Source organism: Balaenoptera acutorostrata, chromosome 9 (genome assembly GCF_949987535.1).
Source record: "Balaenoptera acutorostrata chromosome 9, mBalAcu1.1, whole genome shotgun sequence".
NCBI classification, from domain to species: domain Eukaryota; kingdom Metazoa; phylum Chordata; class Mammalia; order Artiodactyla; family Balaenopteridae; genus Balaenoptera; species Balaenoptera acutorostrata.
In genome coordinates this window covers 73,788,783-73,860,871 of record NC_080072.1, presented here as the reverse complement: position 1 = coordinate 73,860,871, position 72,089 = coordinate 73,788,783, and the positions used below count along the sequence as shown (strand labels likewise).

The 72,089-nt window shown below is 44.9% G+C and overlaps 2 protein-coding genes across 2 annotated transcripts; both read right to left on the bottom strand.

Moving 5' to 3' along the window:
• Positions 1-27,861: 27,861 nt before the first annotated feature.
• ENDOD1 (endonuclease domain containing 1) lies at positions 27,862-57,534 on the bottom strand. The gene is made up of 2 exons (XM_007191182.2): positions 56,696-57,534; positions 27,862-32,230 (listed from the first exon to the last, which is right to left on the bottom strand). The coding sequence occupies exons 1-2, from the start codon at positions 56,996-56,998 to the stop codon at positions 31,028-31,030; spliced, it is 1,506 nt and encodes a 501-aa protein (XP_007191244.1). The 5' UTR covers positions 56,999-57,534; the 3' UTR covers positions 27,862-31,027.
• Positions 57,535-60,480: 2,946 nt separating this feature from the next.
• LOC130708898 (lysine-specific demethylase 4D-like) lies at positions 60,481-62,245 on the bottom strand. Its single transcript, XM_057553299.1, has one exon. The coding sequence runs from the start codon at positions 62,044-62,046 to the stop codon at positions 60,481-60,483; it is 1,566 nt and encodes a 521-aa protein (XP_057409282.1). The 5' UTR covers positions 62,047-62,245.
• Positions 62,246-72,089: the final 9,844 nt, after the last annotated feature.

The window sequence follows — 72,089 nt, the reverse complement described above, 5'->3', positions numbered from 1 at the left end:
TAAACAGCTCTCAGGAGGGGGAATAAAAGGACAGTCACCCGGACAGAGCTCACACTGGCTGTGCTAGAGAGGAGATGCGCGGGGACCCTCTCCCCTAAGCCTTACTGCAAGTGAGGGGGAGGCCAGCACTGCTGTATCTTCTGGAGGACCCCGATGAGGAAAGGGAACATCACGGGAAGGAATGGCTGTAAACACGGAAGACCTTAAGTCCCACCTCAGCGGCTGGGCGGAGAGAGGAGACGTGCCTAGGAGCCCTCGAGAACTTGGAATAAGGTTGCCCTCTGCTGGTGAACCTGTGAAATCGGCCCACAGAGGAAGAGTGCAGAGATAAATGTGCAAAAAACAGCCCGACTAAACTGTAACCTGAGTGCGTGTATTAACACACCTCAGATGGGGCGCATCACAAAAGAGAGGAGGAAGGGGACACGGATCTAGGCAAGGGCGAGCCTTACGGGGCTCACGGAAGTATCTGGTCACGTTGAGATGGGTTAACAGACCGTCCGAGCCTAATGTCCCCGTACCTTTGATTCATCTAACTCTCCAGCTCTGAGTTCACCGTTTTCCAGCAACTTCGCCGGCTCCGGCCTCCCACTGGGCTTGCCAGCAGCGAGGAGACGCACCCGCAGGCGAACTCACAGGTGTGGACCCCAGCCTCCCTTTCTTGTTGTACGTGAATAAATGACGCTCCGCATGGTCAGCACCGCCCAGCCCTTCCCGGGCGGGTCACCAGGGATGTGCGGGCGCCGCGCACAGGTAGGACCCAGAGAGGGCGAGCGGGGCTCGGATCCCGGAGCCGAGGGCTGGCCAGCCGCCTTCCCGAGCTGGGATCGGGCCCCACCCGGGTCTTCAGCGGGTCCAAGGGAGGCCCAGAGGGTAACGCAGAATTGGGTAGATGAGAGCGCAACTTTCTGGGAAGAGTCTAAGGCTTCCTTCCCTCTGACGCTCAAAGGCTACCAGCCCTGGGAAGGGGAGGAAGGACACGATCCGGCCAGCGGGAAGGAGCCTGGCTCTCCCATCTGGACTCGGCCTACTTCTTTGGGCTCATCCTCTCCGCAGTGCCGAGTGTCACCAGAGATGCAGAGAGCGGGTGGGTGTCGGGAGCGGCGGGGGCAGGACCCCAGACCTGCAGGCGGGCACGGCCGACAACGATCACAGCGAAGAAAGATTCTCTCAAATCCCCGTGCCCTCCTCTTTCGAGCCTGAGCCTCGGGAGGGGAGCTCCGGAGGCAGCGGACAACCCCCCAGAGAACCGGGTGGCGACCCAGTCGCCCTCCTCCAAGCGGAGACGCCCCCTCCCCACCATCGCCGTCGTGGGACTGGGGGGTTGTCAAAGGAGGCGCCGGGTTTCCTTGTAGAAGGGAACGATGTGTGTGTGTGTGTGTGTGTGTGTGTGTGTGTGTGTGTGTGTGTGTGTGTGTGTGTGTGTGTGTGTGTGTGTGTGTGTATTCCATCTCCCGGTACTACAGTGGGGTGAGGGTGGGTTAAGTTTATCCCGCTTTCGGGCCTGTGACCGTAGCATCTTTTTTAGGCGCCGAAGAAAACAGGCTGAGTGGGGCTGGGAAAGGCGCGCACTTGCCGAGAGCAAGGGGCCTGGAGGTCACCTGGCCGCCTCCCCAGGGACCTCGGAGCTTGGTGCGGCCACACTGCCGGCGGGACAAGACTCGATCCCGCCCAGGAAACGGAGCGGCTTTCTCTCCGGCCCACCCCAAGGGAAAATAAAAGGTCTCTGGCACTTTCCTGCATTCCTGATTTTTAACAAAACTATTGTTGGAGGTTGGCCCCTGTGCTGGCTCCTCGGCGGGAGCAAACCTGCCCACTCCCGGGCCCGCGGCGGAGCCAGCGCCGCCCAGCCGGCAGGCCGGGAACAATGCCTCTTTGTAGCGGGCCCTCGAGGCAGCTGCGGCCCGCCACGCCCAGGGCCCTCCCCTTAGAGAATTCCGAAAACAGTCCCAAGCCCTGCTCCTCCTCGAGGTCTCGACCTGGGAAGAAAGCAAAGCATCCTTCCTAATCCTTCCGAGGGGGTGAGAGAGAAGGGAACTAGCTTTTCCTGCGCTCCGTGTGTGCCAGCCCTTGAATCCTCCCTGGCAGCCTTGTCCAGAGGAATTACTATCCGCCTTTAGTTTATGTGCCTTGTGCCAGGTCCCACAATGGTAAATGGCAGAGGGGACCTCAAACTCAGCGCTGTTTAAGAGAAATTATATATACATATTTTTTTTCTTTTCACCACCCAGGGTTGAGGATGAAAGCCATTTTGACATTGTCCCTGGCATTTGCTTGACTCCAGTTCTTCCATACGCCCCAGGAAATAACATCTTCCCACCCCCTCTTTCACCCACCTCCTTGGTTGCCTGATAGCAGTGGTCACAGTGTGACTGTTTGGGGGGGTTTCCTGCCTCCTCGTTCGGTTCTGAGAGAACAGTGCCTTCTGCTGGGTGGGCTTCCAGAATGGTCCTCTTCTCTCCAGCTCTGGCTTGTCAGCCCTCACTCAACGCTCGCACCCATCTCTCAGTGCCCTGCCAGGACCTGGGAGCACCGAGTCCCTCCCATCCACCTTGCAGAAGGGCAGAGCCTCACGGCTCCCATCCTTTGAGGGACTATTGGAGCATCCACAGGCATCCACACAGGATAGAGCCAGTCCCAGGCCAAGGGTGATTGCCAAAGGCACGGGGCAGTGGGTGCTGGCTGTGGGGTCGCTAAGGGACTACAGACCCAAAGTAGAGACTGAATGGCTTCTTGAGTGAATACGGACATGGGGGTGCTGGTTATTTGCGGGGAGGCAAAGATGCGGTGCTTGCACTCACAGCTCCATACATTACAAATGTCTTCCCCGACCCCACCCCACCCCTTTTCCTGCATTCTTCCTCTATTTGCACTGGCTGTGAACCACTTCTTGCCAAATGACTCAGTACAGATGGGAAGTTTAATTAATTTGAGGGAGGCCTGTATGCTATCTGGATGCCAACAGTCACCAAAAAAAAAAAAAGAAAAGAAAAATTTTGAACTACCTAAATAAAGATAAAATGCCCAGTACTGGTAACTGATCCATGCAAAATTTGCAGCCCGTGATGGACCCTGAATGCTTGGATCAATCAAAAGCAAGACCGGGGCAATATATGTGGGGTTCATGGACCTCAGTAATTTTGAGGCATGACGGTCAAGTGAAAAGTGTGTAGGCTCCGACCTGGTTTAGAATACCAGTTCTGACACAAGCTGTGTGATCTTGGACCAGTTACTCAAGCTCTCAGAGCTTCAGATTCATCTTCTACAAAAATAGAAATAATAATTCTTTATTTTGGCGTGGTTATTGTGAAGAGTAAAGGAAATAACATATTTGAAAGTTCCTGTAGTACAGAGAGTGTTCATTTTATTGTTGAAAATTCTATTAGTAAGGGCCTCCCTGGTGGCGCAGTGGTTAAGAATCTGCATGCCAATGCAGGGGACACGGGTTCGAGCCCTGTTTCAGAAAGATCCCACATGCTGTGGAGCAACTAAGCCTGTGCGCCACCACTAATGATCCTGTGCTCTAGAGCCTGCGAGCCACAACTACTGAGCCCATGTGTCATAACTACCGAAGCCCACGCGCCTAGAGCCTGTGCTCCGCAACAAGAGAAGCCACCACAATGAGAAGCCCGCGCACCGCAACGAAGAGTAGCCCCTGCTCGCCGCAACTAGAGAAAGCCCGCGCGTAGCAACAAAGGCCCAACGCAGTCAAAAATAAATAAATAAAAATAAAATTTTAAAAATAAATTTAAAAAGAAAGTTCTATTAGAATTGAAGCCAAAAATGATCTCTGTGATCACATGTTTAAAACCTCTGGAAAGACAAGCCATCAGAGGTCTTTGGGTGCCTCAAGCAGGATCTGCAGGTATGAGAAGGGAGAAAGAGAAGGTAGAATGAGGTCTGGGGGTTCAGGGACTTATTTCCCTCTTGGTTTCCCAGTTTGGGTACAGAGGGAGGAAGCATGGTGTTGTGGCAGCATGAGTATGTTTTGGCAACATTTCAAAAATTGTCCCCCTTTTCTGATCAACCTGCCCAACTCCAGTGTCTTCCCTTCTCTCCTCCCTTCACTCCTTTCTCCTTCTCCCCCTGTTTCTTCCCACACCCATGAGATCACAATTAGTCCTTTTGAATCTCAATTTCCTCCTCTGAAAAGCTTGTAATAAGAGTAGTTCAAAGACCTAAATGTAAGGCCAGACACTATAAAACTCTTAGAAGAAAACATAGGTAGAACACTCTGACGTAAATCGCAACAATATCTTTTTTGATCCACCGCCTAGAGTAATGAAAATAAAAACAAAAATAAAGAAATGGGACCTAATTAAATTTAAAAGCTTCTGCACAGCAAAAGAAACCATAAATAAAATGAAAAGGCAAACCAGAGAATGGGAGAAAATATTTGCAAACAAAGCAACCGACAAGGGATTAATCTCCAAAATATAATAAGTTCATGCAGCTCTATGTCAAAAAAAAAAAAAAAAAAAAAAATGGGGCTTCCCTGGTGGCGCAGTGGTTGAGAATCTGCCTGCTGGTGCAGGGGACACGGGTTCGAGCCCTGGTCTGGGAAGATCCCACATGCCGCGGGGCGGCTGGGCCCGTGAGCCACAACTACTGAGCCTGCGCGTCTGGAGCCTGTGCCCCGCAACGGGAGGGGCCACGATAGTGAAAGGCCCGCGCACCGCGATGAAGAGCGGTCCCCGCACCGCGATGAAGAGTGGCCCCCACTTGCCGTAACCAGAGAAAGCCCTCGCACGAACCGAAGACCCAACACAGCCAAAAATAAATAAATAAATAAATAAAGTAGCTATAAAAAAAAAAAAAATGAACAACCCAATCAAAAAATGGGCAGAAGATCTAAGTAGACATTTCTCCAAAGAAGACATACAGGGAATTCCCTGGTGGTCCAGTGGTTAGGACTCGGAGCTTTCACTGCCAAGTCCTGGGTTCGATCCCTGGTTGGGGAACTAAGATCCCACAAGCCAAACAGCATGGCCAAAATAAAAAGAAAGAAAGAAGAAGAAGACATACAGATGGCCAAAAAGTACATGAAAAGATGCTAAACATCACTAATTATCAGAGAAATGCAAATCAAAACTACAATGAGGTATCACCTCACACCAGTCAGAATGGCCATCATCACAAAATCTACAAACAATAATTTCTGGAGAGTGTGTGGAGAAAAGGGAACCCTCCTACACTGTTGGTGGGAATGTAAGTTGGTACAACCACTATGGAGAACAGTATGGAGGTTCCTTAAAACACTAAAAATAGAACTACCATATGATCCAACAATCCCACTCCTAGGCTTATATCCAGAGAAAACCATGATCCGAAAGAATACATGCACCCCCAATGTTCATTGCAGCACTGTTTACAATAGACAAGACATGGAAGCAACCTAAATATCCATCAACAGAGGAATGGATAAAGAAGATGTGGAACATATACACAATGGAATATTACTCAGCCATAAAAAAAAGAATGAAATAATGCCATTTGCAGCAACATGGATGGACCTAGAGATTATCATACTAAGTCAGACAAGAGAAAGACAAGTATCTTATGATATCACTTATATGTGGAATCTAAAAAAAATGGTACAAATGAACTTATTTACAAAACAGAAATAGAGTCACAGATATAGAAAACAAACTTATGGTTACCAGGGGGGAAATGGGGAGAGGGATGAATTGGGAGATTGGGATTGACATATACACACTACTATACATAAAATAGATAACTAGGGACTTACCTGGTGGTCCAGTGGTTGGGACTTCACCTTCCAATGCAGGGGGTGCAGGTTCGATCCCTGGTCGGGGAGCTAAGATCCCACATGCCTCGCGGCCAAAAAACCAAAACATAAAACAGAAGCAATATTGTACAAATTCAGTAAAGACTTAAAAAAAAATTAGATAACTAATAAAGATCTACTGTACAGCACAGGGAACTCTGCTCAGTACTCTGTAATGACCTATCTGGGAAAATAATATTAAAAAGAGTGGTTATATGTATATGTATAACTGATTCACTTTGCTGTACAGCAGAAACTAACACAACATTGTAAATCAACTATACTCCAATAAAAATTTTTTTAAAAAAAGAGTAGTTCATAGGGTTGTAATAAGGATTATGTGAGATAACATATATTCGATAAATCAGTCCTATTTCCCTTAAGTTGTCTCATCTTTTCCTCTTCCCTCTTGACTTCTAATTCTCCCTGCTCTCCTTCTTCCCGTTTCCCACAGAGACTGAACGTTGAGGATTGGGAAACATGCGGTTCCTTTATTCCATCCCACCCTCTTGGGCAGCTGTCCTTTGAAGATGACTGTCTATGATTAGCAATCTCCCACCACTGGCCTCTATGAGCGAACAGCTCCTGAATTATTTACTTTTAGGAACTCTTCATTGGGTGTGTGTCACAACTTGGAATCCTAGAGTAAATAAATTCAATACTGTAAGTTGATTCAATGTGGGGTCATGCCTAAACTCAACAACATTAAAAATGTACCAGGTTGCCCTGAGGGCTCCTAGGACAGGTTACATACAGGAAATTGGAGTGTTCATCTTAGCACTTTGTTTGGGCTTAGAGATCTGGCTTCTCCTTTTGAGGAGGGCCCGGAATATTCTAGAGCCCTGCAGGAAAGACTCTCCTGGCCCAGAGCTAGGGCTGGCTGCCCTTACCCATCACGGTCCCTCCCCTCTGTGATGCTGCCTCCCTTTTACAGTTCCATCTGGATTGACCACTAATGCATTTGTTTATTCTGCAACCATCTACTGTGATGCCTGCTATGGTGGATAGGTGGTAGTAAAGGTCCAGACCCCTTGCCCCTAATCGGGACAACTCTGAAGGGCTATCCCAGCTTCAGAGGGCTTCATGGGCCTGCTGAGTTCTTTGTTCTGACTGCATCACAGCCCACCTTCTCTTTTACCTTGTCCTGTGTCTTTGCCTTCCCTCACAGGTGTGGTCCCTGAGCACTCCTCAGTTAACTTCCTTCACGCTAATCTCATCTCAGAGTCTGATCCCTGGGAGCCCAACCTGCACCATGGAGCTGCATGGAAAGCACACAGAAAGTGGGCTGGGACACACCTGTGTTTAAATCCTGCCTCTGTCACTTAGTGACTGTGTGACTTTAGACAAGTTATTTAACCTCTCAAAATTTCATTTTTCATCTGAAGGAAAAAGATTCTTGTGAGGATTAAATGAGTTTATATATAGTGTGTAAGAACGTGGACCACTGCAGTAACTCAACGAATGTTAGTCCTTCCTTTTTATTTATTTATTTATTTATTTATTTATTTATTTATGGCTGTGTTGGGTCTTCGTTTCTGTGCGAGGGCTTTCTCTAGTTGCGGCAAGCGGGGGCCACTCTTCATCGCGGTGCGCGGGGCTCTCATTATTGCGGCCTTTCTTGTTGCGGAGCACAGGCTCCAGACGCGCAGGCTCAGTAGTTGTGGCTCACGGGCCCAGTTGCTCCGCGGCATGTGGGATCTTCCCAGACCAAGGCTCGAACCCGTGTCCCCTGCATTAGCAGGCAGATTCTCAACCACTGCGCCACCAGGGAAGCCCCTCCTTCCTTAAATAGTATTTCTCAAACATGACATCCCAGATCCCACTAGAACTATATTTCTAGTTTATAAATTATTATTATATTTCTAGTTTATAAATTTTAGTAGAATTTCTGTTTTTATATTCTTGAAATTAATCCTGTATCTTTGAAAGGGGTGATTCTTTCATTATTAAAGTTCTAGAACACTGTCTTAGGTCAAGCATAATGGTGAAGAAATCAGAAGGACTGTGGATTTGGTGGTCCTAAATAAGCAAGCTAACCATATCACCTAGCTAATCGTTGCAAAAGTTCTTCACCTGTAGAACGGGATATTAATAGTACATACTTAGGGCAGATGGTATCTTTCTTAAATGCCTACAACAGTGTTTCCCATCCCCACTGCTCTTCTGAAATGATCTTGCCATCAAAAGATGGAGTCTAGCTCTCATCCTCTTGCATCTGGGCTGGCCTCAGTGACTTGCTTGAACATTAGAATGTAACAGAAGCAATTTCTGGGATTTCCAAGGCTAGATCATATGAGGCTAAGTCACTTTGTCTGGGTCTCTTATAATGTGCCCTGTTGGAACCCAGCCACCATACTGTGAGAAGCCCAAGCCCTGGGAGAGGTCGTGGTGCAGGCGTCTGCCGACAGCCAGCATCACTGCCAGCCAAGTGAAGGAGCCACCTTTGATGTCCAGCACCACTGGGCCTTCAAATGCATGTGGTCGGGCTTCCCTGGTGGCGCAGTGGTTAAGAATCTGCCTGCCAATGTAGGGGACACAGGTTCAGGCCCTGGCCCGGGAAGATCCCACATGCCACAGACCAACTGAGCCCGTGCGCCACAACTGCTGAGCCTGGGCTCTAGAGCCCGCGAGCCACAACTGCTGAGCCCGCGTTCCACAACTGCTGAGGCCTGCGTGCCTAGAGCCCGTGTTCCGCAACAAGAGAGGCCACGACAATGAGAAGCCCACACACCACAGTGAAGAGTAGCCCCCGCTCGCCGCAGCTAGAGAAAGCCCACCCACGCACAGCAACAAAGACCCAACACAGCCATAAATTAATTAATTAATTAATTAATTAATTTTTAAAAAAATGCATGTGGTCCCAGTCAACATCTGACTGCAGCCCCATGAGACCCCAAAAAGTATGGCCCCACTTAGCCCAGCCAACCGACAAACCATGACGGATAATAATAAATTGTTGTTTTAAGCCATTAAATTATGGGGCGGTTTGTCATGCAGCAACAGGAACCAAAATAGTACCTCCTAGGTTTGTTGTAAGAAGTAAATGAGGTAATGCGTGCAAATTGATTAGCAAAGTGCTTGGTGAAGGATTACTACACTTATAGAAAAAGGCAAGCTGATTTATATGGGAGCTAAAACATGGGTACAAATAAACTCAATCCTAAGCAGGCATCATCTGATTCAATATTTAGTGAGCACCTGTCACATGCCGGGCTCTCTCTATAATCAGAGAACCTCAGAGTAGAAAGGAATCTTCTAGTTCAACCTCCCACCGAGTGAGGACATTCCTTCTTGAATGTTTGCTTAACCCAACAATTATTTATTAACCCCTGCTCTGTGCCGGGAAGGGTGGTAGATGGTAATGCCAGGAAATCAGACACAAAGATGCCTAAGACTCAGTCCAGGGCCAGAGGCTAACACGTGGACAGTTTCTGCACAGCGTACCATCTGCGGAGAAGAGGGACACGTTCTCCCGCATTGAACGGGTGAATCATTTCATTGTCGGCCGGCTCTGGTGATTTCACCTCCCTGTGCACTGGCTCCTGCTGCTGTGTTTTCTGTGTATCAGCCTGTAGTTTGAATGGCAGTTCTCAGGCTTTTTGCCTTCTTGCTCCATATCCTGAAATTGACTATTTACACATCCACTTACCCACCTCTGCTCATGCTGACTCTCATCAAGGGCACTTGAACACCAGCACGGGCTCTCTGAGGGCAGTACCTGGGTCTTGTTCATTGTTGGGGCCCCAGCTCCTAGAGCAACCAGGAAGAAAGGAGGCAGAGAAAGGGCAGGAGGGGGAGGAGGAGGACGAGGGGGAGGAGAAGGGGGAAGAGAAGGAGGGGAGGAGGAGGGGAGAAAACAAAAGACAACAAAAACAAACAAAATTGCATCCTGTTATGTGTGGGTTCAGAAAAATGCCAAAAATTCCTTTAATTCAAGTTGATTTCAAACAAGGACAGCAGGGAAAATTACCAGCATAAGCTGCATTCTCAAGCTTCGAGTGAGTCTAAGTTTTTACTGGGCTGGGGTTTTAATAGGCAGGTGAAACCAGTTTCTGAAAACCCTGAAGAAGTTCACTTTGAGTTCATTCCAGCCAGGTAGTTAATAGCTGCTACAGTTTATGAGCTGTCACTGTTTCCCACACAGAGCCCTGCTTTATGGCTTCTTAAAATTACCTTTAGGGCTTCCCTGGTGGCGCAGTGGTTGGGAGTCTGCCTGCCAATGCAGGGGACACGGGTTCGAGCCCTGGTCTGGGAAGATCCCACATGCCGCGGAGCGACTGGGCCCGTGAGCCACGGCTACTGAGCCTGCGCGTCTGGAGCCTGTGCTCCGCAACAAGAGAGGCCGCGATAGTGAGAGGCCCGCGCACCGCGATGAAGAGTGGCCCCCGCTCGCCACAACTGGAGAAAGCCCTCGCACAGAAACGAAGACCCAACACAGCCAAAAATAAATATAAATAAATAAATAAATTTTTTTAAAAAATTACCTTTAAAAATTGTTTCACAAACCATGAGCTTTACACAAACATACGGGTTAGAATTTTTTTTTTTTTTTTAATTTTATTTGTTTATTTATTTATGGCTGTGTTGGGTCTTCGTTTCTGTGCGAGGGCTTTCTCTAGTTGCGGCAAGCGGGGGCCACTCTTCATCGCGGTGCGCGGGCCTCTCACTATCACGGCCTCTCTTGTTGCGGAGCACAGGCTCCAGACGCGCAGGCTCAGCAGGTGTGGTGCACGGGCCCAGTTGCTCCACGGCATGTGGGATCCTCCCAGACCAGGGCTCGAACCCGTGTCCCCTGCATTGTCAGGCGGATTCTCAACCACTGCGCCACCAGGGAAGCCCAGAATTTTTATTTTAAACGATAAATATAAGTTCTGTGGCCCATCTGAGAACGCTATGGTTTTCTCTTGAGAAACAGGAAGAGAACACTGTATAACCCACCAGGGCAGAGCACACAGCCACCTGATCTGGGTCTTTTCTTCCCAGCCTAACTCACCTGCTGAGAGCCCCGCCCACACCTCACAGGTATGGGGCGCAGGAGCCCTGGGCATGAACAGACCAACATTTGCTTCATTTCTTTATAGTTTCCCTTTCATATAAGTCAGACCCCTTCTCCTGCTCATTCTCTTCCTCCTTATTTGAAAATGTTATCACTTGTTTGTATTAGTGTTTCTCTGCATGGCTGCAATTATAGTTTACATGAAACATAGCACAGGGCTCTTTTATTTAGCAATTTGTTTATTTTTTGTTGTTGCTACAGTGTATTCATATCATGGGGGGGAGGGGTAGAATCTGTATCATCAGCTCTGGAGATAATGCACTCTCCTCCACAAAATGACCAAAACTTTCCTATGGAGGAAAATACAGGAAATCAGAACAGAATGAAAACTTGGTGGGGAAAGGGCAGAGCTCTTCATTAGGAAGCGGGGGAGGAACCTTTCTTTCTTCAGAGATGAGTGGGGACCTCCTCGTTGGAGAGTTGGGAATCACTGTGTAGTCTGGGGTCAGTGGGATGCACTTGAAGATGCTGGGGTGACCCCCAGAAGCAGCGGAATAAACCCCAGAAGCTGGTGGACCTCTGGGGCCTGGGAGTGAACTGCAGTGTTTGGCGGATGGATTTCTGGGCCTAGGTGTGGACCCCAGCAGGTGAAGGACGCACCCAGGAGCTGGGAATAGACCTAGAAGTTGGTGGTGGATTCCTGGTGCCAGGATTAGATCCAGGGAGCTGCAGAGGTAACAGAGTAACCAGGGGGTACAAGGTTGGGGGCAAAAATTCAGAGCAGTGATGGCCAAGGGGAAAAACTATCTATCAGTAGAAGCAGGGCCCCTTCATACCAGGAGGGCCAGTGGTGGCTTCTCCCTCTTAAAGTGGAAGTGAAGGGAAAATAGTTCCAGTGTGTCCAAAACTTGCCTGGACAACCTCTCTGCTCAACACCTTGAAGGTGATTGTCTTGTGAGACCTTATCAGTGGGTACTTTCAGTACCCATCTGGGGGTTCAATCCTCTGTTCCTTAGCAAAATGAAGCAACGGCAGGGCATGGTGCCCTTGGCAAGCTCTAGATAGTCAATCTGGAAGAGAAGGAGGCTCTGCAATCCACCGTTAAACTTCTCTGCGTGGTTATTTTATAGCCCAAAGAGCTGATTTTCATTAACTTCTTCATCACCTTGACCTTGTCCAGCACTGGCTGAGCTGCAGACCCCTTGACTGATCTCTGTACCAATTTGGTTTGCTTTTTCCCTTATGTATTAGGTAACTCACCTCCTTGTTATAAAGGGTCAGGTAGACTTGCATTCGTATGAGCCCAAGTTATTGTTCCTAAAATGTGGAATCTTGTTTGATGTTACTGATCTTTACAGCCAACTTCCAGACATGATCTCTGTGCTGTTGCTTGTTCTCAGAGCAGGAGGACACTCCCAAACTCTGGTCTTGACTCTACCCCTCATTGATGCCAGAAGTTCAAGCTGAGGGCCTTTGTGATTTTTTTTTCTCTAATAAATGTGCATTTGTTTAATTAAGAAAGGTAAAAGAGAGAAAAACCCTAGCCATAAAAAAACTCTCAATGTCCTAAGAGTATTGAAAAATCAGTGTTTCCTCTATATTGAAATATCTGAGAAGCTGAGGGTGCCCCTAGTCAGAACTCCAGTCCCAAGTTCTTCTAGGATCACAGTTGGTGCCCAATTAATTGCTGCTGGTCTGGGGGAGCCCCGATTGTTAGCTGAGGCAGATGCAGCAGCTCGGTCTCTACACCCCTGTGACCATACCCTCAGTCACAAGAGTTACATATCCTCAGCACTCCTCTTACCGGCAAGTTCTTCCACTACCTTCTTGCTTACAAACCTGCAAAATGCTTTAGTTCAAAAATACTGGATCTGTCTACTCCATCCTGTGATATCCAGGCCAGATTTCAAATCTGTTGGGAGGAGGTGCCAGGCTACTGCCACAAAGCTTCCCTTTCTTTTTCATGTTCTCCTTGGGCTTATTATTCTCAATGAATTTGGCCATAGATCCGCCTGTTTTTCCCTGAGCATCCAATCCAATTAACATTCCAGTGGCATCTACATCTGCATCATTGTTTCCTCTACATTCTGTTGTTCTGGCTCCTTACCCCACTTGGCAGACTCCCGATCTTCTCTGCTTTTCTCCTTTGCTCCAAACAATCCAGTTTCAAGTTCCTCATCTGATTGGGTTTATCTTAAAATATGGCTTTGGCATTTTAGAATTCATCTTCAAACTCCATGATTCCTTCATCTCACTTCCTAAGGTTCTATGATTCTCACTGTGTGTCAGTTAATACCAAGTCTGTCTGAGCCCCAGAAAGCCTGCACTCAGCCTTATTTCCAGGAGGTTGACCCATCCAGAATGAGTGAGGTCAGATTTGAATCAGAAAAGCTGGTCTCCTGTTTCCTTTGGAGTCAGAATCAAAGCTCCATGGTCAAGGTCTATCCTACAACGAAGATAGGTCTGGGTCAGAGGCCACCCTGCTTTCATTCCAGTGGGAAGTAGATCCCAAGCCATAACTTCCAGATAAAGTTTATCTGAAATTCCCTATGGCTGGGAAAAGAACCTTTGAAGTCATGAAGCTTCTTACTTCCAGAATAGGATTTTGCTTGCTTTTATTTTTTCATGGAGAAGAGAGTCTAAATTATATTTATATTTACTGTCCTTTGAAAATGACTGATGAGAGAGTCCTCAGCTCGTCCAAAGTGGAAAAGACTTGCTGGAGGCTCTTTCTAGTATCTCACTACTTCTTTTGGTTTGGGGCAGGAAGTAATGGACATGAAAAGCCAAAACTGGGGAATCATGACAGGTCCTCCTGGGTTGCAAAGAAGTGTCTGAGGAGTCAAAAGCCCTCCTGGATTGAGATGTGTCTGGTCAGTATGATAGGTCTTCCTGGAGAGAGATCGATCTGGGAAGTCATGATTAGCTCTCCTAGGAAGAGCTGCATCTGGGGAATGTTGGTATGTTCTCCTAGTTTGCATTGTTCCTGAGGAGTCAAGAGCCCTCTTAGACTGCGATGTGTCTGGAGGGTCATGATGGACCCCCCTTGAGTGAGATGGGTCTGAGATATTTTGCTGAGCTCTCCTAGAATGAGAAGGATCTGGGAAATCATTGCATCCCTGCTAGAGAGAGATGGATCCACGGAGTCCGGACAAGAAAGCCTATGAAAAGTCAGACCTTCATTCTTGCTTCCATTTGGCATTGGTCCAAAAGGCCTCCATCTGTTTTCCCATCTGTCTCATACCCCTCAAGCGAGTCTCCATCATCTTCCTCCTTCTCCTTTCCCAGTTTAGTGGTAAAGATAGCTCACATCATGATCAACTCACATCATGGTGCACAACCTTCATCTTCCTCCCACTGGCCCTGCCAGGCTTCAGCTGCTTTTTGCAACACTTGCAACTGAAAGATTGCAAAGATCTCTTAGGTAAAAGTGACACTTCAAATGCATGACTGCTGAGAGTGGTAGAGCCCTGCCCAGGGTGGTAGCATGTCGGGCTCCTGAGCTTTAACGGGCAAGGAGGAGAAACCACACCGGAGGGTGTTAAGTCCCAGAGCAAGATGATCTTCTAGAGAGCCCTGAGGGAAATGCAGCAGGGTGGAACTCCACTCGGAGCCTCAGGGCTTCAGGAAACACTTCTTAGTCCCTAAGAGGATCACCTCTATTTTGTTAAGCAATGCATATAATGGGGTCAAGTTTAGCCGTGATCCAAACAACCTATCTACGAAACAGAAACAGACTCAGGGATATAGAGAGGAGACTTGTGGTTGCCAAGGGGGAGGGTATTGGGGGAGGGATGGAGTGGCAGTTTAGGATTAGCAGATGTAAGCTATTATATATAGAATGGATAAACAACAAGGTCCGACTGTATAGCACAGGGAACTTTATTCAATATCCTACGATAAACCAGAATAGAAAAGAATATTTCTAAAAAGAATGCATATATATGTATAACTGAATCACTTTGCTGTACAGCAGAAATTAACACAACGTTGTACATCAACTCTACTCCAATTAAAATAAAAAAATGTTTAGTCATGATCACAGTGTTTACCTACATCCAGCTAAGCCTGACTAGATATTAGGTCATTGTCCAATTGATTGACTGGGATACTCATTCAAGAGAAAGAATATTTGTGTGATGAGGGTTAGGAATAAAATCATTTTCAGGGATAAGATCTGTTTACATTTTTCAGTAATTAAATCTAAAGAGGTCCTAGAGTTTCTTCACCGTTCAGTGTGTTTTCATTAAAACACTACCTCCCTCAGTAGGAGTGGATGGGGTGGACATAGTTGCTCATTATTGAAAGTTGATTTCTTCTTTACTCTTCTCACTGACTCAGTCTAAGCCAGCCCCTTAAAGTTGTTTTTACTTTGCCTTGCAAAGAAAGCAATAGTGTGCCCTTACATAATGTTAGCGTTTGGAGAAGTGCCTACAGAATATCTAGTTTCTCTAAGTGAGTGATTCTGTGGTTCAGTCTTAATGTAAGTGTCCTGGTGAGAGAGATGTGTTGATGGTCAGATCGCCTTCCTTATCTTCTTTGTTCACCCCAACAGCTTGGAAGTTGGAGCCCTGCACGGAGCAGCATAAAACACCTCTCCCAAGAAGAACATGGCTCTGGGGCTTTGGCATGCGAGCACTTGCAACAGTATCAGAAATCCGAAGCTGGACTTCACTTCTGGCCTCCACGGCCTGCCGTGGAGTTAGGAAGGAAGACACGATTGCTCACAACACTGCTGGTGTAACAGAGGCTGTTTTGGAAGCACCTTCTATGGGCCCATCAGTGGGCCAAACGCTTTTCATCTATTTTCTCACTCACAACACAATACTAGCTGGTAATAAATGAATAATTCTCCAGGGTCACATTGTTCTGGGAACACGTAAGTAAACAAGCTGGGAGGCAAGGGCACTTGATGAACTGACGGATCAGAGGGTCAACCTGACTGTTTTTTAAGGATGGATTCCTCATGTGACTCAATTTTATTCCTGCAGACCAAGGCACTGGAAGACTCAGAGGACAGTTTCTGGGCAGGTTAAACAGGCTGAAGGGAGCAAGAGGGGCTTAGGAGGCAGCATGGGCTAGCAGTTGAGCCAAAATCCTTCGTCCTTCTCAAAGGAAGATTGGATTTTCTCTGAGATTTCTCTGGATTTTCCGTCTGGACCATTTTGCTGCAAACTGGCAAGGCTATGAGATTCCCCAAGACTACCTGGGCACATCCTCTCTTTGATGGAACACAGCCCTAATATTTTCAGGGTCCCCACAATTCTTATGATCAGCATCACTCAATCTTGGTTTGCCTGCAGATGACTCTTCACAGTCTTTTGAAATCAAAGAACTCAAATGTAGGGGCTGGAATTGCTCAGGGAAGGCCAGAGTTAAGCACCTGTTCAAATGGGGGATGAAATGGGCAGGCCCCCTGTTCTACAACCTCACCTCTAGTCAGAGTGGCTGAAGGCATTTGTAAATCTGCGTCCCCTCTTAAAGATAAGTTCTTTGGTAATAATTTTGCATTACAAAATCATTTCCCTTCTCAAAATGGGAACTTATGTTATTTTGAAATCCTTTACCCATTTAAGAAAATGTTGACAGTAAAAATACATATCAGTAAAAGATGTCATTTGGGAAAGATTGCATTCCTAATTTGCCTTTCTGTAAACTCATTCCTTACAAAAAGATAAACTGTGACTTTATTTTTTTTAATTTATTTTATTTATTTATTTTTGGTTGCGTTGGGTCTTCGTTGCTGCACACGGGCTTTCTCTAGTTGCTGCGAGCGGGGGCTCCTCTTCATTGCAGTGCACGGGCTTCTCGTTGCGGTGGCTTCTCTTGTTCAGGAGCACGGGCTCTAGGTGCGCGGGCTTCAGTACTTGTGGCACGCAGGCTTAGTAGTTGTGGCTCGCGGGCTCTAGAGCGCAGGCTCAGTACTTGTGGTGTACGGGCTTAGTTGCTTCGCAACATGTAGGGTCTTCCCACACCAGGGCTCGAACCTGTGTCCCCTGAGTTGACAGGCAGATTCTTAACCACTGCACCACAGGGGAAGCCCAAACTGTGACTTTATATAACAACGAGACTTTGGCAACAATGTTCTTCTTAGGCATTTTTGTAATATGTACATGTTAAGGATGTTTGCTGTTTGCCATGTTACATTTATCAGTCTTCTCCCCCTCTCCCCGACCAACATGTACTGTAAGGCGTACAAATACACAACTGTATTTTTGGTCTACCCTCCATGCCAAACAAACATCCTAGAGGACGTGAAGTGTTCAACAGATGAATATTAACCAGAAACTCTAAAGGCAGATCACCCTACATTTTGCAACCTATCTGAAAACCCTAATCTTATTTCATTAGGCTTATTTTCAGATGCTGAGGGAAAATATCTGTTTTGAAAACCCTATCACAAACATCCAGTCTCATCTCCAGATAGCACAGAAAATTCTAGAACAAAGACCCATTGTCTCCTGATTCCTGGCACAGCCCTGCCTGATTTGGGATTGAGAGAGAATGTCTGCAGAGGGCACCTGAGACATTTACTAAAATATTGAGCAGAGAGACATCCCCTTGGGGGAGAAAGCTTAGCTGGTTCTAACTATGGGCTCTGAAGCTGGACTGTGGCATGTCAAGACCCAAGTTCACTCCTGGCTGTGTGACCTTGGACAAGGTGTTAACCTCCCTAATCCTCAGTGCCTTCCTTTGTAAAATTCCCTTGTAAAAAATAGATGTGCACGTCAGCAGAATGTCTAGAGTGTAAGTGTTCAATGAATTTTAGCTATTATTGTTATGTTATGATTTCAGTACCGGCATGTCATGTACACAGCAAATCTAGTTTCTGGAAACTGTGCAGTGATGTCATTCCTCAGGTTTATCCAGTTTCCTACCAATTGAGTCTATGCCTTTGCTTCTCCGTTCTATAAAACAATGAGATAAGCATGTAAATAATCATCCCTTTGTGCTTATAAGGCATGATCACATCCGTGTTCTTATTTGGTCCCCACAATATCTCTGTGGAAGTAAATGAGAAAGACCTTGTTATCTCCATTTTACAGGTGAGGCAAAAAGAGGTTAAACGACTTTCCCAAACTAATACTAAATATAGAATAGAATGGGACTTAAAGCAGTATCTTTCTCACTGTGTCTCTGGGCTGAGTAGAAAGAGCCTTGGCAAAACATCACCTCCTTAGTTTGAGTTCCTGACTGCCATGTTCACTGGTCTATGCCACTGGCCAAGTTTCGCTGCCATCACTGGGAGCATCGGGCTGGGAGGGGGGTGGGATTTCTCCTCCGCTTCCTGGGATTCTGGATCCACACTTTGCTGCCTTAGCTTTGAAGCCTAAGCATCTGGTATCAGCCTCTCATCCTGCCCAAGGTTGTACCGACAAGTGTTACTAGAAGGCAGCTTGCTGGGGCAAATCACACCGTTCCTACACATACAAGCCCTCCCAACTGACATCTTTATCTACGTTAAATACCATCAACATTCTCACCCAAGGCAGCTTTGAAAGGAAAGGAAGTCACAAGAAGGCATCAGGCTGCCTGGAGGAGATGGATAAACATTGGGGGTGAAGGGATGTTTCTATTCTGTGAAAGTCCAAGGTAGCTCCAGCTTCCAAGCAGCCAGACCTGACCCCTGGGCACTGAGGCAATGGATTTGAGCACTTTGCATCCTTTTGGATGAGAATCAGCTCTGGTGGGACCCTTCCTTTGTGTCTAGTCCACAAAGTAGGGAAGGACTCTCTCAAAGTACCTGGCACAGGACAACTGTAATGACCTAAAATCATAAAACCAACCCTGGCTGTACAACAGAATTGTATATGAAGTTTTTAATAAATACCTATGCCTAGACCAATTCAATCAGAATCTTGCACTTGAGATCCAGGTATCAGTATTTTTGTAGTTGTATTGATACACATTGTATTGTATACGTTATCTTATTGGTATATAATAAACAATTTGTCAGCATAAGTATACATCACCACAATCAAGATAATGAATACAGACATCACCACCACCTAAAGTTTCCTCATGCCCTGTGTAATCCTCCCCCATCCCACCACCAGGCAGACATTGATCTGCTGCTTTCTGTTGCTATAGATTAGTTTCCATTTTCAAGAATTTTATGCAAATGTAATCATACGGTATTTTCTTTTTCTTCGGTCTGGCTTCATTAACTCAGAATTATTTTGAGATCTACCCGTGTGGTTGTGTGTCAATCCTCTTTCACTGCTGAGTAGTATTCCATTCCTTTGTGTGGATATACCTCAATTTCTTTATCTATTCACCTGTCACTGAACATTTGAGTTATTTCCAGTTTGGGACTATTATAAACAAAGCTGCTCTGAACACCCATGTACAAGTCTTCGTATGGATGTATGTTTTCTTTTCTCTTGGGTAAATATTTAGGAGTGGAGTGACTGAATCATACAGTAGGTATATGTTTAACATTTTAAGATGTTGCCAAACAGTTTTGCAAGTGCTTGTACCAGTTTACATTTCCATCAACAGTTAATGAGAGTTCCAGTTGCCCTACATCCTCACCATTCTTGTGGGTGTGGGTGTATAATATATTTCATTGTGATTTTAATTTGAATTTCTATAATGACTAATGATGTTGAGAGCATATTTCATGTGCTTTTTTCCTTTTTTGACATACAGAGATTTTTTTTTAATAAATTTATTTATTTATTTATTTTTGGCTGCGTTGGGTCTTTGTTGCTGCATGCGGGCTTTCTCTAGTTGCAGCAAGCGGGGGCTACTCTTTGTTGCGGTGCACGGGTTTCTCATTGTGGTGGCTTCTCTTGTTGCAGAGCACGGGCTCTAGGATTGCGGGCTCAGTAGTTGTGGTTCACAGGCTTAGCTGCTCCGCGGCATGTGGGATCTTCCTGGACCAGGGCTCGAACCCGTGTCCCCTGCGTTGGCAGGTGGATTCTTAACCACTGCACCACCAGGGAAATCCCAACATATGTATATCTTTTTTGGTCAAGTTTCTGTTCAAATCTTTGGGGATGGGACCTAAGCATCTATTAAAAGTAAATAAAAGATCCCTGGTGATTCTAATGTTCAGTCGGGATTAAGCACTACTGTCTTTCTGAAAAATTGAGTACAAATCTCTCATTTTAATTATGTGGAAACTGAAAGCTGGGGAGAGATTGGATTACTTGTAAAGTAAGGGAAATTGCAAGACAGAGAAATCACCCTTAACACAATTATGGCCATTAGGGAGCAAGCTCTTCATTGAAGACTTAACTGCATCATTTCCATAAGTCGGATGAAGTATCTATCCATGTCAAGACTTGCTGGTCTTTGTTCCAAGCTGATCATTCATCATTTCTCTTAGTCATCTGAGTATTTGTTCTATAATAAACATTTGAAGGAATTGACAATTGACTTCTTTTAACCAAATGTTTGACAGTACTATAACTGTGGTGAAATGAAAGGGAAAATAGTCTTAGGGCTTCCGCATATAGTGTTAACTACACAACTCTAGAGGACTCCATTCACATAGACACAATGTGCAGTGCACAACCTGTACAACCTTATATGGTAATCCTGAACAACCTTAAATCTAAGATCTAGGTTCTGAATCTCACCTTCTAACTGTGTTATCCTAGGAAAGTCAGTTGAATCTCTGACTCTTGGTTTAAAATCTATACAATTTGGATAATTAGCGCTCACAGGATAAATATAAATGAAATGAGATGACGTTAGGGATTAGCAAACCCAGGTGGCTATAGGAGCTAAAGCAAGTAACTTAAATGAGCAAAGTGGTTCAGAGAGGTGATCAAGAAAAAATGGGGTTCATGACAAACTGTCTAATCAGCTCTAGATGATTACGGCCTTAGAAAAATGCTGGCCCAGAGTTACCAGAGCTTCTATTTTTTAAGAGAAGTCAGAAATCAAAATAGGTGTGGTTCAGATGTCCACTGATAAATGTGAAAGGACCTTATAAATCACAGTGCACCTTATATATTGAAAGGGCATCACTCTGTCTTAAATCAAGCTGTGAGTCAGTCCATGTGGGTCTATTGTAGGTGTCTGTCCTACACCCCTCCTTCATCTTTCTTATGACAAGTACCACCAACATCACACGGTTCATGACCCAGACTGGGTCAATCATCTTATCATGTCTTCCTGGCCACAGTGATTGGCCCAAGAAAGAATGTACCCAACTGGGCAAAAAAAATAAAAAGAAAAAAATAACTCCCTGGGGATTTTCCTAGCCAGAGCTAACAGAGAAGCTTCCTTCCCTCTCTAGATATGTGGCCATAAGGATAAATATCCAGAGCTGCCTGTGACCGTGCTCCATGCTGTACGAAGAAAGACCATCTACTCTAGGGGAGAATAAGGACAACATAGTGTGATAGAATTCTGTCATCATGTGAGTCCCTGATATCAAAAGACCCTCTCCAAGCTTCTGTTACATGATCCAGTAAATCTGGGACTGGGCTAGCTTCAAAGAGATTTCTGTTGCATGCAACAAAAGGATCCTGAAAAATGCATTTTGCCATCTTGAAGTACAATGGCAGCAAGTGAGTTTTCACTGATTTTCAATACATCCTCAGGATATCTGACTCATGGAGAGAGGATACAGTGCTAAGAAGTGAGTCTTGAGGAAGGAGATGGAAAGGTGGCCATGGCGTTTCAGGGGAAGCTAACCAGGGCTGTGTAGAATTCTCTGTGTTGGTTTGGACACCGCACCCTGAGGTATTTTCTCATATTTGAAAGCTCAGATGTGGGCTCTAATGAGCTTCCAGAAGTGATGGGCTTTTAGAAAGGGATTTGCACTAGGACACATGAGAGATTGAGTGGGACACCACTATGATATTTTATTAATTTACACTGAAAAATAGAACTGATTTGTAGACTGGAACACTTCCATCAGCATCTTAATACATTATGTTCTTAAGCTACACAGGAAATCGAAACATAATTCAAAGCCACTTTGTAAAAACTTTGCTGAAATAAAGCATTGTCGAGGGGGTTGAAGTCAATGTGTTCGGTGTACACTCGCCTTGGAGGCAAAGCATCATCCGAAGCCAGGTCACAATCAAAAGTTTCTTTGGTGGGAATGGGATAGAAAAAGAGGTGTTAGGTAGGTCGAAGTTTAATGGCGTTGAGCCAAAAATAATGATGCATTCATTTTGCAGGGCAGGTTATGTAGTCTTTGGATTTGGAAATATCCAAAGCTCAAATTGCCAAGCCTTGTTCTCTCCTGGAGAGTACTCATCTGGGCAGAGTCAGTGTCTGTCTCGGCAAATTTTCTTTCCCTGCCATACGATGACTGAGCACCTCCTTTTGTGCTGGAAACACTTTTTCTATACATGTCGTAATGCCCTCAGTTGGATTCTGGAGTTGTGGTGTGTGTGGCCAGCTCCAGAGAGCAGACTGTGTTCTTCCCCACTCTGCTTTCAGTGATGTTACATTGGCAGCTGGAAATCAGGCATGGTGAGGGTGTTTATACCAGAGAAATTGGCAAACATTACAAATCAGGGTCTTTTTCCCCCTCAGCAAGCTGGTTGCTCACCATTAACTAGCACACTACAGGTGATGAGCCTTCTTTCAGGTGTATATTTCTACTTTGATCTATTATGGGCTGATCTTCTATTTGACAAGTAGAGAGCAATTTGTTGGCATTATTTCTAAGATCTTAGAGGACACCTCACTTTGTCCCTAGCCCTCACAATACAGGGCTCACCTAGGCCAGGCTCCAGCCCCGTGGGAAGCTGGTCTAAGGCACTTCCTGACCCTCTCAGCACAGTGCTTCCCACCACGCCTCTCACCTGGCAAAACAATTACTGCCTGTGGGAGTTGATCCAGCTAGTGGGAAGGATTTCATAGGATCATTTATTCCAAGTTGCTAGTATTAACACAATGGGCTGCTCTTTGTATTTTCATAGGAAAGAGACAGCCTAAGGGAAGGGAGACAAGGGGTGAGATTTCTGGCAATACTGCAGGCTGCTGGGGGTGGGAGCAGGGTGGTTATTTGAGAGCATGAATGTTATGACATTTCTTAAATGCTCTCAGGTTGGCTGCCGCCTAAGTGTAACCCCGCTCATCAATTTTGCAAGTCGGGGAAGATCTGATGACAATCATAATAATGATGACGGTGATAATGATGACGATGTTGATGATATTCTGCTGTCATCCCAATAATGTCCCAGGAGATTTCTCCGACTTTTGGGGAACCCTCAAATAGGAGAGAGAAATTGATAAAACTTAATCTCTGTGACTCATTGACGTGAAAGTACTTGTTGAAAAGCAAAGATTTATTACTTGCAATTTGGCAAAAGCCTAAAGACGGTCCTGTGATGGCATCCAGAAAAGGCGCCATGACTCACAGGAAGTAAACTCAGATCTCCTGGGTCCCCTCCCCTTTGACCAGCCTACTGGTTCCTCACTCCTGGAACTTTCACTTCCCTGGAAGTTTCTTTCTAAATGCCATGAACAGGATACACCTGGATATGCCTCATTAACAAATAGCTTGGGGAGTCAGAGACTTGAGACAACCTTCAGAATCATAATCCCAGGAGCTGCTGTCTGGTGTCTTGGGGACAGTGACAGTGGCAGGCTTGGGCTGGCCTCCCGTTGGCAGGCTGCCAGGGGAGGTCTGGGTGTTTCCGCCGGTTCTCAGAGACTCGCTTGGCACCCATTTCTTGTTCAGCACTTATTATTTATTACTTATTATTTATTATTTATTACTCATATGGTGTCTTCTTTTTAATGCCTAATATGTGAGGGACTCGGCTGATTCATACGGAAGGAAAGCAAACAGGCATGAGGTGAGTGCAGAGCAGTCTACTGAAGACGGATTTCACTGACTTTAAGAACATGGGACTTGGGCTTCCCTGGTGGTGCAGTGGTTAAGAATCCGCCTGCCAGTGCAGGGGACACGGGTTCAAGCCCTGGTCCAGGAAGATCCCACATGCCGCGGAGCAACTAAGCCCCTGTGCCACAACTACTTAGCCTGTGCTCTAGAGCCTGAGAGCCACAACTACTGAGCCACGTGCCACAACTACTGAAGCTTGCGCATGCTCTGCCACAAGAGAAGCCACCGCACTGAGAAGTCCGCGCACCGCAATGAAGAGTAGCCCCCGCTCACGGCAACTAGAGAAAGCCCGTGCGCAGCAATGAAGACCCAATGCAGCCAAAAATAAATAAATAACATAAGTAAATTTTAAAAAAAGAAGAAGAACATAGGACTTAAGGATAGACAAGAGGCAGAATTCTGAGGACCTGAAGTTCAGAGCCTTTTCAGGGCATAGTGTACAATGCTTACCGTCAAACCCAATTTTTGGCTAAGCCATGTACACTTTCTGGATAACTGCTTTAATTTTCATTTGTGTCTACTCACCTTTTTTAAAAAAGAACTATGCACTGATTTTTCAGAAAAAAGAACCAAACCTGGAGCCTTCTATAATAATAAATCTTTATATTTCTGTGATACTTTATAGTTTACAAAGCATATTATCCCATTTGATTCTTTTGATTCTTTTTTTTTTTTTCTTGGCCTCACCTCACGGCTTGCAAAGATCTTAGTTCCCGGACCAGGGCTTAAATCCCGGCCCTCGGCAGTGAAAGCGCAGAGTCCTAACCCCTGGACCACAAGGGAATTCCCCTCATTTGGTTCTTACATAAACCTTTTGAGGTTGATATTATTATTAACCACATTTTATAGATAAGCCATTAAATTTCACAGAAGTTTGGAGACTTTCCCAAAAGTGTCATAGGAGAACTAAAAGTTGAACCCAGGTCTACAGAATCCAGAGTGCAGGCTTACAAACAAACAACAAACAAAACCAACCCCAAGCCCTATACCGTAACTCTTTGTAGAAGCACTGAAGTGCAGAATTCAGGGCAAATTTGATCTTAAGCTCCTTTTTTTTCTTCCAAAGATTCCTGAAATCCTGGAAGCTCTTGTTAGGACATGGCCTCTCCTATAACACGGAGTCTTCAGGATGGTTCTAGATAGTGACGTTCCAAATCAGAGTAGCACTGATACATACAGTACTGGATGGAACTTCTCTCTGCACCCATAAACTAAAAAGTAAATAAATAAATAAACCTAAAAAACTTTTTTTTTTTAACTGAATATTGTTCCATCTTAGCAAGTGTGCCCTTTCCTATCCAAAAGAGGAAGAAATACTCCCTAAGGAACTCTAGACTCCTGCTGTCAAAGTCTAGACGACTGTGGGTACACCTGTCAATACTCCAGTGTATGCAATGCTTGGGAAGATCAGACGAATCCCTGCAGATGAAAGTACTTCTGCAAACTCTAGGGTTCTATGTAGGTGAGTCTGCCACCTTCAGATGAAAAGAAAACCAATAAACTTGTTTAGATGGGCAAGGAGTGTCCAAACTTATACTTGTATTTAGGAAGGACTTATAGACATATATGAGAATCTTAATGAGAGCTGGTTTGAAACATCTCTAGGTATCACCTTATCCCAACCGCCAACAAATTATTTTACTCTCAAAGCCCTTTTCATTAAGCATGAATTACATTTTTCTATACTTTTTCTTATTTCTCAAAGCTATTATTTATTCTGTACAAGGTTCCACTATACATCACACATTCTCCTCCTCTTGCTTACGGAGTAAACAAGTGTACACCAGCCCTTTGGCTCAGATTCACAGGTCTTCCCTGGAAAAGGGTGTCAGGCCAGGTAGACTCATATAAGTTTAGCTCTGGGTTGTTGCATGAGCCAAAGTCCTTTTGTTACCCTCATGAACCTCTCCCACTGCCCAGGAGCCTTCAGGTTGTGTAAGTGCCCATGAGGCAGGACCCCTCCTGGCTAGGGCTGCCCGAGGAACTGTCCATCGGAAGGCGCTCTGGTTGGAAAAGTGATCTCTCTGGGGATGTAACTAGATCAAGATAAAATGAAGCAAGACTGGTCCTGAAGGGTCAAATCTTAGAAACTCGCAAGGTACCTAATACGTGCATCAGTTACAGCAGGAGGCAGAGGGATGAAAAGATACCTGGCAAAGTGGTCAAGAAGAGGGGTGGAACTTGCCAATGAAAAGGGTGGTTCAGGAGCTAAGTCCACAAGCTCTGGGCATCTGCCAACATGACCCTTCTAATTTTAATGTTTGAACCAGAGTGATCCATTAAGTGGGCCAAGTTAGGACACAGAGAATAAGTAGACCTCTTATAATTTCTTAATTATTTACCAAAATTATCTTTTGGTTCATTTGATTAGTATGGATTCTTCTTTGTAAAAATAATCTCATTTTTGAAAGGTATGCCATCTTCAGAGAGAGCATGCAGTTTTATATCCTACTCAAGCCTCCAAAGTACAAATGTGTTGTCAGCATCTGCTTTGGATGGGACAAAATCACCCAAGGATGGCACTGAGGCTGACAGGCAGGGCCTCTTGGAGGCTGTACCTGGTGAGAGCGAGTTGGTGGAGGAAGGAGGGTGGTCGTTCTAGTGCAAGGTCTAAGGATTAACTATGAGGGCCCAGAAATTCTATCTAATCAATACTGAGGATCAGTTAGTCTTCAGGCACTAATTCATAATGTCTCAACTCATAAGAGGCTGAAGAATAAATAGTATTGACTATTTATAGGGAGGGTCATCATCCTTTTCAGCCGCTAATGTGCACATGCTCTCTGTCTAGTTAACTCTCTTCCAAGTAATAGGGTTCTTGGGAAGCTGAGTCTGTTATAAAACTATGGACTTAGCAAGGAAGGGTCTGGAGGGGAAATGCTTCTCTACTCCAGAGACAGACCAGAAACGCTCATGCCTCCCTTCCTGAATAGGTGCTAAAAAACATGCAGAGTTCCTGCTCTCAGAATCTCCTTTCTCTAGACTCTTGGTCCAGCCGTCGCCTGTCTCTTCAGGTATCTTGACACCACTGATGAGGCTCTGGATTCCTTCATTTTCATTCATAACCTCAACTCCCAGACCGTACTTTAACCCTTCCAGCTCTGATCTAGAATCATTCTGAGGTCTAAGGCAACTTCATCATTTCATCCAAGATGTATGGATATTATGACCAATAGCTATATCGACAACAATTAACATTTACTGGGCGCTCACTATGTGACAGGCATGGGGATAAATGTTTTATCTTCATTAACTCATTGAATTTTCATAACAACTCTCTGAGGTAGGTACTAATAATTAGCCCCATTGCATAGACGAAGAAGCTAAAGCTTTGGGTGGTAACTTGCCCAATATCACAGGGTTGTTAAGCAGTGAAGCCAGGATTCAAGCCTAAGTCATTTGGACTCCAGAGCCTGTGCTCTTAACCATTAGGCAACACGGCCTCCAGGAGTGACCTTGATCCCCTCCTGAGAGCATCTCTCTGTGAACTCCTACTCACTGCACACAATCAATGAGGACAAGTGGTCATGAGTGCTTTCTCTGTTGAAATTTAAGCTTAAAAGCAATAGGTTTGGAGTGTAATTATTAGAAATCAAGCCATAATCTGGGAGTAAATAACAACAGAAAGAGACAATGAGAATTCTGTCTGAGAACCCATTTATAAAGGTCAAGGAGTCCACACTATATGGCTCATAGTGTAACATTGTGAAAAGCTCATACTGTGTGATGAGTTCAGGAGAAATGCTGAACAAGACACAGAATCACACATAAGACCCTGCCCACACCGGGCAAGGCAGCCAAGAATTCCTGCCACTTCCACCCCAGGGTTGGGTGCCCTAATAAAGGCCACAGAGAGGACCACCTCCCTCCAGAGACTGCTTGTCATTTCTCACACTGGGGGTGGGGGGGTTCCTAATGAATAAACAAATCAGAGTGTTTCTATAACTTGCTATGTGATTCAGAGTCAGTGAAGCAATAAGCCCCGGGTGCTTCAAATATTTCATGTCCCAAATAGCTTTTCAGAGAAACAACATGGAAAAGAAGTTCCAGGGCCTGTTTCACTGATCTAACCTTCTCTGTTTTCTCACATGTGATTCAAAAAAAAAAAAAAAAAATCCAGATGGGCGTGGAAACAGCTTGAGTTAATGTCGATCAAGAAGAAAATGGGAAAAAAATTAAAATCACAGATAATCCCCCAAACTTCATTACAACCATCAGGATTCTCCCCCTTTAGATATTTTCCAGAATGGTTGATGCATTGTCAACAATTACTTTATTGAGCATTGCAAGGTGCACAGCATTGTACATAGCTTTAAAATGTCAAATTGACTTTTGTCACACCCTCTGTAAAGGATTCCCCAATGTCCATGGTTTCGTGGTTTTTCCTGCTGTGCTCCAGGGCTCATGCTGCTAGTACCATTGCAGGCTTACCATGATGTGGTACATGGATCAACTAACTGCACCGTGTCCTCACCACTAGATGTTTGAACTCCTCAAACATGGGGTCCATGTATCGTCGACCTCTGCAACTCTGCTGTTCAAATACACGTTTGATGGATGACTGACTGAATGAATGACCAGTGTTTCACTCTAGTTCCTTCTCCTGACACCGTCGTCTGCATTTAGGGGCAAGTGCTGACGCTGAGAAGCAAACACTCAAAAGGCACAATGGAAAAGAAAAGTGTCCAAAGACACGTCTGATCCGGACTAGAAAATCAGCTCCATAGTGATGAAGAGTTGGCTGACGTCCCAAGAGGCCTGAGACTATAATGGAGACACAGAAAAATCTTCAAGCCAGAGATGGGGCTCATCAACCCAAACTCCCACCCAAAAGCCCAAAGTTGATCATCGGGAACAGGCCAGCAGTCCAGCCACCTGCTGGAGCCAGTGAACCAGAGGCACAGCCAATACCAGTGGTCCAGAGCAAAGGGTCTCAGCCACCTAAACTTAGGGATATTTTTTCCTTTCCAGATTTCAAAAAAGGCCACACCATAATAAATAAATAAGACGCTAAACAACTGGAACTGAAAAGGAAGACATTTTCAAATGGTTCTCAAGCAGCAGTTCAAATACCTTGCTCCTCCCATGGTGCCAAGGGACTCAAGCTACCATGGATGCCCTCTTTGGGTCTTTCAGTATGCAAGTAAGTACTCTGAGGGGATATCGAGTCCATGGGAGGCAGTAAGCATGGTCTTATGCACGGATGGCTAGCTGTTTCATCATATAGGCCAAACCCATCTGATTCTTCAGAGCCTAGTCTGTTTGATGGATGAGGGAGAAAACTCTGCCCTGGTCCAGGGAGGCAGCTGGACCACAGATCTGACATCCCAGGTGTGACGGGACATATGCAGAAGACCTTGGCTCCTGATATGCCATCAGCTAGCATCAGGCCTCAGCTTCCTCATCAAATGAGGCTTTGGTCAGACCATCTCGCTGGTCCCTTCTGAAATTCCCTTTCTTTCATCCAGCAGGATTCTTGACCCATCAGTACCAAGGCAAACCCTTGCTCCTCCATGTACTTTCATGCTGCTAAAATGAAGGAAAGCCCGACTACAGATTTTTATGCTCACTAACAGAAGTGTTGGTAAATTACTGCTTCAGAGTCTTAGGTAATCTGGTGCATAGCTCCCTATGACACGTTCGCGGTCTGGTGTCATACTACCCTACCTTGCATCACAAATTGATCAGGATGGCAGCTTGCTGGCTGCTCTTCCACTCTGGGCCCAATTCAATTATTTTTCTACAAAATGTAACTCTCATTACACTCACATTTCTTGTCCACCAACTTGATGCAAATGGTTGACCCACCCTTCTCTCCTTGTTGCCTTTCTGGACCCCAAGTTTCTGCATTAAACTTTCAGATGCATGGTGGCCTGCAATCCCCAAATCAGTAGTTTACCCTTGGTCCTTTTCTATTATACCCCACAACCATTCTTTAGAAAACTCAGAAAAATCCAGGTGATTCCGTCTCAGCTGTGGAAGGCAGAGCAAAGTCTGGGAGCTGCAGCTTCCTCCTGTTAATCATTTTCAGTGCAAGATTTAAAATGACAAGTGCTTCAGATGTATACATATGTCAAAACTATACACTTAAATATATGTACTTTATTGTATGCCAATTATACCTTGATAAAGTTGTTTTAAAATAAAAAGAGAAAAAGAAAAAAAAAAAGAAAAAAAAATGACAAGTGCTTGATCAAAAAATTGGGGATTAGCTCTCACATAGAACTTGAATTAATGGGAGAGTTATGTTTTCTAGCCTCAAACACACTAAAAAATAATTTCCTGAGATAATGATTCTGAATCAAGGGTATCCATATGTAAACTTATATATATGTATATGGATTTTTTTTTCCAAGATGGCCAGAAGAGTTTTTATTTGGGGGCTCTTTTTTATGCCTTTATACCAAAGCAATCATTTAAGGACAGAAGTCAGAGTGTTTTAGTAGTTTCTACTTTTGGTATTGGGTACTTGTTTGAAGTGTAAGAAAGAATGATCTAGTATGTTGCAGAATATGAATTTTCATATTAGCTTAACATGTAGGTCTTTGAGCTCTGTCTTCTCAGCCAGAGATTTAATATATGTCAAGTTAATCCAAGCTTGGCTAAGGATATCCTCGGACCTACAGCACCTACTCAGAGCAGGGGTCTGACCTGTGCACTCCCTTTTTTTTTTACCTGGGAGGACTGTACTATAGCATTCAAGGGGCAAACAATCTTAGTCCTTGCATTCAGAATTTGTTATGCCACGTTTGCCATAAAATGCTTATCATTACCTAAAAGAAAAAAATGCAGCAAAATTCAACTTTGAAGAAAAAATACAAAACAACCTTACAGGTCCTTGGGAGCCATGGAAAGCTAAGGGATATAGCAGATTCTATGTCCTAAGAAAGTTATTTCAACAGGGAAGCATGTCTTTACCTCACCAAGTCAGCTGAGTTGGGGAGAAAAAGAAGCAAAATGATAACAAATTGGCCAGGAGTATTTATGTCAGTTTTGCCTTAAGTCTCAGAGAGTAATAGGAGGAACAAGACTCCTTTCTACTTTTCTTGGAAAGCCTTTGGTTTAAAGTTGTCCTCCTTTCCTGTAATTTTTAATTATCACAAATGAACACCTGAGTCTCTCACACGGTCACCTATATCAGAGTGAATAACTGAAGGTGATGGCTTGGAAGTTCACCCACATCACAGCAGGCGACCTACACATAATCTCACCTTGAACACTTCCTCTTGGGTGAAGTTAAAATTGTATCATCTTCCTTTGCAAAAACAGGCAGACACCCCCCCACCAAAGGCCAAAATACTACGATAACTGACAGTGAACAGAAACCCATTATATAGGCAAAATATTCCAGCTTTCTCTATTTAAAAAAAAAGAAAAGAAAAAAATCAAATTCATTGTGACTGGGCACTCAGTTTTTTTTCTATAACTCCCCAGGATTGTCGAAAGTAATCTTGTAGCCAATCTGCTTGCCGACATTAAAAATGACCTTAAATAGGCCACCCATGGTGCCAAAAGCAGTGTCAAAGAACAGAGAGATGATGCCACCAAGGCCCGTTGCAATGTCCCTGCACACAATTGGAACTGCGCCTATGGTGTACACAGGAAAAGTGGCCACATCCACAAGGACTCGGACAGGGATGCCCACGATACGGCAAACAACCTTCAGCAGGCAACAAAGGATCCGGAGAATGGCCCTGGTGATCCTGACCATGACTTTGAGTACCTTCCAGGGAATGCTGGCCAACTCCTCCCCGATGGCCAAGAAGTAGGAGATGGTGGTTGACCCCAGGCGGTAAAGACAACTTTCTAGACCATGAGTCACCTGTTTGGTGACATACCACAGGAAATACACAAGGTACTTCAGGATTCTGACTGCCAGGAAATAAATTAATTGGCAAAGCTTGATGAATGGGGTAGCAGTGAAGCCCAAGAGTTTTCCCAAAAGGCTACTCTTTTCCCCAGGTGCCTCTGGAGGCAGCAGAGTGGACCTGGTACTCCTTGTGCTGGAGAGGGTCCCAGAGTCCCCTGCAGAGTCTACCCTCCGCTCCTCATCCTGGACTTGGTTGACCATTTCCAGGATTTTTTTCATCTTCTCTGTGTCTTGTTCACTTTCCCCACAGTTGTTCTGGAACAGCTGAGGCTTGAATGGAAGCAGTTTCTCAAGTTCTTTCACCATCACATCTTCTATGACCTCCCGGTCCTGGGTGTGCTTGACAAAGCCCATGGCCCAGCCTCCTCCAGGGACAGCACAACAGGCTGCCAGCCAAACAAACTCCGGGATGGCCACTTTGTCTTTGACCTTGAGGTCTGAGGGCACAGCACCTGTGATGATGTAGAGCTCTTCCCCATCACCACACTGTGGGGTCAGGGCCCGGTCCATTAGGCTGTTGAGATTCACGTACCACCGTTTCAGGAAGGATGGGGTCATTGGAGCTGCATTTGTGAGAGTGAACGTGGCTGTGTCGGGGTCACTGCTGAGGGAGAACGGGTACAGCTGTCCTGTTTGGTAATCAGAACCCAGGTAATCTGCATGCAAGGCTTGCTTGCTTCCCAGATTGTTCACAGAGCTGATGGCATCAGCCTCATCCATCACCTCCTCAAGGCTGCTGTTGGGGTCATCAATCTGAAAGAAGAAAGCAAGGTTGAGATGCGTCCCCGTTCATAGCAGACAGGATGTCCTTGGATCATTCTGCCAAGACTCGAGCAAAGTCCTTATCACACCAACACTTCCAAGGCTTAGGTTTGGAAGTGTACACACACTTCATTCTAATCCCACAATCCTGGTGTCTGAAAGCATCTTTCAAATAGGCTGTTTCCTATTTCACTCTCTGTGTACACTCCACTCCTGCCCTGCAGTAATACCCTATCACACACTCACAAATATACCATCAGGACATTGGTTTTCAGTCCGCTGTGGTTTTATAAATTTCATAGCCCTTTTTGGGAATATTTTTCCATGAGATTCAAATCGATTTTAAAAATGAAAACAAGGGGAAAAGTAAATCTCAGCAGGCTCATAAAAATCATAACTAATTCAGATAATCAGCCACCAATGTTGGCTGCAATTTAAAGAACATATTCTTAAATGAAATTTACATACTTTGGGATATACGAAAAACATTCAACTCTAATCAGAGCATTTAAATCAAATGCAGGCGGGCGTGGGCTTCCCTGGTGGCGCAGTGGTTAAGAATCCGCCTGCCAATGCAGGGGACACGGGTTCGAGCCTTGGTCCGGGAAGATCCCACATGCCACGGAGCAACTAAGCTCGTGCGCCACAACTACTGAGCCTGTGCTCTAGAGCCCGCGAAACACAGCTACTGAGCCTGCACACCTAGAGCCTGTGCCCCGCAACAAGAGAAGCCACCACAATGAGAAGCCCACGCACCACAATGAAGAGTAGCCTCCGCTCGCCGCAACTAGAGGAAGCCCGTGCGCAGCAACAAAGACCCAACGCAGTCAAAAATAAATAAATTAAAAAATAAATTTTAAAAATAAATAAATAAACCAAACAGGGGAAAATGTATAGATTATTGTCAGTTATTAGATACTTCCCAGGCCAAGCTAAAATTTGACCAACTTCTCTTCGAATTTCATCTCCTCATAATATTTGCTATCATTAACAACGCATTTTCTGTCCAGGCCAATCTAGCTATGTGTTATATATCAATAATGATCAATATATACATCCCTCTTGGTTCTGGTTTTTTTCTTTTCTTTTTAAATTCAGCAGTATAATACATACTTTCACTTTGCCAATCTGAAAAGATGAAAGGAAGGAGCTCAGGATTAACCCAGAACTCTATTTTTTGCTCCCAAACTAGACTGTAAATTCCTTGACACCAGGGACCCTGTATATAGGACCCAGTCAAGGACTGACACATACTAGAATCTCAAGGCACTCTTGTTAATCTGAGATGGTCATCACTGCAGTATTTATAATAGCAGGAAGTTGAATCAACCTACATTTTCAAAAACTGGGAACAGTTAAATAAATGGTGTTATATCCATTAAATATCTCAAAGCCATTAAAAAGCACTTGTAATAATGGGGAAATATGTGTTATAATGTTGAAAGGAAAAGGCAGATTATAAAATTAAATGATAACAATTTTTTAAATTCTAAAAATAGGCATGAAAAAACTTTGGAAGGAAACACATGAAAATGTCCACAATGGTTGTTTGACTCCCAAGGGTGCAAGTGATATTTTTTTTCCTCTATTTTCTTGTTTCTCTCCCTGTACCTCTCCTACCCACATCAACCCACAAATTATTTATATGTTATTTTCAAAAGGAAAAAACAAAAAAGAAACCAACTAAAATAAGTAAATTCTTACTAATTGATTCCCTAGGTTTAGACTCGCTAAACCTGTCTCTAAACCCAAGGGAGTCAAGGTCATGTGATTGTTGCACCTCCTGTCAAGAGGGCAACCAACTCTGCATTTCTCCAGCTCTGCAATGGCAAATGTAGACATGCTTATGCATGTATGTGTAGGGTTAGCAGGGCAACAGATGAGCAAGTTCGTATGAAAGCAGGAATATTCACTGAAGTCTAATGATGAAGTAAGCCATAGCCTCACCCTTCAAGGTTGTTCTGTCCCTTCCCCCAGTCTTAGAATTAGAAATGCTCCTGGATGGTCACCACTCCTACCACATCCTCACAGGACAGAAATAAGAAGCACATTCATTTTGTAGAGCTGCTGCCGCTGCTCTTCTATAGCTGAAAGATACACCCCATGGAAATATCAACTTCATTCCTGAATCATGAGATCAAGATATGGCAGAGCCAAGATTGTGGAGTCTTGGGTGGAAGATCAGGAATTTTAGGACGCATGTTTCTCCATGGTTACCAGGGAACTGTGTCTGCATTTAGCCTGGTGTAGCTGCTTTATCCCATCCAGCGGAAGTCTGGAGCTGGTTTTTTAATTGGTAGCTGTGTGACAGAGCACAGGTCAACACAGTGGTTCGTCTTCTGCCCGAGAGCCACCCAGGGATTAAATAATGCCTACAAGGACAGAAGGCAGGCTGGAACACGACAAAAGAGATTCTTGGATGAGCAAGGGGAAGGAACAAAAGAGAGCCAGGCAGGAAGAGAAAAGGGGAGGGAAAAAAGACAGGGGGAAGACAAAAAGAAAGAGAGAGAGACTTGTGTGTGTGTGTGTGTGTGTGTGTGTGTGTGTGTAAGAGACAACACAATATCCTGCTCTTAGGCAGAAACCAGGACTGTGGGTTGATTTACTCCCAAACTTCAGAGCATGGTCTCCCAGCTGCCAAGGTCAGAGGAGACTGAGCTGGTTGCTTCTGCATCTTCTCATGCCACTTGAGTTAAAGGGGCTGCCGTGTTTAAGCCTTTTCTGCCCACAGTTCACAGGTACATGGGAAATGGGCCAGTATGAACTGAAGGGGTTGGAAGGCCAGGGCCCAATTCCACAATGGGCCCTGTGTACCTCCCTGCCCTGGGCCTCCTTAGGCAAAGCAGAAACTAAACAATATGCTCTGGATGTGCAGGCAGAAGAGAGCACATCTTCCCTCCCCTTCCCCTTGCTTTCTTCAGAACCCCATATCCATGGTCACTGTATTCTTATGAACCCCAAATTTGGCCCTATGGTTTGATGACAAGGTAGACTGTAGTGTTTGAAATCAAGACAGAATGCCTGAATTCTGTACCTACATAGTGATATAACAGGAGGTCAAGAACTAATTTTTTTTTTAACTGCCAAGTAAATGCTTTCAATATAACATCCTACAGAAGGTATTTTTTATCTGATTTTACAAACGGGGAAACTAAAACATGGAAAGATGAAGTAACTTTGCCAAAGATATCCAATAATAAGCAGGACAGGATCTGAACTGAGGTCAGTCTTTTTATTCTTAAGGCACATGTCCTTTATTACTAAACCATATTTTCCCCCATCTCAAAGGACACTGCTGTACCAGTTTTCTCCACCAGAGAGTAAAAAAAAACCACTTAAGTCTCCTTTTCTCTCCGTGTCACAGAATAAATGAAGTTCCTTAAGGTTGCAGGGAGAGAAGCTGATGTCTGAGCCCCTGGGGTTGCAGTCCCCAGAATGGAGACAGAGTGGAAAGGAGAAGGTAAAATGGTACACGTACAGGCTGGCCCTCATGCTTCCTTTCTGCCTTTGCCCAGAGCACATGGAAGCTGAGACTCTAGCTTCACAGTCTCAGAAATGTGGCAGCGCAGGCAGCAGGCAACTGGCCAGAGTAGTTTCCAGAGTACTACTACCCTTAGAAACTGGTCAGCTGGCTGGTTCCCCCAGAAGCACTGTTCCTATTAGCACCTCACTTGGCTACTCGCTTTTTTTTCCTCTACATCAGCAGCTGTAACAGAGAACAGTAAACACAGCAAAACTTCATGGAGGAAGACTGTGTCAGGCATTCTAGGCTTGTCTTGTCTGGCCGTAGTTCAATACACTAATGTATATAATGTATATAAATTAGTATGGATGCTACCAGTCAAAATGAAAACATAAAATAAATAATAGAGAAATTTCCCAAGGCTTATCTAATACAGTCTTAAATCTCTGACAAAGATACCAAAGAATGTTTTATGAGACCACATACTGATCTTCAATGAACCCTCTATTCTCTCCTTTGAGGATCCAATTACATCAAAGCCTCTCCTTCTATCCTTTTTGTGACTTATGTTCTTCTTCACACTTTATACCTTATTAACTTTCTATATTGCATTCCAGGTGAGTCCCTAGATCTATCTTCCAATTCACTAAATCTCTCTTTAGCTATGTTTAGTTTACTGCCTACTTTGTTGAGGTGTTTTTCTTTTTTTTTCCATTTCAATGAATCTTTTTTTCTTTTCTAGCATTTCTATTTGGTTCTATTTCATAGTCTCCTTTTTTATTTTTTTTTCCTCTCTTGAGGAATTCTTTTTTATCTTTCAATAGTTTAGACATTCTTAAAGTCCCTTTAAGATCTGTCTATTTTATTTGGTTTTGCAGTTTATTTTGTTGCTCCTATTGGTTGACTTCAAGGTGGTGTGTATACTTAAGTGCTTTGCAGTTTTTGCTCATAAGCTTGTCTTCATAAGAGGTCCATGATGTTTTGTTGAAAAAAAAAAAAAGGCAAAAATGAAAACAAAAACAAATCTAATAGGATTGCTTTCACAGTTGCCTCTACCAGAGCCCTAAAGAGTTCAATGATTCTGGCCTAGTTTCTGAGTTATTTTCTCAGTTCAGGGTTTCCACATGGAGAAAGCAGTGCACATTTGGACCCATACAAAAGAAAGATGATGGCTTTAAGCTTATTTCTGGAGGGTGACTATTTCCACTAATGACATGATGTGGGCAACTACTTCCTATAACAACTTGCAGGTAGTTTTCCTGCCTGGTTCACCAGTGCTGTAACAGTTTGCCAGTCCCCAGCTTAACCTGGTGAGCCTAGTTCCAGACCCATGTCATGATTCGGTTATGTAATCTTGATTCCTGTCCCCAGGCAGGTTAGAGCCCTAGCCCCTACCATCCCTGTGGCTTCCCACACACAGCTTTGGCTACTGATTTCTTATATATTTCTGGCACCTGAAAACTATTCTTACTTTTTTGCTGAAATATGAATTTAATTTAAATACATATATATAATATTTTTTAATACAAAATTTCTATGTGTTTGTAGTGGAAGGAGAGGCATTCCATATCTGCCCAGAAACTTTGTTTTTCCCCGTCTAAGGTTTATAAAGTTTCTCCTAAAGTATGCCTCGTTTCCTTTTATAACTTATTATGGATTTATCATCCCCAAATTTACTTACTTTGTTTAAATCTCCTTTTTTCTATTTAGACCACCTACTGGATACCTGTTTGGTGTAAGTAGAACAGTGTCTTCCAACACCTTTACTGATGTGTCAAGAACTTTACAGGCTGAAATCTCTCACTAAGAATAGGATATAGGGACTTCCAGACCTTTGCCAAATCACATCAGCCAGCTTACAAACAATTTGATTCTTGTTTGTTTATTTTTACCAATTCCTTTGCATTATCTATCACCTATAATTCTCTTGTCTGTTCATGTAGGCATTTCTGTCTTGCTGAAATTTATTTCCATTGATTTTGTATTTGCAACTTAGAGTCATTAAAAAAATGGATATTCCATTATGAAATCACTTTACCATATAATTTATAAAACATATTAAATCCCAGGCCCTTATAATAGTCTGCTAACTAATCTCCACTGAGAGAAATGCCCATGATGATTTCTACTTCCTGTCTTAAAACCAGTTTTTTAACTTATGACAAAACTTTCTTTTGATCTCAAGATGACTAATGTTCTAATGTCAGTTGTTAAAGAGTCATCTGAAAATTTAAATAAAATTGGTATAACAGCTCCCCCTCATCATCATGCTTCCTAACTCTACAAAACAACCATTATGTCTTGGTAGACTCTCACTTTCTGAAGGAATGGCGAAGTGTGTCTGTAACTAATATACCTGATTCGTGTATGGAACACTGTACTAAAAATAATAAGAATATTTGATTTAAAAGTCTAATATATTCTTTGAGACACTGTCACATAAAGGGCAGGTGTTTTTTTCCATGCTCTCTGTAGACATAGTTTAATGATCTGGTTATAGTAATTACAGTAAATTACCGACAACACTGCTCCCTAAAGACAAAAATACAACTATGATATAAGATGTAATTTCAGATTACAATTTCTGGGTTGCACTTGCCCTTTTGCAAGCACCACTAATCTTTCTCTTTGGTTTCCCAGCGGAATCGATGGATGAAGGGACAGGCACAAAGCTCTCTGTGTAATCCACCTCCCTGTTGACCTAGTCCTCCTGGGCTGCTGATATAATTTGATACAGTTCCTGGGTTTAATGGAAAAATTTTGTTCCTAATCACAACATGCTAGGTAGGTTTTAGAAGAATGAGTGCTCCCCAACCACCAGCATCCTGCCCCATAAATAATCTTATAAAAAAATTCCTCTTCAAATTTAGTACCAAAAAAAAAAAAAAAAAACTGTTTCTCTCTCTCAACGAGTTGGTCTGTTTCCTTTAACCAGACAGCCAAAGCTATTTAAACCCATGGGATTTCTTTTTTTGCTTTGGAATTAAATGAAAGGAGACTTTCAATTTTCCTGCTAATATGCATGTAAGAAAAGTAGACCAATAGAAAATTGAGGAGAGCTGGAGGGAAAATAGGCACCCATTCAACAATATGTATTAAGCATATTTATGTGTGATCACTACTGTAGGAGAAAGCAGTAGGACTGGTAATAATAACACCACCAACACTTATCAAGTACTACATGCCAGGCCCTATTCTAAGAATTTCACTTGTACTAAATCAGTAAGTGGCTGCACTAAGTATTCACTCATCTAAACTCATGAAAACTAGGTACTTTTATTATCACATTTTGACAGGTAGAGAAACTGAGGCACGTGAAGATTAAGTAGCTTACTCAAGGTCACACAGTTAGTGAGTGGTGATGTCACGGCATGAACTCAGGAAGTCCATCCCCACAGCTGCTGCTCCTAATCACTGTTTCATATGCCTCAAAATAGGCCTCTACATCAAGAAACTCACGAGCAACTTAGGGAAACAAGATACGGATACATACAAAGTTAAATAGGAAACCAAGAAAAAACAACAGTGCAATGCAGATAAAGTTAAGTGCCAAATAAATGTGATGAAGAAAAAGAGCAATCGGACCCAGAGGAAGGAAGGGCACAATAAATGAGGTCAGAGAAGATATATTACTTTTTGGAGAAAACAAAAGCTGAGGCAGGGTTAGAAGGATGTGCAAGATTTTGATAAACTTAGAAAAATAGAAAGGTCAGTAAGGCTTAACGAGACGTCTACACAAAGGCTTGAGGGCAGAGACAAGCAGCCTGTGAAAATGCGACTCTGAGTAAGGAAGAGTGAAAGGTTTAATTGGAAGGGATAGCAGGGGGCCAGACTATGAATGATCTGACATACAGATAACTGATCATAGAATAATTATAACTGCGACTCACTGAACGCTCTCTATGTAGCAGGCACCATGGTAAGTGTTTTACAGAACTTATCTTTTTAAATCCTAACAGGATCCCTATTACCTCCTTTGTAGAAGATGTAACTGAGGCTCAGTCGTTGAGTAGCTTGCGGATGTCACACTGTCGGTGAGGGAGGGTGAGGTCGCGAACCCACGTGGTGTGACTTCAGCGACCTTAACGCACTACTGCTCCATTCTGCTTTCTGGGTGTTTTCAATGCTATGCTTCCAAGTCTAATCTTGACCTGTACACAGGGTACATTCCCTGATGGCTTCTGAGGCTGGAGCGTCATTAGGGATGTGTAATTCCAGGGAGAAATACACCTGCCGGCACTGGCCAGGAAAGCCTGGACCACAAGGCAGCTGAGGGAATGGACAGGGAAGGACATGTGCGAGATTCTGGAAGGAAGGAGCGTTGGGATGTGAAGGCTGATGCAGGAGGGTCCCTGGAAGGTAAAAGATGATGTCCAAGGCTGGAGCCGAGGTCACCCGGAAATAAGGGGCAGTGGAGGGAAACTGGACAGGCTGATCTTTAGAGGAGACTACATTGACAGGCAGAAATATTTGATAGCAGCTGGAGATACAGAACTGGAGCTTGGGCACAAAGGCGAGGCTGGCCACAGAGGAGTAACAAAGGCTCAACCTGGTGCACACACTTTCTGGGGTCTGGGCACTGTGGTGTGACTCACATAAGATTTGCACTGCAGAGGACTTCCCTGGTGGTCCAGTGGGTAAGACTCCACGCTCCCAATGCAAGGGGCCTGGGTTCGATCCCTGGTCGGGGAACTAGATCCCGCATGACACAACTAAGAAGTCTGCATGCCGCAACTAAAAGATCCCATGTGGGACTTCCCTGGTGGCAGAGTGGTTAAGAATCCGCCTGCCCATGCAGGGGACACAGGTTCGAACCCTGGTCCAGGAAGATCCCACATTCCGTGGAGCAACCAAGCCCAAGAGCCACAACTACTGAGCCAGCGTGGCACAACTACTGAAGCCCGTGCCCCTAGAGCCCAAGAACCGTAACGAAGAGTAGCCCCCACTCACCGCAACTAGAGAAAGCCCGCACATAGCAACGAAGACCCAATGCAGCCAAAAAAAAAAAAAAAAAAAAAAAATCCCGTGTGCCTCAACAAAGATCCTGTGTGCCACAACTAAGACCTGGCACAGCCAAAATAAATAAATAGATTAAATAAATCTTAAAAAAAAAAAAAAAAAAGACTTGCACTGCAGTGCATGTAACCCCGTGGTGCCTTGTGGACAATGAGAAGTGAACCAATGGGTGCTTCTACTGATATTTTAATAGTTACGCATTTATGTTTAACGTGTTCTGGGAAGATATAACCAACATTTCCTACACATGGTTTCATGGATATGATTATTTAGGATAAGACTAAATTTATTTTCCAATAAGTTGATTTAAAGTCAATGCAAAGACCAAATTTCAAGTCAATAGTAGTATAGGTGGACTCTTGTGAAGCAGGTCTGCAAATGACTATCATTTAGAAAACACTGCACTGCTGCATCCCATTGGCTCTTCATACAACCCTACCGGGTAAGTATTATCATCATCTCCATTTTACACACGGGAAAACTAAAACTCAGGTAAGTGACAGCTACAAGCTCACCCAATTCATAAGTGGCACAGCCAAGCCTACGCCCAGCATCACAGAATCAAAAGCTCCTAGCCCTGCCCATGCCTCTAGGTGAGGAAGGGAGGCCAAAAGCCACAGGGAAGCCACGCTAGAGGATGGGGGAGAGGGGCGGGAGGGGATGAAGGGGCAACTGGGCAACTGATGGAGCCTAGGAGAATTAATCTTCTAGTGTCACATCAAAGTCAAGGGAGGACAAAGCTTCTCCTAGAGGAGGATCACAGTGTGTGGCACCTGCTCGGAGAGGAAAGGGAAGGATGGAGACAAAGCCTGAGGGCTTTGATGATTAAAGAGTCCTTAGTGAGGCTTCAAAGGGTGATTTCCACAGGGGGCTCAGGAAGGAAGACAGGCGGTGGAAGTGACTGGATATGGGCAAGAGGAGGCTGCAGACAGACCTCCGTTTGAGAAGTTTTTACATAAAGGCAGGAGAGGAACACAGCCTTAGCTGGAGAAGCAGGGCTTACAGGTTTAAGCAAAGATTGTCCTCCAGCCCCCCACCTGCAGCCAAGGAAGAGGGGGCATTGGGAGGGTGGGGCTACCTAGGTCTCCGTACAAGGGAGCACCTTGGGGCTTGAGAGCATCTCACGGGGACGATGACAAGGTGACGGGCTGGAGGGGCGGGGGGGGCAGTGAACAGAAGCCCCTGTCCCTGAGGGTTCCTGGGCTGTGAAATCCACGCACACCTCAGGGACCACTGTCACCTGGTACAGATTTGCCATGGGGGAACTGGTCACTGGTTGGGGCGCGGGGTGGGGGGGGGGTAAGGAGGAGATGCTGGGGACAGGGTCAGTGGTCTGCAGGACACAAACACGAAGCTTCGGCACTTGTCAGTGTCCGGATGGGACGGGGCCGAGGCTTGCAGGTGACAGCTAACGGCCCTGCTGATGTGAGGGGACTAAGCAAGTGCAGTGAGGAGCAAGGTTGGCTCGGGGCACGTGGGGACGGGGAGAGGACTGGGCGCGTTGTGCCAGCAGCTGGCAGGTGGAGGGGTCAGGGGTGGTCCTGCTGCTGCTGAGCGGCTGCCAGGAGTGTGGACAGTGCTGAGGATTGTGGAACGTGAGGGAACCATCCCGCTGGGCAGGCTGATCTCCAAAGACAAGGTGGGGAAGGGTCTGCCCTTTACACCAGTGAGCTAATTCCGACACATTGAAAGAATGATCTCCCTTGAGCTCCACAATAACCTACACGTGCACATAGGATGTCCTCCAATTTGCAGACGAGAAAAGAGGGGCTTCAGAGAAAACAGACTGTCCTCTAGTTCTGCTCCAGGCTTTCCCCCTGGGAAAGTTGGTCCTCGAGAAGGATGATCAAAATGGTGGTGAAACTTTGCACTGATTCGCCCTGGGAAGGGTGGAGTTTCCTTCCTCAGCAGAAGCTTAGGCTGAAGCTAGATAAGCACATGCTGGGAATGATTCAGACAAGATCCTGTGATGGGGGAGACCTAGTGAGCGCCTATCTAACTCTGTGGGGACAGAGAGGCTATTTCATTTGGGGTTTGTTTTATTTTTCAACAAGAGTTAAATCATTAGACAAGTTGAACAGTGGGTGTTCCAATTTTGTTTCTGCTGTGTGAACTATGATACACACACACACACACAGACATTAAAGAGTTGCTGTCATCCTGTTGCCCATCACCAGGTGGGTCAGAGGGCCCCCCCTTACAAGGAACTAAAACTGCAGCTGAAATCGGAACATCAGATAATCTTATCAGAGCTGGAGCTGGTCGCTGCAGACAGGCCCTCTGCACACTCCCACAAGTCAGAATGAACTAGATCTGAGGACCCACCAGGAAAAATACGCAGCTTGGGAAAGAGCTGCCTTTCAGAAAAGCAGCAGGAGGCCAGAGGGGCCACAAGAGCCACGGAAGGACGTCTGGGGAGGAATAAACCACCAGGCCTTTCAGCTCTCAGGAAAGGCATAAACAGAGTTCTGACCCACCCATTCAAGAAAAAAAAAAAAAAAATCCTCCCTGCTTGGCATCTAAACTATTCTTTATCCTCTTGGGAACAGAAACAGCTTTAGAAGAATTAGAAGGATGCTTTTTCCTTTTTTTTTTTTTTTTTTTAAGGAATGAGAAATGCAGGGCTTTCCATTTCCTGAACAGCCTTCCTCCCCCTGAATCACCCTTCCTCTGGGCTCCCCACGCTGCCCACACACCTCCCTGCCTTTGGGGAGGAGCAAGCATCTCCAGCTGTCCTTGTGCCGTGCACATCGTAGGCGCGCGGCACAGACAGCGTGGGGTGAACCGTGCAGAAGGGAGACAAAGGGCCTAAGAGTTCTCTCCTCCTAAGTCAGAAGGTGGTGGAACAGAGGAGGGAATGAAACGATGTTCCACTTCCATTTCAGACCTTCCTTTGTCTTCAGAATTTGAAAAAATAAAAATGAAAGAGGGGACGTTAAAAAAAAAAAATGCCCCAATCCTAAACTGGCACTGGGTACGGGCAAGGGAGGCCTGAGAAGAGGCCAGGGGGTGGCCTGGAGAGCAAATTCCAGTGGAACTCCTCCGGTTGCTCCTCCCTCCCGGGAGCCTGAGAAAGTGCGCCGGCGCCTTTAAGACCTCTCCAGACTTCCGGTACCTTCTCAAGTTACAACACCCCTGGTCATCTTCCTCTTTACTCACTGAAGCCAGTTTTCCATTCTGTGCTCTTGTTTTCTTTTCCAGAGCAATTATTCTTAGCATTTGACAATGTGTTACAGAATTCAAACAAGTCAGTTAAATTGAGACATCTCCATTTCTAATTTTTTCCACCTTCTGTGTTCAGAGATCAGAGGTTCTTAGAATCACCTGGAAGCTTTTAAAAGCTTGAGTGGGGGGGTTAGTGCTTGGAGATCAGCACGGGATTTTTTTAAAAAGTTTTCCATGTGATTCTAAATGGAGAATCCCTGGGCTGGATCCCTATCACATTCTCCTTTGTCTCTGGTGGAATTAAGCCCCTGCCTGGACAGCTATTACAAGAAATTAGTGATATTTCCTTAAATCTAGAGTTCTCCAAATTCAGTCTGTATTAGAAGCAACTTGGTCCCTGGTCGGAGAACTAAGATCTCTCATGCTGCGCAGCGCGGCCAAAAATTAAAAAAAAAAAAATCGTTTAAAAACGTAGATTTGTGTGCTTCACACCAGAGGTGTATTCTGTAGGCCTGGGGTGGGGCTCAAAAGTTCATTTTTTTTTTAATTTTTTATTTTTATTTATTTTATTTTTGGCTGTGTTGGGTCTTCGTTGGTGCGCACCGGCTTTTCTCTGGTTGCTGCGAGCGGGGGCTACTCTTCTTTGCGGTGCACGGGCTTCTCACTGCGGTGGCTTCTCTTGTTGCGGAGCACGGGCTCTAGGCACGCAGGCTTCAGTACTTGTGGCACACGGGCTCAGTAGTTGTGGCTCGCGGGCTTAGTTGCTCCGCGGCATGTGGGATCTTCCCGGACCAGGGCTCGAACCCGTGTCCCCTGCATTGGCACGTGGATTCTTAACCACTGCTCCACCAGGGAAGCCCCCAAAGTGCATTTTTAACCACCACCCCAAGTGATGCTGATGCAGGGGGTCCATGGACAGCAGCGAAACACAATTGCTTACTGCATCATTTCTGGTAGTGGCCCAGCTGGGCTTAATTTATTCACACGCTATTAATACTTTCCAAGAGATATTATCCACAAACCACAAGAGCTGGAATGATAATGCCAAGAAAGAGAATAAAGTACTATAGGGCCATTCGGATCCTCCACCCATCAGAGCAGCTAATATTCTGATCCCCAAAATGGATAAACATGAATTTCCTGCCTTATTCATATGTGAAGTGAGAAGTCTCTTTTTGCTTATTTATACTTTTGGGGTCATATCTCACTACTCTTTCTAATATCTTCAGTAGCATCCTATACTTCCGGGTTAAACGACAAACTAGCACAGTCATGACTCGCCCCACCCCCAATTTCTCCAACCTCCTCTCTCAAGTCTTCCCTTATATTCAACCAGAAAAGGACAATCCCTGTCCCCCAACTGAGTCAGTTACATGGTTGTGATGTAAATGCTGCCCTGCTTCCCTCTGTACTGCCGCCCATGTCAACACTGGTGGAGGGGGGCCTTCACCATTCCCCTCCGCTACTTATATCCTAGCTGGGTGCCCGGGCCCAGCTCCAACCTCACCGCTCGTGTGTTGGGTGGTCTCCTTTGGCCCCCCAGATCCACTCTCCACTCTCTCCTGTGCTCTGCTCTGTGTCCCAGGAGGCTGATTTCTAGGGACCACATCATCTGAGCTCTCTTGCCCTCTGGCTTCTGACTGGGGCAGCCAGTGGGAGGGGGGGAAGAGAGAGGATGTATTCCCTTGCTCTCTCCCCACCTGGTTGCTGTGGTCCTGGCTCTGGCTGAGTTCTTCTGCAGTCATAGCTCTCCCAGGCTCCCCACTGACCCCACAGGCCTGGGATGGTGACAGCTTCCTGCGATGGCTAGGCCCTGGGTACTTTACCATATCTTGTTGACTCCCTTAATTCTCTGCAAATAGTTTCTTCATTCAATTCTGTCAGTTAAACTACTCTGAGAGTTCCACCTGTTTCCTTCCCAGACCCTGGCTGATATAGCCTCAGTAAGACCCTTCCCAACACCCCAGCTCGCACAGTCCTAGGAGATCACACCCACCTCGGGGCCTTTTGTAGCATGAATTACACACATGGTTGGTACGCAGAATGGGTTCTGTTGAGTAGTGAGGGTCCCTTGAGTAGTCTAATCTGGCTGCCCACTCTGGGCTCTCCCAGCCAACCACCAGGTATGCCAACCCTGTCAGCCAATGCACCACATTCAACCCCTACTTCTGAATTAACCAAGTACTTCTGACACTATCTCTAAAAGAGTGGTATCTCTTAGCACATGACCCTCTCCTACCCACCTCCTTGCCAGGCATAACCAAGGGACAGCCAACCTGGTAGGGACAGCAGCCTACCAGATGTCTCTCTTGGGTTCTCGATCCAAGAAGCTCAAAGCCTGACAACAGTCAGGGTGTGAAGGTTGCTAGATGGGCGTTAGGACTGGCAGCCAGCCTGACCCATGGGAAAGCAGAAGAACTGGTTAAGAGAGAAAGGACAGAGGAGGGTGGGAGAAAGATCCTGAAGACTCTGTGGGACTGTTTGATTTCTAGAAGCTTCCCTGTTCTGGATCCTTTGAGGCCTGTTCCTGTGCCTGTGAATTTACCAGTGATCTCATACAACGGTCCTGCCCTTCACCCGAATAAGCCTGGGTAAGCTTATGATTCATGTATCAAAAAGCCTGAAACCTCAGGAGTCTTACTCTTATGAGAACCCAAGTGAATCGGGGCAGGGACTTTGCAGGCCAGGAACCAAACCATCTAGACACCTGGATTAAATCCCGGGCACAAAGGAAGAGACACGTGTGCCTTGGTTGCAGAAGATCTGGAACAGATCAGAGGGGCACCCCGGGAACTGAGAGAAGGCGCTTCTACTAAATTCTTCAACAGAGGAGAGTATCAGTGGGCAAAGGAACACAGAGGATAGTGCAGGAGCAGCTGAACTCAGAGAAAGTGGAGACCCGTCACAGGCAAGGCGGCAATGAAGCAGGAGTACGGGGGAAGTAAGGGCATTTCAGCAATAACACTGGGTCAGACCTAAGGGCACGGTAACCCTCATCCTGGTTGTCTCCAAGGCAGGCACGGGCTGGGAAGCAAAGGTTACTTATTCATTCCACATGCTTAACATACAGGTATTGAGAGTGTAGACACAACGCGGTCATACTGAGCCTCCCTAACTCGTCCATAGGGTAGGGATGATTTATGAGCTCCGGGCCACAGATGAGGAATGGGGCTCCTTGAGATTCAGTAACATTTCCAAGGTCAACCAGCTGGTAACTGACAGAGCTGGCACTCAGCCCAGTTTTGTCTCACTACAAAACCAATCTTCTTAACAGCTCTGTATGCCCAATCCTTGCCCCTTCAGGCCTAAGAGTCTGGTAGAGTTAGAGTTACTTAAACCACTTCTTATGCCTGATCTGCCTTCCCGACTAGTTAACAAGACACCTGAGGGCAGGGCACATATTTCTGGGCTCCTATTTCTGGGCTTAGACCCAAGAACTCAATAAATGGTTGTGATGCTGACGACAATAAAAACACTGATAAAAGGATCAACCAGCAGCCGAGGTCTGGGGACTCAGCCTTTGCAACGCTAACATTCTCCCCCTGCTGCCCAGGAATGAATAAAGGGATGAACAGATAATAAACAGGGTGAGCTTGTTTCTGCCATTGAAGATCCCTCTAATTACATGCCTACCTCTTTTTTTTTTTTAATTTTTAATTTATTATTTATTTATTATGTTTATTTTTGGCTGTGTTGAGTCTTCGTTTCTGTGCGAGGGCTTTCTCCAGTTGCGGCGAGTGGGGGCCACTCCTCATCGCGGTGCGCGGGCCTCTCACTATCGCGGCCTCTCCTGTTGCAGAGCACAGGCTCCAGACGCGCAGGCTCAGTAGTTGTGGCTCACGGGCCTAGTTGCTCTGCGGCATGTGGGATCCTCCCAGACCAGGGCTCGAACCCGCGTCCCCTGCATTGGCAGGCAGATTCTCAACCACTGCACCACCAGGGAAGCCCCATGCCTACCTCTTAAACCCCAATTCATTGACAGAGAAGAGAACAAATTGATGATAAACTCTTGTTACTGATTGGCTGTGACCACATGTATTACGTAAATGAGTGAGAGGAAACTCCTAGGCTCTGACTGGCCTGGAACAGGAGGCCCCAGGAGCAGAAGGGCATCCAATATGGAAGCAGAAAAGCAAGAGCAGTGACAAGCCTGGTCAAAGAGCTCCCTGGGTGCAGAACGGCAGCCTATGAGGTACCACTATCAACTCAATTATGCATCACTCTCATCTGAAAACTGGGGAAGGCGCATAGCCAATCTCCACACAAGATTGTAACTAACTTTAAGAGATGGCCCTTCTCCAAAGCCAACAGGCAAAATGTACCCTTCATCTTAAAGATCATTAGAGAAGGGGACTTGACAGCCCTTGGACCCATTTCCACAGCATCATAGCTCTCATGTCAGGAAATGGTTTATTTGCATCCAACCTCAACCCTCCTCAAGCTGTTGAAGCTTAAGACCTCTTGTGTTTAGCACAAAAGAGACAGCATCTGCTTCTCAATGTTGCGTCACATATATCCTCTGAGGCTAGTAAATCTGCCCCCAGGCAAAATCATTTCCATTTCTTTGACCTCTTCTCTTGGGTTTTGTGAGCTTTTCAAGTTCCTCTAAAGGTGAGACTACTTGGCAGCAGGGTTTAGTGACCCAACAGAACACCAGATTGGAAATGAGGAGATCTGTCAGCTCTGTCACTTACTGGCCTTGTGACTTCGGGCAGACCAGTGACTCCCCGGGCCCCTGTCTCTTCTATAAGAGGAGAAGGATAACAGGTCCTGTGCTCAGGAATGAGGGGAGGGGGAAGAAAGCAGGATTGTTTCAGGCCATCAGTCAGCTATACATGATACAGACTTGAAAGAAAAAGGTGATGAAATAGACTTTGCATTTCAAGTCCCCAGGCCTTCTATTTCTAGCGAAAATGCTTAATGAGACAAATTGTTTATGTTTCTGTGCAGATTTGCTCATCAAAAAGTGTGCTGACTGTTTGAGAGGCTCATTAGATGTGGCTTCACAGAGTCCAAAAGGGTGCTAAGCCTTGACTAGAATAAAGGATGTGAGAGTGCACATGTCTCTCTATATGTAATGGAAATTTCTGGAATGTTACGCACACACATACACCCATACACACAAACTGTGAAGACTGGCTATCTGTGAAAAGTGGATCTTTTTCTTTATATACTTCCAAAATGCTCAGAAGAATCTTTTTATCATAAGCACATATTACTTTTATAATCCTAAAAAAACCCTAAATATGATAAAGAACCGCCACCAGCACCCCATTAAAAAGGTTCATGGAAATTGTCCATAGGTCTAGATCTAAGGCTGCCATGCCATAACAGGAATAAGACTGCACAGCTTTCAAATTTCACTGCTGGTGTTCAACCCATATCTGCTGGATGCTCACAAGTCAACAACATTTATTAAGCACTTACTCAGTGCTGGCATCATGCTAGACCAGGAGTTGGCAAACTACAGCCTGTGCACCAAATCCGACCCACCACCTGTTTCATAAATAAAGTTTTCTTGGAACATAGCCACACCTACTCATTTATGCATTGTCTGCGGCTGCTTTTGTGCTAGAACAGCTGAGTTGAATAGTTGCAAAAGAGACCATATGGCCCAAAAGTCTAAACTATTTACTATTTGGCCCTTTACAGAAAAGGTTGCTGGCCAGTGCGTTAAGCAATGAGGATTCGATGGTGAGTATGATAGGCCTGAGCCCTGCCCTCATGGAACTTACAGTCTAATCGGGGGCACTCAATTAGTCACACAAACAAATGTATAATTGTACCACACTAGCAAAGAAAGGTGTGTTTGGTGCCACTAGAGAGTATTATGGGCAGTTGACCTAGGTGGGAATATCACGGAAGACAAAAAAGCCCAGCGGGTACAAAGGTCCTATGATGGGCGAGAACATAGAAATAAAAAACAACAAAAACAAAAACAAAATAGAAAGAAGCCAAAGTGGCCGGAGGTTAAGGCCTGGCAATGTGTGACGCCAGATAAGGCCGGGAGGGGAACGGGAGACCAACCACGCAGGACTCTGGAGACCCTGATAAGGACTTGTCTTTATCTGAAGAGAAATGGGGAGCCCTGAAGGGTTTCCAGTGAGGCCACTGGAGATACAATGAGATGAATGTTTTGAATTTCTCTGGCTTCCAGGTGAGAAAGGCTAAAGGAGACGCAGGTGGGATGGGTTCGCCAGTCAGGAAGCTGTTTTGCAGAGGCCTGGATGAAGATGGTCGCAGCTTGGACTTCAGGGTGCAGACGGTAGGGATTAGACGGGTGAAGTCTGTCAACTGAGGTGCAGAAGCAAGACCATCAACCATCCCAAATGGTCCACTTGGCTGTGAAGGAGGTGTCCAATGTTATCATGGGTTCCATGGTTCCAGATACAATAGAAATACCCAAGAATGACAAAAGACCTTTTTATGGTTCATAAACCCAGCTTTCCTTTCCCTGTGCTTCCGTGTGTCCTGAGGCTATGATGGATGCCCAGTCTTTCAGACACATAAACCGTGGCCATTTCCTTACATGGTCCCTGTTCAATCATGCATCCCGGGCAATTCAACCACCCCTAAAATGAAGGTGCAAGTCAACTGGAACATGTAATCTAATTTATGTTTTCAAATCCTACTTCATCCAACTATTTACTCTGCAAAAGGAGAATTACTCATATTTTCAGTTTTGATTAAAAATATTAAATGCCTGGGGCTTCCCTGGTGGCGCAGTGGTTGAGAATCTGCCTGCTAATGCAGGGGACACGGGTTCGAGCCCTGGTCTGGGAAGATCCCACATGCCGCGGAGCAACTAAGCCCGTGAGCCACAACTACTGAGCCTGCGCGTCTGGAGCCTGTGCTCCGCAACAAGAGAGGCCACGATAGCGAGAGGCCCGCGCACCGCGATGAAGATTGGCTCCCGCTTGCCGCAACTAGAGAAAGCCCTTGCACAGAAACGAAGACCCAACACAGCCAAAATTAAATAAATAAATTTTTTTAAAAACTGCAAATGAGTTTAAAAAATAAATAAATAAATATTAAATGCCCTCATTTGACCTCCTTTGAATGAGCCACACGTCTGTCAGGCACTGGGTAAATAAAAGCATGACTGGAATACTAAATGGTGCTTCTATTCTGGGTTCACCCTACGAGTTGGTTTCTTTTTTATTTCTCCTTCCTTTCAGTGGCCAAATAGATATGTCAGCAGGCAACGAATTATTGCTACCATAGTTGTCAAGTTCTACTAACCAAAAGGGTACGTGACCACTCAGGAGACAAGATACACAACATGAAGGAAAAACATTTTTGAACCAACAGGAATTCTAGGAGCAAGATCAGATCACTGGCAGTGAAAGCTACTGGCAAACGGGAGGACTTATTTTCTCATATTTCCACTTGTAGAACTGACAGTTTAAAAGGAAGCGGAATTAAAACCCAACGAATAAAATCTTTATTCCTCAAGGAAAGCTCCATTCAATCACCATGAGCTATAACTGAGATTTCCAGAATGGTGTGTTAGAAGCCAAGCCAGACATCATCCAAAGAACTGGATTAGTTCAGTAAAATAAAAATATGATAATAAATCAGTCAATTTGGAATCCGGAGAGAAAGTACTGACATTGTCAGTGGAAAGCAGCATGGTACAGCAGAAAGAGAGCTAAGAGCTCTGGAGTGGGACAGCCATAAGCTCCAATCCAGACTTTGCCATGTAGCAGCTGTGTGACCTTGGATAAGTTATTTAACGACGCTGAACCTCAGTTTCCTAAACTATAAACCATGGGTCATAGGACCTAGAGCTGTTCTGTGAATGAGTTAATTTGTGAAGATCCTTGCACATAGTAAGGGATCAGTAAATGACAGTTCCTTTCCTGGATTGTCCAAATTTAAGTCTGGACTGAAAGAATGGTGCACAGCTCCATCACCACTAGACTGTTCCAGGACAAAACATCACTAAAATGTTTTGCCGATACAGGGCAAGTACCCTAACTTGCTCCTGAGAGAAATATGTGCTCTGACTTGTCCTACGACTGTTGGGAAAGAGAAATGGAGTAGAAATTAAGATTTCCATATAAAAGATGAGAATTGAAGTCCTATGACCATTAATGCAGTGGATCCATGGGAAGTCAAAGATCTCCATGGTTCATCAAAATTGCTCCGGACTAGGAGCAACTAGTCATGAGTTCAAATCCAAGCTGTGTGGCCTTGGGCACAACAATTAACCTCTCTGAGCCAGTTTCCTCATTTCTACAATGAAGAGAATAAGATCTACCTCACAGTATTTTTGTAAGATTAAAGAAGTATAAGCAGAATATAAAACCAGTTCCTTCCAATATTCACGTTTACAAAATGACAGGGTCTTGAGGACTTCCCTGGCGGTCCAGTGGTTAAGACTCTGCACTCCCACTGCAGAGGGCACGGGTTTGATCCCTGGTCGGGATACTAAGATCCCACATGCCGCGTGGCATGGCCAAAAAAAAAAAATTGTTTTTTTTAAATGACAGGGTCTTATACGTTGGCTTCTAGCGTGAATAGACAACATCCTTTGCAAAGGCATCACTAGTACCTTATCTAAAAATTCTTCCATTAAACGGAAATGAGCTGAGCAATTAAAAAGTTTGAGGCTCCCTGTACTAAACCAGAACCCAGTTCCCAATTTTGACTGCAAACCCTCCGGACCATCTCTGTCCTGCTAATAGGGACACACTGTCTCATCTCTTTCTTGCCTTCTCCCCATTCTCAATTTAAAGGTGACCACATTCCACATAAAACCCACAACATCCCCTCTGTCTTCTCTGTTTCCTTTTTTTAAAATTTTTTTTTTGATGTGGACCATTTTTAAAGTCTTGATTGAATTTGTTACAATATTGCTTCTGTTTTATGTTTTGGTTTTTTGGTCAGGAGGCATGTGGGATCTTAGCTCCCCGACCAGGGATCGAACCTGCACCCCCCGCACTGGAAGGCAAAGTCTTAACCACTGGACCTCCAGGGAAGTCCCTCTGCTTCCTTTTAAAGTTCCCATTATGTCCTTCAGAAGGCCCCTCAGATGAGGGATCCTGTCATCTGATGCTAAAGAGATCGAAATCGTCTGGGGTAGTTCCAAAGGCCGGAGCTAGAACAGGTGGGGTGGATTTAGAGGAAGGTTCCAGCTCTGCATATGGAATACGTTTGGAACAGTGACTGCTGGCTAGCTGAGAAGCAAGCTTCTAAAGCAGGCAGCTCTCCACCAAGAAAGCTCAAGCAGAATATCTCACCCACTGCTGCCTGATTGAACCTCCGAACATCAAATGATTTTATTCAACACTTACTGAGTGCTTTCTATGTCCTAGGCACTAGAAATGCAAGCCCTCAGTCTCTCCGCTGGAGAGACGGACCCACAAGCAGGTAGTTATAAAACAATGTGGTAAGTACAAAAATAGAGAAATTACAGGGAACACTGTGGGGTGGACCTAACTCAGGAAGTGGACCTCACTCAGGTGGGCTGTTCTTTCTGGAGGAGGTGACACCTCAGCAGCCTTAAAGGATGGAGTAGGGAGGCAGTGAGGGGCAAGAGGGGGGCAGTGTAGAAAGGGCATTTGGGGCAAAAGGAATCAGCATGAGCAAAGGGACAAATGTGACCAACAGAATGGTTTATGAGAGGCACTCCAGGCAGCTAGATAATGCTAGAACAGTACATGAGGGTGGGGAGGGGTGGGAGACAGGCCGGAGCTACAGACAGGAGCCAGGGCACGGGGCCCTTGTAAACTGCATTCTGTAGGGTGGAATTCTGGGTCCCTGTGTTTTTAAGCACAAGAGTGCTTAAAACACCCTAAAGCTTTTAAGCACGAGTGACTAAGTTTCTATCATCTTCGATTTAGGAGGTTTTCGGTTGTTGTTTTTTTTTTTCCCAAAGGGAAACTGCAGGACAGCCTTGCGAGCTGCTGAATTGAGCTTCAGAAGCCTCAGGGTCAGAACAGCCCTACCTGATTAACTACCGAAGGCAAGCACCCAGCTCCTTTGGTCCCCTGCCTCTTCCTCCTCTATCTGCTGGGGCTCTTGGTAACACTAACCTCCTAAAGAGGTGATGTGGGCACAAGGTGACTCAGCACTACAGAGTGCTTGGAAGCAGCCAGAAGTCCACGCTGAGCCCTGAGCATCTTTCTGCAGTGGGCACACTGGCTGGGAGGCAGGCCTCAGGGGGGCAGGTTTGCTGCAGTGTGCTCCAGAGCCTGCCAGCATGGCAATCTGGCGGCTTCTCCCCCCTCTCTCCTTCCTTGCCTCCTTCCTAATAGCCCCTGGCTCCTGGCTGACTTGACTGGACACGGGTGGGGAGGGACGGGCAGCACAAGGCTGTCTTGCAGAGAAAAGCATCCTTCTAGCTGTGCTCAGCCACTGGACCCTGCCCACCTCCCCAGTCGGGAACTCGGGCTTCCTGTGCTTTTCTGAACCACTGCACCTCTCACCTCTCAAGCTGCCATTTGGAATTATTCCCTCCCACCCCACCAGCTCCTTCCTCCTTCCCCATCCTATTTTACCTCTCCAGTCCTATCCCTCATTACCAGGGCCCACGGTCTCCACTGCCTACGTGAAGGTTCTGTCCATTTCCTCTCTGCTGAATGAGTCATGCTCCTTTGGGCTCCTTCAGTAACTGCATAAATGGCTCTGCTCCACCCCCCTGCCCCAAATCTTCCTTGATCACTCCTCCGTATCCGACCCCTCCCTTCCATCACTCCTCTTTATTTTGAGCACTTGAGTCATCTACTCACTGAGTCATCTCACTTGTACTGGTTTAACTGCTCCAACCACGCCCCACACACTAATCCCTGACTCGGCCATGCCGTTTCTCACACAGCATGTCCCCTCTGCTGGGAATGTCTTCGTCCTTGTCTCCCTTCTGAACTCCGCCTCATCCTTCCAGGCAAAGCACAAATGTCACCCTGACCCAAAGGCTTACCCCGTCACCTCCAAGATGGATTAAATCTAATAAGACTTCTTCTACCTTTTTAAACTGAGGATGTTTTGCTTATGTCATAATAACAGCTAGGACCGATATGCCAGGCACGAGAACCTTATATGGAGTAATTCATTCAATCCTCAAAATCACCCTGTTATTACCTCTAAGTCAACCAGCCCAAGGTTACAGCAAGTCAGTGGAAGAACTGAGGCTTAAACCCCCGCAGCGTGGCTCTAATCAGAGGTGTTGCCACCTCTTCACCCAGCAGACCAGGAAGCCTTTGAGTCCCAGAGCTCCACTCTGTTCCCCTGGCACCCCAAGTGCCTGGCACACAGTGGGTGACTACTAAATGTGGTAGTTCTGGATTTAACTGAAATTTGTTCAGCATGCATCCCACGTCTTCCTCACATGTATGTTCTGTCTCCCCAAGCCATCCATGAGATCCTCGGTGAGAAAGGACCAGGTCATCTATTTTCCTCACAGGTCTGCAATCACATGCATACTGGGGAACTGGGGGAAACACAGAGAGCTCTAGGGGTGCAGATGGGGGCAAACTAACCTTAGGTTAATATATGCCTTAAGTGTGTATACTTTACAAAGGCTTTTTCACATGCCTGATCTCATAGGTCCTGACATCAACAGGCTGTGGGGAAGGTAAAGAGACAGAGGTGCAGATGGCCTGAGATCTGGTCAAGGTCTTAGAGCCAGAAATAACTGAATGATATTATAGAAATTACAACCCAGGGCTCTGAATAAAACAGCTGAAAGCCAGTCCCCTGCTCACAATGCCTAGGCAGCTGTGGCCATCAAGAATGGGCAGGCTGATGTAAGTCAACTATACTTCAATTAAAAAAAGTACAACAAAAAAAGATCAAGGTCAACCAGTTCTAAAAAAAAAAAAAAAAAGAATGGGTGGGCTGAGTGTTCAGCTCCTCCCCCAGATCGGGTGTCCTTGGTTGCTGGGAAAGGGGAGCCTGGCAAGGTGTTCTCCACGGGAGGCTGGCTGAGCAGACCTAGGGCAGGGTGTGTGAAGGCAGGTTCAGCAGGACCTCTGGGAGCCTCTTGGAGTGTTTGGTCACTCTCACCAGACAGAACAGAAAACCCTGAGAGATGACACGATTTCCAAGTGGTCTAATAATGTAGATATGAAGAGCCAGGAGAAACAGGTTTGTTCTTCCCATGAGTAGGAGGTAGTCAATGTCCCTACTATTTGTAACTATCCCATCGCATTTCTAAAAATCCATACCTTTATTTCATTGTCCTAACCCAACATTAACTTCAGATCGAATTTACTCAATGTCCTGTGCAGAAGGGAAGGCTTTTCAGGCTCAGGTGGCCTCTGCAGAAGAAAAGCTTTTCCCTAGTAGGAAGGGCAGTGAACTTCTTGCCAAAAGACCTGCCCCATCTTTATGCCAGTCTCATCGCCCCGCTGAGCCTTGATCTCCACTTCTGTAAAATGGGCATGAAAATGCCCACTCACCCACCCATCCCACAGAATTGTGGCAACGACCTGTGAGCTCCCAGCCTAGGCGTCCCGAAGATCTGAGTGGTCTCTTGGGTCTCCGTCTCACAGTCCTCATTATTCAGGAAGTGAATGAGACACTGCAGATGTCTACTCTGAAGTGCAGAGAGAACCACCTCCCACTGGGGGCCTCGGAGCCCTGAGGCTTAAACGAAGGCTCGCAGATCTCCCAGCTCTGGCCGTGGCTTTGACAGGGGACGAGGCGGTCTGTAACTCCGGGGGCGCGGTGGGGCGGGTGGAAACCCGGGTTTCCCGACCCTGGCACCGAAGGCTGGGGCTGCCCTTCCCCGCCCTACCGCTCACGGTGGCTGCAAAGAGCCCTGGGAGGCCAGCCCAAAGGCCGGGCTTGGGAAGCGCCTCGCTTACCTGCGGCTCCACCAGCCAGCGCTGCTCGGCGGCGCCCAGGGGCGCGGGGCGCGCGGCGCGGAACGCCGAGTACACGGGGATACGGTCCCGGGTGCTGTACAGGGTGGCGAAGCGCTCGGCGCCCTCGGAGCGCTGACAGATCTTCACGTGGGCAGCGGCCGCCAGCCCCGCGGGCGGGGTCCCGGCGTAGAAGAATCGGTCGCATTCGCCGAAGCCGGCTTCCTGCTCGCGCACGAGCCGGCCCTCCAACAGCCCGGCCAGAGCGAGGAGGCCGCCCAGCGCCAAGCAGCGCGCGGGGCCCATGGCGCGTCTGCGGGCCGGGCCGGGAGAGCGCGAGGCCGCCGAGCGGGGCCGCGGCGGAGTCGGAAGCCGGGGGCGGCGCGGCTGAGCTAGCGCTCTGCGGGCCGGGCTGGGCGGCCCCGGAGACGGGGGCGGGTCCGCGTCCCGAGGCCGCGCCTCCCTCGCACCCTCCTCCCTGAAGATGGCTGCGCAGGCCCGGGGCCGGGCGCGGGGATGCGCCCGGACTTGCACCGCCTGGTTTCTGCAGTCTGCGGTCGGAGGCTCGGGGACGCGCGCTCCCAAGACTAAAAGGTATGAACCGGGTCGGCTTAATCGGAGGAAACGGGAAAGAACCGTCCCCGGGGCTGGGAGCCTAGAAGCCTCCTGCGCCAGCGCGCCCCAGGGATCCTCAAGGATGCAAAGAGGCGGAGTGAGATGCCCTCAGAACTGTGGCTCTTTGGGTCTGATGGGCAGGGAGACCCAGTGACATCCGACGGAAATCAGTCTTCCCCTTCCCAACGAAATGCTCATCCGCCAATACACGGACAGAACTTTGATGAAGTTTCAGCAGATCAGAAGCCAGGAGACCCAAGTTAAAAATCCTCTTCTAGGAAATTCCTAACCTAGGGAAATAGGACAGCTCTTGTGGTTTACTTGGTACTGCGAGGCTTAGAATCAAAACCAAAACCAAGAAAGAAACGAGACCGGCCAACATCACTGGTTGGTAGGTTGGTTGATTCATTATTTCTTTCTTGAGTGCCTATGGGCCAACATGGGTTCGGCGACTGGGTACAGTGGTAAACAAGAATAGGGTCCCTGCGGTCCTGCAGACGAAACCTAGTGGGAAAGCTTGTCGTTAATCAAAGAAGCAGGCTATTAAAGGAATAATGACACACACTGAACGTGGAGCTGTGAGAACCTGCCCTTCTGGGGATTCAGAGTTGTTTGGCTGAAGAATGTTGTCTGGACTGAGACCAAGAGGTTGACATGAACTAGGCAAAGAGGAAAGCAGCATGTGCTAAGGGGTCTCCCTGCAGAAGGGAACGTGATATGTTGGGGGAATTTAAGGAAGGTGGGTGTGGGTAGAGAACAGAGACCTGGGAGAAGATTATGAGAAATAGGGCTGAAGGAGGCGGGAGACACAGAATTCCAGGGATCATAGGCTACAGGCCATCAAACATTTTTCAGCAGGACCCGGACCCTATTGAGAAAACAAGCTTCATGTAATAATCCTTATGCTTAAAATTGACATTGCAATCTAGTATTTCTGTTGTGTTCTATTTTGTTCCCCTTTAAAAAACATGCTGCTGGTAACCCACAAAGTTGTTTCTATGACCCACTAATGACTCATGTCCTGCAGTTTGGAAAGATATATTAAATAACTCATGTTGAGGCTTTTGATCTTTCAATGGGCGAGACACAATCACATTTGCTTTCTGGGCAGAAATGGGCAGACTGGAGTGGCCCAGAATGAATGAAGAAAAACATGTATAAAGATCCAGATGAGAGATGGTAGCTTGGAGTGGGGTGGTGGTTGAGACAGCAGCAGAGTGCCTCCTAGGGTGCCTTCACTCACATCTTCTTATTTAATCTTACTTCCTCAGTGTGCCACGTGGGGAACTGGACCAGAGCGTTCAGATGCTTGTCCAAGATGGCATAATCAGTGAGTCCTGAGCCAGATTTGAGCTAGGCCCGTCTGCTTCCTAAGCCTGGCCTTTCCTCTAAGTCACAGCAAATCCATGAGGGGAGCCTATAAAATAGGAGAGAAATTGTCAGAAGAGCACATTCTGGAGCCTAAGAACCAATTCCTTGGAGGCTTCAATACCTGAAAAGGTTGACTATGTTTGGCCCCTGAAATGAAACCTAAATTTATTTCTTAATTAAAAAAAAAAAACAACAAGACACATACAGTGTGATGTCACAGTAACAACTAGACTTTGAGTCACATGTTCCTTCTGCATCCAAACTATCATTTTCAATTTCCAAACTTTATTCTGAGTTTGGCCACTTCTGTGCATCTTCAACACTATGGCCTAAATCAGTAACCATCAATTCTCACCTGTATTACTTAGATGTTCTAACTACTTCTCCTGCCCCCAAGGGGTTCACAGAACAATTAAGGTAATTAGTTAAATATGCAGATTATATCATGTCAAGTGCTGTTTTAAACTTCCAATGCCTTCTCATTTCAAGTTGAAAAAAACTCAGATATTTAACATGAGCTACAAGGTCCTACATACCCTGGACCCTGCCTCACCCTTCTCTATGCCCCAGACACAAATGAGCTTCCTCTCTATCCACACAAAAACACCAAGCTCTATGTTAGGGCTGTTACACTTGCTGTTTCATCCAAGTGGAAATCAGCTCTGGACCTTCCTTCTTGTCATTTGGGACTCAGAAAGGTCTCCTGCTCTACGAAGTATTCCCTGCCCACCGGAACCACACTGCCCATTCTGCACTAGCATCCCCTTTAATCTCTTCACAGAACATATGCCCACTTGAAATTGTCTTGTTCCTTTATTTGTGGATTGGTTTATTGGGATGTGTCAATGACTTAACGATGTGAAATATACATACAGCATTGAGAAGGCAGTGGAGACTTGCAGAGAAGATTTTCACATGCTGGTACTTTTTGTCCTATGTTTGCTCATCCCTCCTAGCAACTTGGATCAGCCAAGTGCCAGGTGATTCCCACCAAGTCATCCTTCAGATAGGGCTGCAAATCAAATCCCCCAACCCAGCCAGCCAGCTGGAACCCAACAATCAACCCCAAACTCACTCACCAACATCACACAAGGCAACAAGCTCATAAAAATAAGTTTTGCTTGAAATGTTTTGATATAATTATTAAGAAAAGTGCAGAAAAAACGACCACCTCTCAGTTGACTGAATGAACAACACAAAAAATAAAGTCAGATTTTAACATTCTGGTTATCTTTAGTATATTTAATAAAGTCAGATTTTAACATTCTGGTTACCATACTGGCAGAGAACACATTTTCAATACATCAAAGACTCAGAAAGATTATCAATTATTATCTTACTCTCTACTGACCTAATTGGTCAAAAGGGCCTAGTTTGGCAAGAAAAGCAGAAAGGGAAGGGGGAAGAAGAAAAGGAGAGAGACTGGAGAGTAATCAAAGCCCAGGGTTCTTTATAAGTTCAGCAGCATCCAGAGCTGGCCCACAGGATGGGAGTGTGAGGTAGATTGGGCTCTGGCGACCTCAGCAGGACCTAGTTCCCAGAGCCACTAGAGTGTCCAGTGCATGAAACCTCAGTTTGTGACACAGGAGTTAGCAGTGTCCAAAGATAACAGGGTCTGGAAGAAGAACAAACTTTGGAGAATTTGGTAAACACCACGGACCCAGCACGTCCAGCGGCAGCACAGGAGGCACTCTCACGCAAGACTAGTGACCTGCAAATACCCAAAGCTCTGAAATGGAAATATGACCAGTCTCAAAGGATCCCCACGCAGGAGCAGTGGGGTAGAAAGGCATCCCCTGGGCTTAGGGGACAGGGCCACAACCACAGCCAGAAGCCGTGGCGGGATGCTGGAGCCCAGGGCTGAGCGGGGCGGCGCTGTCCGGCGAGGGTGCATCCACAGGCAGGGGCTGAGCCTCTGGGTCCAGAGCTGTGTGTAACGAAAGCCTCCTCTTAGCCCTGGCAGGAGCAGCTGGCTCCTCAGTGCCCTGTTCCCAAGGACGACGACGAGGGCCACATCTTCCAGCTGGGTGGCGATCCGGGGCAGATGGACCTGGGGTCGGCGGCTGGGTCGGGCCGGGCTCCCCGGAGGTGCTGGTGGCCATATCCCTGAACTGGGCGGCAGAGCAAGAACCCCGGGCCGGCGAGGGGCGCCGGGACACAGCACGCACAGGGACACGGTGGCGGGCCCCACCGCCCGCGGCTACAGCCCTACGGGGGCGCAGAGCGCAGCGGGGCGGGTGGTGCCTCGTGGCGAGAGAGGCTCCCAGGGACGCGCGGACCTCCCTCCAGGCGTTCAGGACCTGGCTGTCCAGTGCCGTGGGCTCTGTGTGGTCCACCACGGTCCGGTCCTGCCCGCGTTTCCACAGCTCGTAGCGCTCCGGTTGCAGGATGCGCACGAAGGCGTCCATGGAGAAGGCGACCCGGGCCTCCCCGCAGCTGCACTGCGAGGCCACTTTGCCATAATCGATCCAGCGCGGGGAGGCGAAATTGATGGCTTCCGCGCAGTTGAAGCCATGGTTGAAGCCAGAGTGGTAGCCATAGGGAAAGGTCACCATGAACTCTCCAGCCTCCTGAGTGACCCGATCGAAGGGGATGCCGTTGTCCTTGAGGACCGTGGGCGAGATGAGAGCCACCTTGTGCCGCAGGAAGGCCTCACAGCCCCGCGCGCTGCCCGGGAACAGCTCCCTGGCCAGGCGTTCCAGGCGCCGGCCGTGCTCCGGGGGCACCGCGTACCACGTCTTGGGCTCCCCGAAGTGCAGGTAGTTGATGCTGTAAAGGTCCATGTCCTCCGTGTGCCAGGCGAAGGCGGTCTTCCACATGCCGAAGTACAGGAAGGGGGTGTTGACGCCTTCGATGACCACTCCGCACTCCTGCTCCAGCAGGTCCTGAATGGTTCCCAGGTGTCCAAGGTTCCACTGCTCCGTGTTTTGATCGAATAAGGAGCCACTGACGTCCGCACCATATACTGGTGAATCATAGAGGCGTGTTTTCCAATATTTTCGCTCCAGCTCTTTAAAATCAAAGTGTGCTGGAGTCCGGTATTTTTCACTATTTGCTAAGTGGTGGTACTCACCCACGGTCATGGCTTTCTTCTTTTTGTGGTATTGAGTAAACACACCTGCCTGCCCAGAAGTCACCTGCTGGAGGGGAGCGGCTATCAAGATGTCATTGATATCATCATAGGTCTGTCTGGCTTTCCAGTCCTTGGGTGGAATGATCTTCGCCACGCCTGCTCGGTGTGCACCTTGGGATTCCATATAAGCGATGTATTTATCGAAATCATTAAACTCTTCTTTGGTTGGATGAAATACCATTATTCTACAACTTGGGTTCTGGGCCCTGTTGGAGTTAGACTTCATAGCTTTCATTAATAAGCAGGAAACTCCCAAGTTTTGATTTATGTTCTGGATAGGTGAAGATGCTGGAAAACACTACTTTTTCAAAAATGGGTTGGAGTATATCAGCAGGAACCCGCAGTAGACTTTAATGCAATGAGTTGATAATATTTCGTAGGCTTGCTGATTCTCCAGGGGACTCCACGCTGGGCAGAAGCCTTGGTCAGCACTGATGCCGGCTGAGCCTGCAAGTCTGTGATATCCTTGGTTGACACTTGGCTCTGTCCTCTTGAGATCTAGTGAATCACCCAGCCCTGGCTGGGTATCCCAAATGCAGTGTCTTCAGGGCAGTATTGAACAAAAAACCTAAAAAGAAAAAGAATAGAGACAGGTTGAAAACTAATTTTTGGAAATATTTACTCGGGAACTACAGAGAAAACACCACCATGGACTATAATTGCATATTCAAATAAAGGCTAAAATTTCATAAGATTGACAACACAAGAAATGGTGTTGTTGTGAACAATGGAAATTCTTGTACTCCAGTAAGGAGAATGGAAATCGTTACATTCACTTTGAAAAACTATTTAGACAGTATCCACTAAAATTGAACTTACCCATGTGCTATGATTCATGCCTAGGATATGTGTATGTCTGTGCAACGAAAGTCAAGTCCAAGAATGTTCAGAACAACATGATTTCAGTAGCCAAACACTGGAAACAACTCAAATGCCAGTCAACATTAGAAAGGATAAGTACATTGTAGTATATTCATAAAATGGAATACAATACAGAAATGAAGATAAACAAGAACTAAATGAAAATATAAAAATAATTCTACAAACATAATACTGAGCAAAATTATACAGTCTCAAAAGAATACCAATTCTCTGCTTCTATTTATATAAAAATAAAAAGGAGGCAACGTAATCTATGTTAGAAGTCAGAGTAGTGGTTTCCTTTGTGAAAGAGAGAGCTTGTGAGTGGGGGTGTGAGGAAGTGTCTAGAATAATGAGAATATTCTATTCTGAACCCAGGTGCTGCTTACACAGCCATCAGAATGGCTCACTGACATAATTCATCAAGTTATGATGATTTTCTCAAATTTCTGTGAAATAAATTTGTTTAAATGTATTTAAATTATTTAGATAAATTTTAAAATATGGTTTAGGGTGAAAAGCATTAAAGGAGACATATCATTCATTGTACCAAAAGGAAAAGGAAGAGTGATTAAAAATATATCAACTAAACATTCAATTGAAAAAGCTACAAAATAGAAGAAGAGAAAGAAGGGGTAAGAGTAAAAAAAATAACAAAGAATAAAGACAAAATTAATGAAAGAAAGCACATACAAGACAGAACACTGATGACCAAAAATATTCTTGGAAGAAATTAATGATAGCAATGCACCATGGGCATAACTGAGCATAAGAAAGAAGGGGAAAATAAACCACTAGGAATAAAACAGTGCACAAAAGAATTTTTAAAATCTCAAAAGAGAATCTTAGGAGAAACTTGACAGCAAAATTTTCAAAAGATAAGAGAAAAGAATAATTTTCTGGAGAGGAAACATATCCAAAATGGATGCAAGAAACTCCAGAAAGCTTGAATAACACCCCAGTATAAGAAGCTGGTTCAAAGTATGACCCCTGAGAGTCCAGGAGACACAGCATTTTATAAGTGAATCTAGAAAACTTTCCAGAAACAGTTAACTCTTATTGTGCAAATTGCTTCAGACTATAGAAAAAGTTGGAAAGCGACTCAGATGAGGCTATTCTGATTTCTGATAGCAAAATGAAAAAAGGACAATAAAAAATAAAGCTACAGGCCATCTTTGTTTATAAGCATACATGAAAGCATAAAATGGAATGTTATCCAATGAAATACAGCAATATAATAAAAGAATAATACATCAGGACCAAATAAAATGCAAGGATGATTCAACATTGGAAAATTTAATGATATAATTCAGAATATTAGCAAAGTAAATGAAAAATATCATCATCTTATAGGTACCAAAAAAGCATTTGATGAAATGCAAAATCCATTCATGATTTTAAAATTCTTACTTGCAAAGCATCAAGAGAAACTTGTTTGGTAAGATAAAGGATTTCAAGGTACAAAATAGCAAGGATCATTCTTAACAGTGAAACAAAAGTAACATTCTCATTAAAGTTAGGAAAAAGACATGCATCAACATGGAAAGCTGCTCAACATCACTAATTATTAGAGAAATGCAAATCAAAACTACAATGAGGTATCACTTCACACCAGTTAGAATGGGCATCATGAGAACATCTACAAACAACAAATGCTGGAGAGGGTGTGGAGAAAAGGGAATCCTCTTGCACTGTTGGTGGGAATGTAAATAGATACAGCCACTGTGGAGAACAGTATGGAGATTCCTTAAAAAACTAAAAATAGAATTACCATATGATCCAGCAATCCCACTACTGGACATATACTCAGAGAAAACCATAATTCAAAAAGGCACATGCACCCCAATGTTCATTGCAGCACTATTTACAATACCAGGTCACGGAAGCAATCTAAATGCCCATCGACAGATGAATGGATAAAGAAGTAGTGGTACATATATACAATAGAATATTACTCAGCCATAAACAGGAATGAAATTGAGTCTTTTGTTGAGACGTGGATGGATCTAGAGACTGTCATACAGAGTGAAGTAAGTCAGAAAGAGAAAACCAAATATCATATATTAACGCATATATGTGGAACCTAGAAAAATGGTACAGATGAACCGGTTTGCAAGGCAGAAGTTGAGACACAGATGTAGAGAACAAACATGGACACCAAGGAGGGAAAACCGCGGTGGGGTGGGGGTGGGGGTGTGCTGAATTGGGTGATTGGGATTGACATGTATGTACTGATGTGTATAAAATTGATGACTAATAAGAACCTGCAGTATAAAAAAACAAACTAACAAACACAAAACAACTAATACTAAACTTTCTTTGGGTTATTTGTATGGAAATATGTTAATATAAATGTTTCAGACATTACATGAAATTTTCAGAAATCTTATGTCTTCTGGTCTAATGTTATAAGTCATAATTCTAGTTATTACTTTAAAATGTATATATCAGAAATAAAAAAATTTCCTTGTCAATTGCATTATTATGAACTTTCATCCAATCTTTAACCGTGGTCATTTTCAAGTCTTTTGTCATTTACAGACAGTTATGGGTGTTCTCTGATGCTTTTGCAAAAATGATCCTATAAAAGGGTCTCATCTTCAAGGAATTCATGGAAAAGACTCTGACAAGTACAGGTTTCTGGTAACTGACTATACTGCTGAACTGAATGAATAAGCATGTTCAGAAAACTAATGGAAAACTGATGAATTCATAAAAGTGCTAACAAAAGATCAAGACAAAAAAAAATTAATTAGGTGGGACTGAGTCAACTTATGAGGATGATTTAATTTTTGTGACTTTCTGTTTGAATAAAAAAAAGAGAAATCCCACAAGGACTCGGAGGTAAAAAATATACAAATCAATTTCCACTGCAAAGTAAAGAAGTTGTTACAGTGGAGGATTACTGGACTGAATGTCAATATTATGACATAGTATGAGTGAGTTTCATGTTTGGTAATTGCAATCATTGTTGCTTTTGTTGTGGTCATCCATTTACAATGCTTGGTGTCAGTTTATTTATCCCTTATAAAAATAAAATACAGTGTGTGTGTGTGAAAAGAAAAAAACATATTGAAAACAATGTGAAAAATAAATCTCACCATGTACACACCACGTTCAACTTGAACTGTATAGAGGATATGTAATAGTTATGATTTAGGACAGAAAATATATGTGAACAATTAAGAAAACACAAAAATAACCAAAGCAAACTATCTCATTAACCCAATTTCAAGTGCTCCTTTAATACTGTTTCCTAATCCTCTTAAGCTCCCCTAATTTCCACCGTTCAAATATTCTCTCTCACTTTCCCCTGTCCTCAAACTTCAGGCGCACCTATTCCACCCTACTTAGAATCCTCCCAATGTCCGAAAAGTCCCTAAGTGATCTGGCCCACCATCACCTCTTGAACTCACCCCTTTCGACCCTGCTCCTTGCTCTCTCATTCCAAACACATTCCTGGCTGTGTCTCAAAAAAGGCCGCTATACTCTTGTCTGATGGTCTTTGCACCCAGGCAACTCTCAAGCCTCAGCCCAAACATCACCTTTTCAGGGAACTCTCCTCTGATTGTCTTGCTTTGGATAAAAGTAGAGACGATTTTCCTTCCAGGAAAACAGGTACTCTCTCAACAAAACATTTCCAAATGAAACTTGAACTGATGGGCAGTACCCATGTATCTCTTCCAGATATACTGACATCAGCCCCATGGTAACTCCAACATTCCTGATTGCATCACAATGGAATCCAACTGGCTCTTCCAACTGTCTACTAAAAGGCCTCCTTTTTAAAGTTATCAGCCCACAAAACACAGGTATTTTACCTGAAATTTTTCCTTTAAGATTTCTTGCAAGAAAATAAATGAGATCTAAATATTATACAAATTTCAGGGTCCTTTTAGGTCCAGAGGGATTTCCCTGGGAAAGCTGCCAGAATGGGAGGAGCTAGCACAGTTGTCAGGGCATTAAACACCACTAGTATTGGGTCAGCACAAGAACCAGGGAGAGGAGAAGAAAACCATGCTAAAGAAATCGGTGAGGAAGCGCTCAAATGCCTTTAGAGAACAAAGGCATTTAATCTTCCTCACCCTGTAGTCTCCCCAATAAGACTTGGAAAGATCAGCTTGCCTGCCATTGTTCCACGTAATAGAAACTCCCCACATCTCCTATGGTCTGCAAGAGGTGCCCGAGGTCCCTATATCTTATCTGGGGTCCATTCAAGACAAGAGGAAGCTGGGGCTGGGGCCCAATCCTCTACCACCCCTCTCCCCAAAGAGGTCAGCACAATTGGGCTTCAACATAAAACATTTCTCCTTTGGATCTGGGATCAGGGACAAAAAAATAGCCAAGGAAGGGCTTGCTCTCTGTGACCCCTGCTGGTAGCTTTTGTAAGAGTGCATCAAAGGAATGTTTGCTGCAGACCCCAATACTGGTGGCAGGGGCCCTTTGAGTGAGCGGTAGTAGCTCTGTGTACCTCTGCCCTGGAGCCTCATGCACCATGGAACATGCAGAAGGTAGGTAATGGAGGATTAAAACACTCTTCTCTTTTTCCAACTTTAATGTCAAAGGATAAAAGAAACAATTTCGAGGTTTCTATAGAATTTGTTGGTAATAAATGGTGGGGCGGGGAAGTAGTTGACAATCTAGTTCATCCTTGAGGGAGTGTGACAAATGCAGTTCACTTAGCCTCTAAAGATTGGGTGGAAGTCAAATAATCTCTCTCTTCCTATTCCAGAAACACCTGATGAGCACTTAAGGGTCTTGGGGATAGATTGTTATGAAGGAGAAGCATTGTTCAAACATGACCCTAGATGTTCATCCTAAGATGCCTGAACAATAGGCTAGCCTAGACTCCTTCCATGACTGGAGGGCTATAGCATCCAAAAGGACCCAAGGTCCCCAGGTGCCTCCTAACATACAGGGCTGCTGGCTTTCCCGGACAGCTCCTGTAAATGGCTGGCATGATATCTAGGCCGCTTAATTCCTCAAGCAGTCTGAAGCTCCCTTTCCTAATAAGGTTGCTGTCTTCAAAGCCCTATATGAAGAAAGAGCACTGGGGAAGGGGCCTCCACTAGAACAAAACCCTCCTCAACATGGGCAGCCTCTCCATGTAGACGCTGCGGAAATGCAGAGCCGATGTGTGCCTTGGTCTTGATGTGTTTCCTGAACTCATATTGTATGACTCTGTGTAACTGTCCACCATTGACAAGGGGACCCAAAAGATGGGAAGAAAGCAAATAGTAAGGTTTCATCAGGGTTCGGGTTTTCCAGCCATGTGCATCTCAAGGAGAGAGGAACAAGTGTCTTGATGGATTGGATGGAGGGATAAGAGAGTGATTACAATGATGGACCAGTAAATTTATCCTGGGTGAAAAAGGAAATGAGAACATGAGGGCAATGAGGGAGAATGAAACAGTGCCTGATTCATGGGCTGAATGTCTCCATTAGGTCAAATACTTTTTTAGAACACTAGGAAATGTAAGCTAGAAAGAGAATGGGATGCTTGAAACATAGCTGGTACTATCATTATTCCCATTTTATGGAGGAAGAAACAGGTGTAGAAAAAGTTATATTTAACTTCATAGCTTGTGTTCTCAATCTCTAGAGTTATTTTTGTGCTTGTCTTATCTTCCATATAAAACTGCTTTGAGAGCATTGTCTAGGTCTTGTTCATCATCAAATATTCCAAGGGATCTTGGTACTCTATATGGTGCACACTCCAAAAATTTTTATTAAAAAAATAAGTAACTAAAATCATTTGGCACACACTGCAGTCTCTCTCCTCTTGGTTACACCGCATCTTTCTCCCTACTCTCCTATCTCAGGGGAAGAGAAGATACTCCCCCTCTCCACAGCTAATCTTGCCATATAAACTCCTTAAATTGACACCTCCCGTGAATTCCAAAACTACGGTCAATTAAATGATCACTATCGCCTCTGTAAAGACTTAAATCATCAGTCATCAGTCTGTTTCCTGATTTAAGTTACATCCTGTCTCTTACCTTCCTTTCAATAGCGAACATGTCAAAACAGAAACAAAAATAATCTACCTTTACAAAAACATTTCCTCATCTCTCTCGTCTTCTGATTCTGACCCCACTTCTCCACTGAAATTGATCTCTGTCAATCATCACATTGTCTCCCGAGTGCGCCTCCATGGGTTACACTTTATCTCTCTACATCTTTGATTGATGGAACACCTCCTTCCTCCTAAAATGTCTCTGACCTCTAGGGTACTGATAGTCTTCTCCGGTTCTTTTCTTTCTCCTTGGTTCCACTTCTTTTTCCAGTATACAAATGCAGTCTTATTTCAAAGCTCAATTCTCATCTCTCTTTTAACTCTTTTTATTTCTCCCTTACAATCTCCTTTTTCTGTTCATGGCTTTCTTTAGTATCACACTCTCTCTCTTTAAAGATATTATTTATTGCCATAGCTTTCTCTAATAGCACTGACTTTCTCCTGCGCTTGTGATTTGCTTTTCCTTCTTGACTGGCCACTGAGCCCCTGAAAACCAACTTGTTTAGTACAAATTGATCATCTCTCTCCTGAAATTAACTTCATCCTTTAGAAATCTTTTTTTCTAAGGATGGGAATACAGTATCCTAGTTACCGTTGGCTATTACAGCTCCGTCTCCCTAGACATATAGTCGGTGATGTCAGGGGATCCCACGACAGTCTACTGTGAGGCCCCAGGGACACCTGTATACCCCAGGGAGGCTTCCTGTGCTCTCCTTCCTTATATAAGGACCCAAGGATCCAGCTTGCCTACCTCTCCTCCTTAGAGCTGTCACCACTCAAGCTAGACCCTGAGGATCTACAAGTACCCGTCACCTGTATCATGTGATAATCTCCCCATTTCACTGTAATTTTTAATCTTAAAAATTCTTCTATAAGGATTTTATTTAAAACTATATAAATATATAATCAAAATTTTCATTCTCTATGAAAACTTCCTCTAGAGAAATGAAAAGAGAAGAGTGAAACAATTTACAAGGAAAATTAATGTCAAAAATTTAAATACCATGCTAAGGGTCTTTCCCCTAATAAACCCTAAAATGCTGATTATGAATATCACAGAGGCCCTCATTTCTTATTGAATTCTTAATAGACAACTAAAAGAAGCCTTGAGTTGAGTATTTGCTTTTGTTTTTCTTTTTGTTGGCTTTGCCACGTGGCATGTGGGATCTTCGTTCCCTGACCAGGGATCAAACCCGTCCCCCTGCAGTGGAAGCACAGAGTCCCAACCACTGGACTGCCAGGGAAGTCCCCTGTATTTGTTTAATAAACTAAATTATTTCCTTTTTACATTTCTAAGGATCCTAGGAGGTGTGCGGCCGGGCTAGCATCTATATAAAATAAATAATCTAGATACACATTAATCTTCAGATATTGAGCATCCAAAGGAAACACTCTGATTCTGTAAGTGTAACTCTGTGCTCAAATCAAAACTTGTCAGAATTTGCCGGGTACAATTACGGTGCTCCTTCAGTGCTCCAGACAAATGTCTTCTCTCCGGGTCTCAGATGGTTGCTTTTACTGTGAAACCGCCTCCATGTTTCTTTCAATTGGAGCCACAGGTACTAGTTGAGAATAAGTACCCTTACATTTCAGTTACTCTTCCATTTTACCCTTATTCTTGGTATCCCCAGTAACACAGAAATTCTTCCTCTAAGGAAACTTGACAATTCTGACAACTGAAGAAAAGTATTTTTATCAGAATGATTAGACCTGATGTTTTTCTGGAAATTAGGAGTCTTTCAAAAATAATTCCTCTAAGCTTTCCTGGTGTTTGTGTGTGTGTGTGTGTGTGTGTGTGTGTGTGTGTGAGTGTGTTTTAAACTGGGGAAGGTAAGAAGTGAAGTAAGTTTAATAAGTCCTCTCACTGTGGCCATTGTCCAGATTGCTTATTGTACAGATTGCTCAGCAATTTCAGGACAGCAGGAAAGCCTTCTTGTCTTTCATGTTCCGTGCATATTTCAAAGCTATTCTTTCAAATGAGGATTGTTGACAGAATGCCTCAGACGTTAGCCATTGTTTCCGCTGACAGCCAATATCTAAATGCTGTGTTTAATAAATTTCTTCTCACATTAGAAAGTCTACTTACCGTTTATTGAAAATAATTATAACCATCATATTTGATGGCTAAATAAATTCTATTGGATGGAGATATGTGACTCAACTTTCCCCCTATTATTGGACAGTTATTTTGGTTTTTACTTTTCCACAAGTTTTACTAATCCCTTATAAATATCCTATATTTCAGTACCTAGATCTGTATATTTGGTAAAATATTAGTGAAATAATGAAATTCCTTGGATTAGATAACTAGATATGGAATTACTGCATTGCAAGAGTTAAACATTTAAAATCCTTAACATGTATTGCCAAAACTTTCCAGAAACATATCACTTTACATCCTCACCATTAACTTTGCTCTGAAAAAAAATCTTTAATAATTTGGTAAGAAAATTATTGTGAAAAATTTTGGTGAAAAAGTGTAGCTCAAGTTTTAATTTATACTTCTTAGATTACAACTAAGATTGACTTGTTTTTCTTCAATGAATGCTAGCCATTTGTATTGGTTCATAACCTTTGCCCATTTTTCTCCAATATGGTTCTAGTGGTTTTTCTCATCTACTTACATGAACATTTTATATATTATGTGACTATTCTGCATATTTTACACAGTATATGAAAATTTTACTTGTCATGTGACTATTTTCCATATTAAACCCTTTGTTTAATCTGTTCATAGATTTTTCCCAGTTTGCCATTTCTTTAATTTATATTTAATTTTAATTTTAAATGTTTTTCACATATATTTCAGTTTAATATATTAAAATGTTGAGTCGGCCTTTTCCTTTATAATGCCTTTCATGGCCTTTATGTTTAGAAAGTTAGAAAGTTATTTGCCCATCCAGAGAGAGATAAATATTCTCTTATGGGGTTTTTCCTTTTTATATGTTAATTGTACTTTTAATTTTGATTTTAATTATACCTTTAATTCTAACTGGGGTTTTGGGTTTGTTTTATAAACTTGTTTTATTGTTTTGTGAGTGTGGTACGAGGAATAAGGGAGATGTAAGTATGATTTCTAGGCCTAGTGTGCTGTGTTCCTCTCTATTAGTTTATAAGAGCTTTTCTTTGTCCCAGTGCTCTTAAATGTTTTCCGTCTCAAAATTCTGGTTCTTTAGTTTTATGAAAGCTTTTTAGTTACTTCTTTGACAACTTCCTCTAGTTTCTCCCTCTGTACATTAACTCCTGTATTTGGATATCAGACCTCATGGGCCATACCTCCAATTTTTGTGTCTTTTCTTCTTCCAATTTTCTATCCCTTTATGACTATGCTTTACCTTCTAAAATTTTTTATCATCTTTATCTTGTAAACCTACTTCTATTGTCTTTTTCATTTCTCCTAT

Coding starts and splice junctions, on each gene's coding strand:
- ENDOD1 (XM_007191182.2), bottom strand. CDS start 56,998: ATGGGCCCCGCGCGCTGCTTGGCGCTGGGCGGCCTCCTCGCTCTGGCC. Junction 32,231..56,695: donor GCTGGCTGGTGGAGCCGCAG/GTAAGCGAGGCG, acceptor TTCTTCTTTCAG/ATTGATGACCCCAACAGCAG.
- LOC130708898 (XM_057553299.1), bottom strand. CDS start 62,046: ATGAAAGCTATGAAGTCTAACTCCAACAGGGCCCAGAACCCAAGTTGT.